The following is a 72,089-nucleotide window of genomic DNA, read 5'->3' on the forward strand; positions in this document are numbered from 1 at the left end:
ATAACAACTCAGATGAGGTTGTTTTTATGGTTGATGTATGTCATCTTCATATCAATTTAGCATGTGCCTAAAATCTTTGTCGCAGAGATTTGCTGCACAGAGAGACACATTAACCCTCTGTCTAGCAGTAGCTTGAGCAATCTGTGAGCCAACCACTAGTGAGACATTTTCTTATATTTTCAAGAAAGAATTGTTACAAAGTGGTTCCTCTACTGAACTGTGAGCATAAATGAGTGTGAGCAAGGCGAGTGAGTGCGTTTGTGTGTGTGTGAGTGAGAAAGAGAGAGAGCATAAGAGAGCTAGAGAGACAGAGGATGTGTGCAAGAGGGTTTGTGTAGGGAGCACACACAATGAGCTGGCAAAGCCCGGGCATATCAATGAAGTTCATGGACATACAATGGCAGTATTTAGGTATTGGATGACAGTGGTAGGACATATATAGACTTCACATGCATGCGCTGGAAGTGATTGGTCATAAACTGATAGTGGCAGACTGCTGGGTGTTTCAGTGAGTGAGGCGAGTGAACACCCTCACTTATTGGTCTGCCGCAATTGCATATTGTTGCACATTGGATGTTTTAGGCTATTTAAGCCCAAAGTATGGCCGCCAGAATGGGATGACTAACGAGCAAAACGGGGGACATCATCAAATGCGTATAGCATCAAAAACAATTCAAAAGAGTTGCAACGCGGAACACTGAGGGAATTTCCTGTTAATTTGGAAACCGAGCAGGTAAGCGCTAAATTAAACGGTGACCTATATGAGGAAAATCAAGTAACAAAGAGAGCCATGTGTTATAGAACTATTGAATGAATCAATAGGGCCTCATTATTTACCCTCAAAGTGACAACACTTTGTATATAGGGTATCGAGTTGCATTCTAAATGAAGACAAATGGGAACGTAATAACCAGTAAAGGGTAGATCTATATGGCTTATCTCTTTCAGGACCTAGGGCACTAACCCTTGATATATGATTAAGAGAACATCTCAGAAGGAAAAGAACGGTTAACCTAGAATATGACTTCTGGGTGAGTAACCAGATAATGACACAAACTAACTAAACTCACCATTTAATGCATGTAAATCACCAAGGAGGAGTGAAGCATCATCAGCACAGATAGTACGTCTCTGAAATATTTGCAGGCACGTATGCTAAATTAAACCCACAGGAGCACCTAGTGACAAATATCCACTCAGGGAGACCACTTTGCCAATTTGATAACGACACCTCTAAGCGCACGTTTAGGATATTGCAACAGTGGAAGGATCACACACTTTCTCAAACAAGATAATAGACTATAAAGCATAAGGGAATTTTACAACGTTAAGATATAACTAATGTGTTATGGAGCTGTTTTCTCACTCCCTACCAATACGACCCAATACCAACCCTAATTTTCTGTGTGGTTACACAATGGGATTGTACATGTTCAATGTATGTATTGTTGCTACAAAATGTGAAATAATTTGAAAGGAGATTGATTAGTTTGTGATGTAATTTACTAAGCCTGGTTTTGAGAAAGGCTGTGATGGCCAAAACACATGTCATCATAGACGGGCACAAAGATGTAACTGAATGTGGTCTGATGAGACCCTCACATTTTTGAATTTTTTTAATTTCAATTAGTCTGTGAGGGTCTCATCAGACTAATTGAAATTCAAAAAATTCAAAAATTATAAAATTCCAAATAAGAATCACTGAATCAATTGGGGACTTTGTATCCTTTCTTTTTTGATGCTTGGCACAGTCTAAGTGTACACTACTTTACCAATTGTTCTAAACATAAGGTGTGGGTGTACATTACATACTCTACAGGCACAACACACACTTTATTGATGCCTTCTTTTTTTGGAGCTTGTGATTGATTTTGTCGCAGGGAGGCAGTCTTTATTCCCAGCTATTAGCTTTTTGGTGAACTCACTATGATTTCCACACACCTATTATTATTATTATTATTAGATTAAACATAGGACGTAGCCTTTGTCTGTAGGCTCTTTTAAGTGTCTGTGTATGGCATTTGTGACCATATTTATTATTATATATAATTACAATTCTCAAATAAAAGAAATGTGTTATTGGTAGGAAAATAGCAAAACAAAAGAGGTGATGGCTGGAAGGTTTAGAATTAATCTTAAACTCTGGTGCAGCTCTGAGCAACTCTCCAGACCATCGTTTGTTGCCTGCCAAGCCATTACAAAGGGTGAAAGACCATATGAAAATCAGGCTTGGTCCCACCACAAATTGAGTAGTCCAGCCCCAACTGCTTGGTCACATCCCTTCTGCACGAGACCACAAGCCTCCCCAATCATGTTTTGGCCTTGTTGGGCCTCATCCGCAAGGAGTAGCTTGGTCTCTAGGCCCAGCAGGGACGGGACCCACATCTGGGCATACCCGTCCCACTCGTGGTGACTATAGCAACACAAAAGCAGTGATGGCTTTAGGAGGCCCGGAAAGGCCGAAACATGTCTGAGGTTGTGTGTGTTTCCATACAGAAGGGACCTGACCTTATTATTTCCGCAACCATGGGATTTTTTGTTGACAAACAGCAATACTACAGCATGCCAAATTGGTTCTTTGTTTTCCTGTTGCCTATCCATCGCCCCAAAAAAACCTCTTATCATTACTTCCATTCCCACTGCAGATCTGGACTTAGATTTTGTTCAGGTTCTCTCATTCACTCCTCCTCCAGGGTTCCTGCACTGTGTGCTTGGGAGTTACAGTTACTGCATTGTTGTAACTCTGTGAGTATTGTTTTGGTCAGGGGGAATTTGGGGTGTGACTGGAGACCAAACTAATTCTCTTCTCTCTGTACATGAATCTGGCCTGGTTCCCTTCCACTTCACAGTCTTCATCTTTGACACCTATCTAGGGTCTTCTACGGTTTTTGTGAAATTCAGACACCACAGTTGGATGTGCCCCCCAAAGCTTCCCACTTTGAAGCTTTTGGCCTATGAATCAAAAGACCTTGATTGTGTTATGTAAAATGTTCACCTGATTCTGCCCTGCAAAGTGACCTTATTCCCAAGAGTCAGCATGCTAGTTCTCCTGATACATCATCGTGATCTCTCGTCTCCTTTTCCTAAATTAACTTCTTATGACAGAGGAAAGACTCCTTATGACAGTGGAAAGACTCCTTATGTCAGAGAAAAGACCTTCACCCTTTTCTTTCTTTTTGCACCCTCACTATGCACTTGCAGAAATGTCTTTTATCTGGTCTGGGATCCCGGGTTCTCATATGGCATTGGCCCTTAAATTATCTATCCTCCAACATTTTCAGAAGTCCCAATATACTCCTCAAACACCATTCAACACACTTGGGGTCTTTAGAACTTCCAATGACCATGGTGCCATGTTCATTGATGCAATATTGCATTACATGACATAATACTGTTGGTTTCTACCACACAGTCTATTAGAATATTGCCAGAAGGGTCAGTGAGGGATTTCAATGTTATTTTCCTACCAATAATACATTTTTATATTTTATTTAAGGATTGTAATTATCTATAATAATAAATATGTTCACACATGCCATACACATACACTTAAAAGAGCCCACAGACAAAGGCTACGTCCTATGCTTAGTCTAATAATAATAATAATAATAATAATAATAATAATAATAATAAGTGTGTGAAAATCATAGTGAGTTTACCAAAAAGCTAAAAGCTGGCTATAAAGACTGCCTCCTTGAGACAAAATCAATCACAAGCTCCAAAAAAGAAGGCATCAATAAAGTGCTTGTCATACCTGTAGAGTATGTAAGGTACACCCACACCTTATGCTTAGAAACATTGGTAAAGTAGTGTACTCTTAAATTGCGCCAAGCATCAAAAAAGAAAGAAAAAAAGTCCCCAATTGATTCAGTGATTCTTATTTGGAATTTTATAATTTTTTTTATTTCAATTAGTCGGTGAAGGTGTCATCAGACCACATTCAGTTACATCTATGTGCCTTCCTATGTGGACACGTGTTTCGTCCATCGCAGCCTTTCTTAAAACCAGGTTTAGTAATTTACATCACAAACTAATCAATCTCCTTTCGAACTATTTCACATTCTGTAGCAAGTATACATACATTGAACATGTATAATCCCATTGTGTAACCAGACAGAAAACTACCAACTTGCTAAAGAATAAATATTTCCCACGCTAATAGCTCAGGAAAGTCTCCATTCTATTAAAGACAAGGAGGCGAGCATTATGCTTTACTCTCTTTAATACTGCCATATCAGCACTTTTAAAACTTCAACTTTAACTTTATGTTTTAGTTTTTTCTTTGCATGCATGTCATGAGGAAAAACAAATCAATAAGTTACAAGTTACAAATCCCAACATTTTTAAACTAAATTTCCAGGGACTACGATTCCCATGATCCTGAGGCCCTCTGTAGTCTGGCCTCCATGTATCCACCAATCAGTGCCCAGGTCGGGGTATAGGCACTCTCCCCTCTAGGTCCCTTCCTCTTTCTTTGCCATTAGAGTTCTAGATCCATAGTGAGTCCAGTATATGTTCAACACAATCCATAAGGTCTAACTTGATCCGCAGCTGGCTTAACTTGTACGGTCCAACGGGGACAACTTGCCACTACATCACCTTTCCATAGTCCAATTTTCTTCATGACGCCTTCTGTTCATCTCCTGCGAGAAAAGAAAAGATTACGTGAGGGTGGGAATGAACCAAAAGATGGCACACAATACATCACAATATGTATTCCTTTTGTCATTTCGGGTGGGATATAATGCTCACCTCCTTGTCTTTAATAGAATGAAGGCTTCCCTGAGCTATTAGCGTGGGCAATCTTTATTCTATGACAAGACAGGAGGCTTGCATTATGCTTGTTCAAAGCTTGCTATCACTCTATTCGGTATATCAGATACTGGCTTGAAATAAAAGTTTTAAAGGTAGACTCAGAAGACCAATCTGCTGATTTTATAATGTCTTGCAGAGAAACTCCTGTCGCAAACACTCTAGAAGCCATTGCCCCTCTAGCAGAATGTGCACCAAATAAGGATAAGTCTATCCCAGCCCATTGCACTACCTCTCTTACCCGTCTTGCAATGGTCGCTGCTGCCACCGCATGGTGGGGCTTTCTATGTGTTATAAGCAACTGGGTTACGCCGCACGGTCTAATCTGGGCTGTTGCTGCTTCTTTAATGCACTGTGCCACACATAACTTCTTATTCTCCGTAAAAGTACGTGTAGGAAATTACTCTGGAGTCGGTCTTTGTTCTCTTGGCGATAGTAAACGCTACACCTTCAGGATAAAATATTTTTCTATCAATCTCTAATGCCTTCACGTCCGATACTCTCCGGCACGCTACAAGACATAGGAGCATAGCTAATTTGCCTGACAATTGTGAACGGGACAAGGTGTCGTTCTCCGACCATCTAAGGAATAGGTGAAAAACATCTCTGACATCCCATAGAACTGCATACTTTGGTTCTGGCAGTCTTCTCAATTTAATGCCTTTGAGGAGACGCAGAACTGCAGGATGTTCCCCTACAGCACTACCTTCCACCTTGTCGTGACCTGCTGAAATTGCCGATCTGTAAACTCCTACCGTTCTGTAGGCACAACCTTCCTGAAATCTTTAAGCTAAGAAATTGAGGATATGCACTAAAGGTGCTGAAACGGGATCCAAACCGTGTTCTGTAGACCACTGCGTCCAATTATTCCATGCGGTGTTATAGCTCCTAATAGTGGGAGGCACCCAGGAATCTCTGATAGAGCCTGCAGCGAGGTCTGAAATTCCTGGCAGCTGCCATCTTCTCCTGAAACCCTGCAGGCAATCAACTGTAAGGAGCCAGCTTCTATCAGTGGATGGACTCGACTGATCGGGTGGAGTAGAAGGCCCGGGAGATTCGGAACTATCCTTGGAAAATCCGTAGAAAGTTCCATTGCTACTGGAAACCAGGCCTGCGCTTTCCACCAAGGTAACACCATCACCACTTCGGCTTTGTCTCTGCAGACTTTCGCTAGAGCTCTCGTGATCATTACAAATGGCGGGAAGGCGTAGTGGACTGCTCCGCTCCATGGATGCAGAAAGGCGTCCGTACCGGCTGCTCCCGTATCTATCCTCCAGCTGTAGTACTTCTGTGTTTGGGCATTCAGCCTGGATGCAAATGGATCTATATCTAGGGGTCCCAATTTCTCCTGTAAGCGTTTGAAAAGGAGAGGGTGTAGCTTCCAATCGCTGGAGTCTACAAGATATCGAGAGTTCCAGTCTGCTATACTGTTCTGACTCCCGGGAAGGTATTCTGCAGTCACTGCTATATTGTTCTGTAGGCATTAATGCCAGAAATCCTTTGCTAGTTCTGCCAGCATTTTGGATTTTGTGTCCCCTAGCTTGTTGATGTAGCGGACTGCTGAGATGTTGTCCATCTTGAGCAATACACAGCATCTTTTCTTGTCTCTCGTAAACGCTCGAACTGCAAAGGAGCCTGCTAGAAGCTTGAGACAATTTATGTGAAGATTCAATTCTTCGTGTGACCATTTTCCTCCTGTCTGAATCTGTTCGCACCTGGCTCGACAACCTGACCTGCTTGCATCTGATTCTATGATCAGCTTTGGGACGTCTCCGAAAATCGCTCGTCCGTTCCAGGCTTCCATATCCTCCAGCCATCAATGGAGTTCTGTAATGGCTTCCTGATCTAGGTTCACTAGCTGATGTTATCCTAAGCCTCTGCAGAGATGCTTGATTTTGAGCCTCGGTAATGCTTGGTAATGCAATGGTCCCAGGAAAATGGTTTGTATGGAGGCTGCTAGCAGACCCATTACTCTGGCAAGATTCCGAAGTGAAATAGTTCGCTTTGCTATCACTGTCCTGAGCTCCCTCTTTATCGCTCTTACTTTGTGACCTGGGAGCTCTAGTATTGATTTCAAAATATCTATGGTGAAGCCTAAAAACTCCACTTTCTGAACTGGCGCTAACTGAGATTTTTCTAAATTCACCAAAAAACTCCAGAGAGGACAGGAACTTGAAAATACACTGTGAATCTCTCGTGAGTGTCTCTTTGCTGGACCCCATCACTAAGATATCATCCATGTAGATGATCATACGAATACCTCTCTCCCTGATAGCTGCGGCTACTGGCTTCATCACTTTAGTGAAAGCCCAAGGGGCTGACGTCAGACCGAACGGAGGGCACGTAAAGCGCCAAAACTCTCCTTTCCATCAGAACTGAAGATACTTCTGAAATGCTGTCGCTATCGGAATCGTGAGATAAGCGTCTTTGAGATCTAGGCAAGCTAGCCAATCTCTTGAATGCAATAGGTCTCGGAGGAGTTGTATGCCCTCCATCTTGAAATGGTTGTACTCTAGCGAGCTGTTTAAGCTTTTTAGATTTATGACAGGTCGAATCTTTTCTCCTCTGCGCACTAGAAAGCCTTGACCCCTTAGGTTTTCACGCTCTATTGCTTGCTTTCTTACCAAATTGTCTAACTTGCTGTACAAAAACGCTTTCTCCTCTTGCGGCATGCAGATGGGGGAGGCTCTCTCTCCTGCCTTGGAATGCCTATGAAATCCAGCTGAAGGCTCGCCACCGCTTGAAAAACCCAAGCATCGCTTGATAAAGCTTGCCATTCTTTCAGAAAATGTAGAGTTCTCCCTCCGATAGGAACATTTGGTGTAACATTTGGTGTATTCACCGCCTGATACACTGGGCTGATGGAAGGAGCCTCTCCCTCTGTGACCTCTTGGATGTCTCCCTCTGGCTGGGAAAAAGGTGTCCTGCTGGCGTCCTTCCCAATATTGTGCGCGTGGACCTTGAGGCCTTCTTTGGTAATTGAAGCGAACGGACGAGCGTCCTCTGAAGCGTCCGGTCCCAGCAAAAACACGTCTCGGAAATATCTTTCTTATGGAACTCTGGGCTTTTTCGAGCGCTGAGTATGTTCCAACAAATTGGGACATCTCCTTCGCAAAGGCTTCCCCGAAAAGAAGACCTTTGGCAACCTCACCTGCCTCATAAGTGGCTAGGTCGCTGAGCTTGCTGTCAATCTTCAGCAGAATGCCTCTTCTCCTTTCTGAGGAGAGGGCACAGTTGGCGTTTCCCAAGAGACGTACTGCCCTTTCCACCCAATTACCTAAAGCTTGAGTATCTACTGGGGTACCAGTGTCTTCCCTACTAAATCCATAATTTTAGCAAGCGGTCCTGCCAAGTCAAGGAGCTTGTCCTGACATCCTATCCCCGCATGATCAACACCTTTTCTAATGTCTCGTGCCGATTTGGTGACAAAGGTGACCATCTTTGGGTGCAGATATGGCGTGTCCGCTAGCTTCGCAGGCAACGCAGGCCTTGGGCATTCTGACAGTATGTGGGATCAAACCTCCATGTCCAGAGGCTTTCTAATATGTTGTGACATATATAGTGGCACTCTGGGTGAGGGCACCCATTCAGATGACTTTGGCTGCCAAATGGCCTCTGGGTCAAACATATCTATTATGTTGTCTTCCTCCTCGGGATCATTCTGAGGAATGGGCAAAGGAATATCTTCTTCTTCGCCACCTTCGTCGTTGGGGGCATAACCTTCATAATCCCCTGAATTGTCCACCCTATGGCAGGGGGTCTGTTATGGTGGTCCAACATTTTTGCTAGAAAAGCTTCTTTCAATCTGGCGACTGGGTCGCTCTGGCTTTGGGGAACAGAGTTAACCCTTTCATTTGTGCCCGGAGGGGTCAAAGAGTCTGCGCTCTTTCGGGCCTTCTTACACCCCTTTTTTCATCCCCTTTCTGTGGATGTCAAGCTGATGTTCCTGCCCATCTTTTCCTGGCTGCTAGCTGTTCTTGCTGCTCAGCCATGCATGCAGCCAGCATCCAGGTATATAGAACTTGCATAATACCTGGTGCTTTGTATGCGCTAGAAACGGTAGCATCCAGATTTACAAAAGATTTGAGGAAAATTGAAGGTGAATTATAGAAACCGGTTTTACGACAAGCAGGTTCTACTCCAATTGAGGCTGTTAGGTGTGAATTGGGTCTTACTTCTTTGATGACACAGTGGAAAATTAGATGTTGTAAATTATATATAAAATGGATAATGAGTGAGAATAAGGAAGACAGTTTGATGAAGGTGATAGGCTTACGTATGAAAACGAGTGCACCTACGAATGAGTTTATAAAGGATTTAACGGACACCGCCACGGTTTTCCTAAAAGATGTTAACATGAAATTGCCAAAATATACAGAGGATGTGAACGGTCTATATATAATTCTGAAAAAGAAGGCTATACAATGGGACCTAATAAATAACCTAGACTCTTTAGCTAAAAAGAACAGATATGCAGTTTATTGTTTGCAAGGAATAAGGCCTGGGAAACCTTGTAATTATTTGTGGAAGGTTAATAACAGAGAACTCTCCAGATTTATAATGTTACTGAGGTTTAATATATTGCCCTGTTACGAATATGTGGGAGCTTGGAGGGGTATTGCCAGGGAAAAAAGAATGTGCAGATTTTGTGAGAAAGAGATTGAGACCTCTAGGCATTTGTTAACAGCCTGTGAAAAATTAGAGGATTGGTATAGAAAGGTTATAACAAATTGGTCCACAATAGGAGGATGATCTTGTCTGATCAATTTTGGTTAACAATCTATATGGCAGAACCATTCATGTACATAGGAGCCGCTTTTTATATTTGGAAAAGAATACTTTTGGTATGGGGAAAATTGAATTTGGAGATATAATAAGGGGAATGGTGAGTAAGATCTTATCTTCTGGTTTGTTCTATATGGAGCGGCTGCAAGCAGAGCTTTCTGCAATGAGTTATAAACTGGTATGAATTATGAAATATTTGATACATTTCTATGTTTTTAGAACAGACATTTTAGCATATTTTAGATTTTAGACAAGGAAGGTAATTTTAGACAACATATTGTAAAAATGTAAATGTAGATGCAATATATTTTGCTAATTGTTTAAAGTCCGCAATGTAATTTACTGCAACTTGAAATATGTTTTTTTTTGTCTACATGCTTAGTTTAGAATTTAGTTATTACTTGAATGTAATAATGATACATTTGTTTTGTTTGTTTTGCTTGTAAGTGTTTAAGGTTATAATTAACCAAACACACTATAATAAATAATAAAAAAATAATATTATATTCAATATATTGGTAAAACAGCAACAGAAAGAAACACAACTTTGTGGTAATCAAAATTCTGACTCACTCAGTGTAGACATGTGTTAAAAACGAGGATGCTAGGCACTCACTTGGCCCTGCTTTTCTATGATGTATATAGAATACACCATTATTGCAGTATAAAGAATGACTTATATTTGTGGATGAGGAAAAATGGGTTTAAGTCGTTTTTTAAACCTTATTTGTGTGTTCCTGAAAAGATGTAATTGCAGCTATATCTAAGCCGCTAATGTATCACTGGATTAGGAACTGTGGGCAAGGGCCTAGAACATGATCAAAAGAATACATTGTGCACTCAAAATACTGGAGCCAAGGCATGTTGTTAAAAAGTCACGAGTACCTTCTGGCTGCTCATCATTCTACGACAAGGCAGGAGGCTCGCATTATGCTTTACTCTCTTTAATACTGCCATATCAGCACTTTTAAAACTTCAACTTTAACTTTATGTTTTTGTTTTTTTCTTTGCATGTCATTAGGAAAAAAAAATCAATAAGTTACAAGTTACAAATCCCAACAATTTTAAACTAAAGTTCCAGGGACCACGATTCCCATGATCCTGAGGTCCTCTGTAGTCCTAGCCTCCATCTATCCACCAATCAATGCCCAGGTCCGGGTATAAGCACTCTCCCCTCTAGGTCCCTTCCTCTGTCTTTTTGCTGCCATATTAGAGATGGTGTCCAGTCAACTGGTCGACAACAAACTGGTCGACTGCAATTTGGTCAACACCATTTGGTCGAATGCCAAATGGTCGATTTTTTTTTTTTTTATATATATATATATGTGTTTTGTGGGTTTTCGTGTGGGGAAAAAAATAAAAAAGAAAAAAAGGGGGTTGGGGGGGGGGGGGCCCCGAAAAAAAACCAAAAAATGGGTAAAAAAAAAAAAAAAAAAAAATTCGACCATTTGGCATTCGACCAAATGGTGTCGACCAAATTGTCTGTCGACCAAATGTTTTCGACCATTTGACTGGTAACCATTAGAGATACATCATATTTACTTCAGTCATGAATATGTTAATATTATAACAAGTTTCCTTCATAGTGAAGGATTAGATAGATTGTTTGACAGTTTCGGCATGCTTATAATGATTGTTTGAATATATCAGCACACTATAATAATGCGCATTTCTTATCTTGAGTTAGCAGCATTTAAAAAATCTGACGTGTATTATATAAAGTGCATGCGCGCGATACTAGTATTACCTGCAGTCCGGGTGTTCTTTTCATTTGAGCAGTTAGTGGGGAGGGGCGGTGCGGAGCCACGAGCAAAGCCGCTCACTGTAGGCAGCCACCCCCTCTGTGTGTGTGTGTGTGTGTCAAGTCGGCTCGCGTCTCCGCTGCCAAACACGGAGCGCTTTAGGACCCTGAGGTGTGGAAGCCTCTGATTTGTCCCATCATCCTCCAAGTCTCTCTAATGCTTGTTTGCGCAGATAAATATAGCGAAACGGAGTGGAGAGACGTGTTCTACATTTTGTGAGGAGTTTTGAAGAAAAAAAAAAGTATTTATACTTACCAGTGAACGTTGACATTGGTTCACACAGATCATTGCTGGAAAGATGCAGGACACTAACTCTAATTTTGGACTCCTAAGAAGTAGAAGTTAGCCCTCCTAACACTACACAATGGCTCAATCATCGCACCCCAGAGAATCACAATCCACCACACCAGAGTAGGGTAAACAAGAGTGGTAGGAAGAGCCCTCCTGGCAAGACACTGATCTGTCCCACAGTGTCAAGAGGGTACTGGGAGATTCGTTGACACAAGCTGTCTCTCAGGGGGTGCAACCTTTGACATCTTTGTGTCAAAGGTTGCACAAAAATTTACAACATCTAATTTTCCACTGCGTCATTAAAGAAGTAAGACCCAATTGGAGTAGAACTTTCTAGTCTTAAAACTGGTTTCTATAATTTACCTTCAATTGTCCTCAAATCTTTTATAAACCTGGATGCTACCGTTTCTAGCGCATACAAAGCACCAGGTATTATGCAAGTTTTATATATCTGCAACAGTCCCTCAATAGAGTAACCACCCCTAGAGGACATATATGCTCTGATGACATTCCACTTTTTTCTCAATCATCTCTTCAAAATAATGTCGGGGGGGTTATTTCTCATCAATATGCCCAAATATGGGTATGTTTCCACCACTTCAATAATTTGAGTATCAATTTTCCATCTGAATTTACAACTTTCTTTCTTACCTCCCTTCCCTCCAAAAATAAGCATCTTCGTTTTCCTGACATTAATGCTCAAGTTATTCTCTTTAGCATAATGTCAGAGTGCATTGAGCGTCCTCTGGAGTCCAATAGGGGTTTTATCCATTAGGACTGTGTCATCGGCATATCACATCCAACCTATGGGTAATTCTCCTATCTTGGGAGGGTGGTTATTGATGTAATCGAAATATATTCCCATGTCTGATACATAATAATTGTATAAGACTGAGGATGTCACGCAACCCTGTTTGAGGCCCATATTTGTTTTTATAGGTGGAGACCTATCAACTCCTTTATTTACATAAATAGTCACGGTCGTTTCCCTATACATTTCCTTTAGAAAGTGTAGAATTATCAGACATATATTCCATTTTGTTAACTTTTCCCAGTGCCTTTCCCTATTTACACAATCAAATGCTCAGGAAAAATAAACAAAAGAGTTATACAATTTTATCTTTTTCTTTATAGCATCTGCGATATGTTGGGTGTCTTCACCAATGTTCAAGTTATTATGCTGCAACATTGGGGGCTGTGGGCTCAGAAAATCCAAGAAGGCCGAAAAAGCCCACATTGCGCCAGAATCCAGGAAAACCGTGCAGTTTTTGCGCACACCAAAATGGCCGCCTAACCTGCCACCCACCAGTGCGAGCGTGATGGGCCAGAAGTGCCATGAGTGAAACGTGGTGCCAAAGGAAAAACAGCAGTGCCGGTTAGCTCAAAAAAAGCGCCTTGAAATCACCTTTGTTTCTCAGAAATGCAAGCTAAAAATGCCTATTTTAAACATTGCAAGATATTCAAAAATCTCACTGAAAACCAGCATACATTTGGCAGAATGTAGTCTTGTGTGCATACAAAATCTGGATGGATGAAGAGCCCAAAACAATGTTTATAACAAAACTGGCTGAGCTGTGGATGTCAGCAGCTGAAGTGAAATTGGACTTAAAGCCACTAAAATCGAAATGTTTAAAATAAATGAGTGACCTACTTTGAGTGTCACATAGGTTGCAACTGTTTAAATGTCATAGTTTTGAACTTAGAATCAGCGTTCTAGCTGCATGTGTAGGAACTGTAAGTTTGATTTGAATGAAGAAAAACTGGGAACAAAAGTGACATTTGGCTGAAGCCTGGCTTGAAGAGATTGAATTCAGCCCGGCTGTTCCCACCAAAAGGAGATTACAATTCTCTGATTGAATCAGGGGAGGAGCACCAGGGAGCAGGAAAACAGAACAATGAGCCTTCTTTGGCTCAGGCAAATGTTAAATTAGGGGGGGTCCTAAATGGCTTCCTCTTGGGAGAAACTGGGAGGAGCAGTGCCTCTGTGAGCAACTTGAGTTGGAGCAAGTGGACAAACCAGAAATTCCACCATGCGCTTTGGGAAACCACACCCCTCTGGGCCAGAGCATCATTTTAAAAAGATGGATAATTCATAGTACGGACTTGTCAAAATTATATAATTAATATCATTATTCTTGTGATTTTTCTGTGCACATTTTAAGAGGTGTTAGGACTCTGTGGTATGTTCTGGGGGGTAGTAGCGGAAAAAAAGGTATTACTCCGAATGTCTGTATGTTAAAAATCTGACACTTTATCATCTGATGCCCATATTCCTTGTGCATGTTTGTGTAAATTCTGGAAAAGTTTAGAGATTGTGTCCTTGATGAAAAGGGCAGAATTCTGTCATAAGTGGACACGACATCTTACAAAGACAGGGATCGGATGGTTTGGTGCTACAGAAAATATGTTAACTGGACATATAATATTAGAAAAATGGTACATAGATAAATATGTATTTGGATCAAAAATAGATTTGGGTACAAATTGACAAGGGAAGTGTTATTTCTGTATGGCATAAAATTAATGCCTGATGACACTCCATTCCTTCTCCCAATCAAGGGAGAGAGGAGAGCTTGGCCAATGATAAGTTGTGAGGGGCAGGCTTAGTTATGCCCACGCACACACCCATTTTCAAAACACATAAAAAGAGACTGCTTTGGACAGGCAAGACATTCACTTTCCACGTTCTTGCAATGCATTTTGCCGGACCAGACAATATCCAGAAGGACCATCTCCAGAACTTAGAATCCAGACTTCAGAACTTTTTTCAGCAGTGCCAAGAACTTTTGCCAGAACCAGAGACCAGACCGCTGTGAAGTGCAGAGCAGAGCTGACCCACAGAGCTGTGACTTCAGAACCACCCGCCAGGAGTCCAGTCCAAACCTGATCAGACCTTGACGGCCTATTTCAAATTTATAGTGCGAGTACTCAGCTAGAACTGTGCCAGAACCAATCTCTTAGTCTAAAATAATCTGATTCAAACCATTTGAACCTGCCCAGAACTGCATCATAGGAATCGTTTGTTCATTTCAAAGCTGTAAAAGTGTCATTTTGTCATTCTGAAACTTTAATTTCATTTCTGAAAATCTATCTCCACAGAATTATCTGTATCTTTGGAACCGTCTGGGCTAGGATGAGATTTAACTTTCATTTTAAAGCTAATAATCTAAGCTTTCCAACCAGCCCTAAACCTACCTTATAGTTTTTCGTAATCGCGCTCGACGCTTTCGGAAAAGTTGCCGTGAATTGTCATTTCGCTCAATTTCGTTTTCTGTCAAAATAGCCGCTTTGGATTGCATTGCTGAAATTCGTTTCAACCTGATAATCCCTCATTAATCATTGTTAGGTTGACCTGAACTAATTCAAAGTAGCTGTCTCCTGCCAACCTCCTACAGGGAATTAAAATCATTTTTAGCATATTTTTCCCTTCTTTGCAAATCACATTTAAAGTATTTTGCCTGTGTTTTAAAATCATCCCTGTGATCTAAGCTTGCTAGGAGAGAACTGAACTACATTTGATTTCATTCCTGAGAACTGTGTGTTCTTCTTTCCATCTTTTTATATTGCATAAGGGGGGGGGAGTGAATTGCCACCAGGGGAAAAGGGATCATATTATCTCTTGTGAAACCCCATCAGTTTACATCTGTACTGCATTCTTTCCATCATTGTTTTTCCTTGAAACCATAAAAGCATTCTCAGTTACCTTTTCCTTCCTATACCAACTCCTAAGTAATTAAATAAGCGTACAATTGTAATATTATCCATTGTTGATCATTGTCATATTCTTAAGTGTGATATCAAATATTAATTTATTATAAAAGTGTGATATATATATATATATATATTGTTTAATTTTTCCAATAAATCTTTTAAATTGCAAAACACAGCTACTTCTTGGCTCAGTGAGGTCAGGGGGATTCAAAGAGCGGGGCGTTATATAAGGGTTTATCATCCCGAGTATAACTTGTCATAAAAATATATAAATAAGGGCTTCCCTTGGACATCCCAGACGAGGCACTGACTTAGTGGGATTGCTGAATTGAAGTCACTTAAGAGATTGGGGGCTCGTCCGGGATTCTGGATTAGGTCTATCACTTGTGCAGATTAATACGGTGTGCTAACCGACAGGATACATAATCCTGTTGGATCACCACGCCGTGTTACACTGTAAAAAGACCTCTCAAAGGAACGCTCTAAGGAAACAGTCTGTTTTGCAAAATAAAATACAAACTTCTGTAAATCAGGAAGGAAATCAATTTCCAGAATGACGACCTTGGTAGATATCAAAATAGCCAGAGAACACTTCTTACATAAGCTATTTGTGAGAGGTGAGTGGGCTCATCAGGACCAGGCGGTCTGGTTGCAGGCAATCGCACTCCAGATCACCGAAAAAGGTTCAGACATATGGAGAGATCAGGGTCCTTTACATGTGGCCCTGAGTGAACTATACATGGCCCCTAATGCCAAAGATGAGCACGACAAGATTTTCAGGATAGTGGCATATTTATATTTATATATGGGAGCCATACAGGACAAATGTACTGAAGGCCAAGATCTGGCAAATAGGCAACTGATGGCATTAGAGAAGGCCCAATCTGACCTGGTCTCTTCCGAGCTTAGGCTGCAGAGGAGCCAGGAGTCAGAAAATGATAGTAGGCAGTATATCATTAAAATAAGAGGACATGGGGATCCTGCAACAGGAAAAGTCTGACCAGGATAGCAGATTTCTGGCCAGTGCCAGAAAAAGCTGGAGCAACAACTGGACTTCAATAGGGTATGTGCTGAGCAGGTAGTCACCCGGCAAAGCCACCTAGATAGGGAGAAGGGAGAGAGCAACAAATTATTTCTGAAAGACCTGGACACCCAGGCAGAGTTTGAGGAAGAGCGCGAGAAAGCTGGGGCCCTTAAAAGGTGGAGGGACGACCTGGCGGCACAGATGCAGGCTCTTAGTCAGAAAAGGGACACCTTAGGCCAGGAAGTCTGCCAATTAAAAGAAAAAATTGAAGAAAATCACCTGGCCCTCCAGGGACTGGGTGACCACCAAAAAGAGCATCAGAACTTGTTAGAGCACACCAGGAGGGTGGAAGATGCTCTGGCAAGAAAGGAACAGGCCAGTAGGGATGGGACTCAGGAGGTAACCCTCCTGCAGCAAAGACTGGCCCAGTATTCCAGGACCAACCAGGAGGTACAGAGAGAGAATGAGGCTCTCTGTCAGCACAATGATAGGCTCCAGCAACAGGTAGCCATGCAGGAGAGACTGATAGAGTCTAGTAAGGCCTTAACTGAGGAACTGAAAGTGCAGGCTCTTGCATTGCAACAGGGAGCAGGGGCTGACAGAGATGAAATTCGCTGGGAAAGGGAAACACCTGAGCATAACCTCAGGAGCCCTAGTACCAGAGGCCTTCATCTCTCCCAGTCCTTGGACTCTGCCACCCCCATGTCGCCTGGCGCACATGAGCACAGAGCCACAGGGATGGCAGATTACTACCAGCCAAAAGTAAGGGGCTCATAGGCCAGTACCACCCAGGAATGGATGGGCGGGCATATGGGTATGGGCACCTAAGTACAGTGCAATTTAGTGGGGAACCCCAGGAGAGTAGGCCCACTAAGGGCATCCTAAAAAGCCTCTGCCCAGTTAGGTCAGTGGGGGGGTACCCATAAAATCCTGGCAGCAAGGAGGGATCTGAAGACTCCTCTGAGCGGCCCAGGACACAGGAGACTAGGTCCCCACATTCTGCCAGCCATTCCCAGGCTTGCAGAATCCGAGAAAACCTGGAAGATCAGACGGGCACCTCTGGTATCAGTGCTTCTGAGTCAGAGGATGAGTGGACCAGGGTTACCCGAACCACAAAGGACAATAAGGCAAAAAGGGCCTTGCTTAAGGACCCCTTAAAGCAGATCAAGGCAATAAGGAGTGTCATCACGCCTTACCACAAGAACGCCAAGTATTCTGTTTGGGAACACTTGGAGCTTTATGAGAAAATGATGGAGACTTTCCATTTGAAGGACAGCAGTAGCTGCATTCAGTATGTCAAATGGACATTCTCCCCAGAATACTCCAGTTTCTTTGCGGGGCCGGAGCACCAAAATCATTCAAGATGGTCCACCTACAGGGTGGCCATCTTGAAACATTTTTCTGTTCACAGAAATCCCCAAGAGGATCGCAAGGCAGCCTACAATTTGCAATGTGGGGAGGATCAGGCCCCAAAAGAATTTGTGCATGAGTTAAAGTGTGCTTTTGCGCAGACTACAAAAAGGGTACGCACGGACAGTAAAGAATTTGTTAATACGTTTTTCTATGCCTTACCCAAATATATAATGACCCAGCTCGTGAGAGAATTTCACGAGAAAAGATCTTTAGACTGGGTCATTGAGCAAGGCACCCGCATCTATGAGGTGCAGAAACCGGTGTAAAATAAGAATCTGCCCAAAAACCCCAAAACCAACAGCACCCCTGCTGCTGCCAAGGTGGCAGAGGTAAAGGTTGCCCCCGTTTTAGATTTGAAGATGGCAGGGCCTAAAAACCTGCCTGCACCGAATAATTCACAGCCTGGAAGGCCCTCAGGCCAGTCACAGACAGGGAGTCAAGGAGGTAATCCCACAAATGGGGTCCCTCGCTCCCCTGACTATGTAAGTCCCCGCTACAAGGGAAACAGACCCATCCTGGGTTACGTGTGGACTCCTCCAGCCCAAGGGGGGGATCCAGCCAAGCACCTGACCCAGGGAACTTCCCTCCTAACTTCCCACAGGAGGGCAGAAATTCCCCAAATCCTAGGGAGAACTTGTTCCTCAGGTATCCACCCAACTTCCAGCCCCAAAATCATCCATCCTTCTTTCCCCACTTCCCTGAGCCCAGACCACCTAATCCGGGAGAGGGGAGGCCAAGGGTGGAGGGGTACCCAAATCTTCCCAACCCAGGGTACTACCAGAGAAGGGATAGCTACCCTTCCCACGATCAGCCCAGGGGAGAAAATAGAACCCTGTATCAGCCTGAGCGGGTTTCCCAACTTGAGTGCCAGGTCCAGAATATGGCACGGGATCTGGGTCACATACGGCTCAGCAGAACCCTCAGATGGGCATGCCGGCACAGAATGCACCAAACTCTGGGCCTGGTGCTCCAGAACAATGATGGGGGCAGCACCCCGATAACCCACCGGTTCCCAGGGAGGAGGCACAAGGGGAAGGGGGGTGTAAAGCCTTGGAGGAAGCTTCCTTCCCCACTTGTAAACAGCCCCTGGAAACCCAGGAACCGGAAACAAAATCTCTTACCCCTGAAAGTCCGCCACCGAAGGAGCAGAGAGGAGGTAGGAGAAACAAAGGACCCAAACAGACCCATTTTGTGGAGGAGGTACAGGTCTTCCAATTTGAGGGAGAGGGATCCTCAGAGGATCCTGGGAAAAGGATCTCCTCCTTCAGAGATGGGGGAACTCCTCCCAAGGAAAAATGGGTCCCAAGGTATTCCAACCCAGACTGGGTGGATCTGGGGATTGAGCTGTCGCCGCCCATCATTCTATCCCAGAACCAACAAGACCGAAAACCCCTGCTTCAAACCCATCCTGGTGACTGCCTCCAAAAAGGGGGGGCAGCCCAGAACTGGAACCAGGGGAACCCCGAACCGCATCCTAATCCAGTTGCCAACTTTTTCTTTCAGATTCCCGAGACTCTCCACAGAATTTTGCCCAAATCTCTCCTCTCTCAATGTCCAAAACCAGACAATTAGCCCACCAGTTGTCCAAAAATGTGCATTATCTGTGCCCCCTTGAGGAGAAGGAAGGAGGATACTATGCCCCGGTACAAGTACAGGGGCAGGGTACAATTTTGGCACTGGTGGACACTGGATCCCAAGCTACTCTTCTGTCCAAAAGGGCCTTTGATGAACTAAATGCAGGAAAGGGGGAGAATTACCGTATTCCTCTCACCTCTCTTCCTGGACAACTTCAGAACATTGACGGTAAGGAAATTTCCATCGAGGGGACTGCAGATTTGGACATCAAAATTGGGCAACACAAGGTGAAGCACCCGGTCATAGTAGTGACTCCAGAGGGCACCCCTTGTTTACGAGGGAATGACCTCCTGAGAAGGTTGTCACCCCTAATAGAGTGTCAACCATGTTAGTTTAAACGGCACGTGCCACATGGCTGAACAAAAATCTGACCAAGTAGAATTTCACTTCCAGAACAACCAAATTCCAGACGTGACAGTAATAGCAGTAGGACAACAGACTGGTGATGGGGGTCCTCTCGATTTCTGAAAATCAACCTTCCTTCCAGTTTAAGGTGGTATTCCACAATGGAAGGAAACACTCTGAAATTCTTTAAAAATCCACAATCAGACATTCCCACTCAGATAGTCCAGAAAGATGTGAAATCAGCTCAGAGCCTGGCTGATATTCAGCAAATTGGAGAGCAGTTGTTCATCCCTGTTCAGTTAAATGATGGGAAGGACTCTGTTCTCGCCCGAGTGTGTGTGAACAACGGTAGGAACTTCATCAGCGAAGCCATGTTCCGCCAACTCCCAAAAGATCCAGCCATTCCCACATTCAAACTGATAGACAAATGGGAAATGGATCTGGAAACACCCAATTCGAAACATCTCCTGCCAAGCAGGTGTATGCTCAAAATCTCCATTGGCAACAAGAGCATAGTCCATAATTGTTGGGTCGTGCGAGATGTCACTGCCGCCTTTTACTTAGGCAGTGACATTCTCAATCGATTTGCCATTAGTTGGACCTAATAAACTTCAAAGCTTGGTCCCGATTAGCGGATAATCCCATGAGCTTTGATGATCCAGAAAAAGCATTTAGGTCAGCTCAATTGCTACCTTATGCAGTTGAAATTCAGATTAAAGAGGAAGTCACCATCCCAGAAAGGACCCGACAATTCTCCCTGGAAGTGAAAGTTAAAAGAGGACAAAAATTTAAAAACCCTGATGCTTCCATTCATCTAAATGCTTCTCTCCAACAGCAAGGGTTGGGGGTAAACAACACCATTAGTCAACATAGAACATGACAGCATTCCAATAGAGGTGGATAACAGCGACTTAAAGAGTATTACTCTAGCCGCGGGCACCATTATTGGAATGGCGGTTGATGACCGACATTTCTCCATTGATTTAGGAAATGAACTGTTAGGACCAATCCCCAAGGACTGTTTTGACAGTGACATTGATGACAATGCAACACCAGACATGATCTTTACCCGGCATGGGGGAACTTCCTGGTGTACACTTCCTGGCCTTATGGTAAGGAAGATGTGACTTGTGACTTCAGAAGGGATGAGGTGATTTTCCAGGTCCATGAGGGCTGCCTTTCCCACCTGAAGCCTCCCGTCCAAATCAGCACTCTGACCAGGGACTTCTCCAACCAGCTGGAGGAGGCCGCTGAGATAGCAAAACCAGAAGTCTTTCCAGGCTTCAGGCAGATGGTGGAAGAGAGAGTCAACCTAGCTGATGCCTGTGTGACTCTGGAACAGAAGCAAAAGTTGAAACAAGTCTTCTTGGATTTCCAAGATCTCTTTGCAGTAGACTCATATGACTGTGGTCGCACCGACATCCACACAACAACAATTGCCACGGACCCTGGCATGACTCCAGTGTTTGTGAAGCAATATTGCTTGCCTCTCGCATCAATGGAGTCCCTTACTGAAATAATTAAGAACCTTGAGTCCCGGGGGATAATCTGTCCAGTTCACAGCACCTTCAATAATCCGGTGCTGGGAATATTGAAGCCAAACGTCCAGTGGAGACTCTGTGCCGAGCTTAGGGAGCTCAACAAACGGGTCCATACTTCCCGATGGCCTCTGCCCTACATTGACCAAGGGCTGGCCCAGATTCAGGGGTCACAGGTATTCACTGCAATAGACCTGACCAATGGATACTGGACCGTGCCTGTCAGTAGGGAGGACCAATACAAGCTGGCTTTTACCTTTGGGGGCCAGCATTACACATGGACCCGGACTCCCTTCAGATACCTCAACTCCGGCAATTAGTTCAACATTTTCCTACACAAGGCCATGCCCGACCTGGGTGCGAGGGATAACCTGGCGTATGTAGATGATGTCCTCATCAAAAGTTCAACTGTGGAGGAACATATAGCGGAGATCCGTTATGCTCTGACAAAGTTGAGGGCCACCGGAGCAAAACTTTCCTTTCAGAAAGCACAGTGGTGTAGAACCCGTGTTAATTTCTTGGGGCATGAGATTACTCCTCAGGGTCTTTGTCCCCAGGAAAAGAAAGTGGAAGCACTTCAGAAACTGAAAGACCCCACAACTCTGCGGGAACTAAGGAGCCTCCTTGGACTGACTAATTATAGCAGAAAGTTCATTGAGGGCTACCCAGAGATCACCAGACCCCTAATTCATCTCTTGAAGGGGGGGGGTCAAGTGGGAATGGGGTCCAGAACAATCCGAGGCAGTAAGACAGCTCAAAGGAAGCCTCTCACAACCGCCCTGCCTAGCTTGCCCTGTCAGAAACAAGGAGTTTTTCTTGGAGACAGGGTTCTCTAATACGTGCTTGACGGCAGTATTGTACCAAAAGCATGACAAGGTCAATAAAGTATTATCCTATGCGAGCAAAACTTTATCCTCTGTGGAGGAAAAATTCAACGATTGTGAGAAGGCACTCCTGGCAACGGTGTGGGCATTGAAGAACTACCGCCCGTTCATCCAGGGGGAACACATCATAGTGGAGACTCCACACCAGCCTCTGCAATATCTCCAAAGTGACAGAATCCGGCCCGGAAATGTGAGTAATTCCCGAATTACTTCCTGGATTCTGTCAATGCAAGGCTTTCCTGTGGAGGTCAGATATTGCCAAAACAAGAAGAGTCCCCTCGGGCAAGGTGTGGCTGACTTGCATGATTGTGCCAGAGAAAACTGTCTCGAGGAAGAAAGTCTAAAAATCAAGGACAACATGGAGGCATACCTTAATTCCCCACACACAGTCTTTGAAGAAGACAGGTGTGAGGGATTTCCCACTGTTTATGTGGATGGATGCTCTTACCATGTTGACAACAATGGGGAAAAAGAACTTGTGGCCGGCGTAGGGAATGCATGGGTGAATGAGTCCCCAGAACCCTCCGCTGGATACAGAATTGGTCCCTGAAGTAGTCAGGTGGCAGAATTGATGGCTGTATATCAAGCCATCCGAACTGCTGTTCAACATCAACTCCACGAACTGGTCATAATCACAGATTCAGATTATGTACGGAACGGGTTCGTGGAGCACCTGGTTAATTGGAAAACCAGAGGCATGTTATGTGCTTATAACAAACCCTTGAAACATGGGAAGTTAATTCAAAACATTGATGATCTGGTCACCTCGAACGGGATGACCATCTACTGGATGAAGATCAAGGGTCATTCCAAAGTAGAGGGACCAGACAAAACTGGAAATGACTTAGCTGACCAGCTGGCCAAAACCAGGGCCATCCAAGGGAATCTAATAGAGATTAAGTCCCTGTTGGGGGAAACCCAGGTCACTGCTATCACTAGGTCCCAGACAAATGCTCACAATGATCTTTCAACTGCACAATGGAGTAAGGAGACCCCAGATGCTGATTTGATCACGGCTCAGAAGGGGGATCCAATAATTGGTAAATTTTACCAACACATTGAGGACCCTGAGAACATTCCCCTGACGGATACCGATTACATTGGGAAAGAGGACCTTAGAGTGTTGATGAAATGTCCAAAAATGTTCTGAATCCAAGATGGTTTGTTGGTAAGGAAATCCCAAGTTGGCCATGACCTCATTCCGAAGCCTGATGTTAAGTCACGTCCATGATGCGGCCACCGCCGGTCATAGGGGGTTTCACACAACACTTGAGATCTTAAGAGAGGTTGCATACTGGCCATACATGGGGCAAGACCTCGACCAATACTTGAAGGGGTGTCTTCTGTGTGCACAATTTCAGCCAACATCCCTCACACACCGGGCGCCTCTCCAAAAGAGGGGGATGACACTGCCATGGTCAGATTTGCAAATCGACTTCATAGGCCCCGTGATTCGCTCCTCTAGGGGAAACAAGCACATGTTGATGGTCACATGCTTGTTTACCAAGTGGGTGGAATGTCTCCCGGCCCCAAAATGCAAGGCAGAAACAGCAGCTGCCCTGATGATCAACCACATCTTTTCGCGTTTTGGTCTACCCCAAAGGATTGAGTCAGACAGAGGTAGCCACTTCACCAGCGAAGTAATGACTAAGAAGTGGGAGATACTGGGGGTCAAAAGGAAGCTACACATTGCTTACCGGCCAGCCTCTTCTGGTGCAGTGGAGAGATACAAGAGAACCATTGTGAGCATCTTAAAAAAGTTTGTGGCAGATTTTGGGCCAAGTTGGGATATCCGATTACCTCTGGTCCTAATGGCCATCAGATCTACCCCTTCATCTGCAACTAAAATGTCACCATTTGAGCTGATGACTGGACGCAAGATGGTGCTTCCCCAGCATTTGCTCTACAGGACCCAAGAGCAGACATTGATCAATGCCTCCACAACTCATGAGTATGTGGAGAATTTGAGGAAACACCTCCAACATGCTTTTGCCTATGCTCAGCGGAATCTAGAAAGATCAGCATGAAGACCCATTACGATTGAAAACCGCCATGAAAGAATACAATTTGGGAGACCGGGTCTATCTATACAATTTCCAGAGGAACCAGGCCAAACAGCGAAAATATTTGCCTACATGGAAGGGACCTTTTGAAATTATAGACAAGATCTCCCCAGTTGCCTACAAGATCTGCATCCCCAAAGGTAGTTTGGCAGAAGGGGAAGACAAGTGGGTCCATATAAATCAGTTAAAGTGTTGCCATCCCAGGCACACTCTGCAGAAACTGGAGGAGTCCTCTGCAATACCAGGGGGCCGCTCCAGAGTAATTCAGCTCCAACCCTAAAATATCCCACATATAGTCTCTAAAATATTATGATTCTTGAATAATTTTTTATTATATCTGGGTTTTTTAAAAATAAGAATGTAAATGTCTACTGATTTATAAAATGTATATGCCGCCCCACTATATCAATAGTGGGGGAGAAATGTCTACGAATAGGTTGTGCCGCTTTGCTTTGTCATCCTAGGAGAAAGAAAACCTGGAGACCGACCACGGAAGACGACCCCGGGACCGGGAGCAAAGATCCGAGGGCCCCGGGGTACCGCCCAATACTCCCATCAGGACCGGCGAGGAGAACCGATCGATCCACCCTGATGGAGGAAAAGATGCTGAACTTTGTCATCTGCGGAATCGGAAGAAGATGATGCGGACATCCCAGCGTGTGGATCAAAACATCCTTTGCACCCGACTCCCTCTCGACTCGAAATCAAAGCGCAGTCGGGGGGGGGGCTTGTTGGGTGTCTTGACCCACGTTCAAGTTATTATGCTGCAACATTGGGGGCTGTGGGCCATAAAATCCAAGATGGCCGAAAAAGCCCACATTGCGCCAGAATTCAGGAAAACTGTGTAGTTTTTGCACACACCAAAATGGCCGCCTAACCTGCCACCCACCAGTGCGAGCATGATGGGGCAGAAGCGCCATGAGTGAAACATGGTGCCAAAGGAAAAACAGCAGTGCCAGTTAGCTCAAAAAGCACCTTGAAATCACCTTTGTTTCTCTGAAATGCAAGCTAAAAATGCCTATTTTAAACATTGCAAGATATTCGGAAAACTCACTGAACACCAGCAGACATTTGGCAGAATGTAGTCTTGTGTGCATACAAAATCTGGAAAGATGAAGAGCCCAAAACAATGTTTATAACAAAACTGGTTGAGCTGTGTATGTCAGCAGCTGAAGTGAAATTGGACTTAAAGCCACTAAAATCGAAATGTTTGAAATAAATGAGTGACCTACTTTGAGTGTCACATAGGTTGCAACTGTTTAAATGTCATAGTTTTGAACATAGAATCAGTGTTCTAGCTGCATGTGTAGAAATTGTAAGTTTGATTTGAATGAAGAAAAACTGGGAACAAAAGTGACATTTGGCAGAAGCCTGGCTTGAAGAGATTGAATTCTGCCCGGCAACTACCCCCGACAGGAGTTGAAACTTGCTCAGCCACTGCATTCTCAGGCCTGGCTGCCTTCTGCTGTTCCCACCAAAAGGAGATTACACCTCTCTGATTGAATCAGGGGAGGAGCACCTGGGAGCAGGGAAACAGAACAATGAGCCTTCCTTGGCTCAGGCAAATGTTAAAGTATGGGGGGTCGTAAATGGCTTCCTCTTGGGAGAAACTGGGAGGAGCAGTGCCTCTGTGAGCAACTTGAGTTAGAGCAAGTGGACAAGCCAGAAATTCCACCATGTGCTTTGGGAAACCACACCCCTCTGGGCCAGAGCATCATTTTAAAAAGATGGATAATTCATAGTACGGACTTGTCAAAATTATATAATTAATATCATTATTCTTGTGAATTTTCTGTGCACATTTTAAGAGGTGTTAGGACTCTGTGGTATGTTCTGGGGGGTAGTAGCGGAAAATAAGGTATTACTCCGAATGTCTGTATGTTAAAAAACTGACACTTTATCATCTGATGCCCATAATCCTTGTGCATGTTTGTGTAAATTCTGGAAAAGTTTAGAGGTTGTGTTCTTGATGAAAAGGGCAGAATTCTGTCATAAGTGGACACAACATCTTACAAAGACAGGGATCGGATGGTTTGGTGCTACAGAAAATATGTTAACTGGACATATAATATTAGAAAAATGGTACATAGATAAATATGTATTTGGATCAAAAATAGATTTGGGTACAAATTGACAAGGGGAGTGTTCTTTCTGTATGGCATAAAATTAATGCCTGATGACACTCCATTCTTTCCCCCAATCAAGGGAGAGAGGAGAGCTTGGCCAATGATAAGTTGTGAGGGGCAAGCTTAGTTATGCCCACGCACACACCCATTTTCAAAACACATAAAAAGAGACTGCTTTGGACAGGCAAGACATTCACTTTCCACTTTCTTGCGAAGCATTTTGCCGGACCAGACAATATCCAGAAGGACCATCTCCAGAACTTAGAATCCAGACTTCAGAACTTTTTTCAGCAGTGCCAAGAACTTTTGCCAGAACCAGAGACCAGACCGCTGTGAATTGCAGAGCAGAGCTGACCCACAGAGCTGTGACTTCAGAACCACCTGCCAGGAGTCCAGTACAAACCTGATCAGACCTTGACGGCCTATTTCAAATTTATAGTGCGAGTACTCAGCTAGAACTGTGCCAGAACCAATCTCTTAGTCTAAAATAATCTGATTCAAACCATTTGAACCTGTCCAGAACTGCATCATAGGAATCGTGTGTTCATGCTGCCATTTCAAAGCTGTAAAAGTGTCATTTTGTCATTCTGAAACTTTAATTTCATTTCTGAAAATCTATCTCCACAAAATCCTCTGTATCTTTGGAACCGTGTGGGCTAGGAACGAGATTTAACTTTCATATTAAAGCTAAGAATATAGTTCTTCCGTATCCGCGCTCGTCGCATTTGGAAAAATTGCCGCAAATTGTCAGTTCATGCAATTTCATTTTCTGTCAAAATAGCCGCTTTGGCTTGCATTTCTGAAATTCATTTCAACCTGATAATCCCTCATTAATCATTGTTAGGTTGACCTGAACTAATTCAAAGTAGCTGTCACCTGCCCTGAACCTCCTGCAGGGAATTAAAATCATTTTTAGCATATTTTTCCCTTCTTTGCAAATCACATTTAAAGTATTTTGCCTGTGTTTTAAAATCATCCCTGTGATCTAAGCTTGCTAGGGGAGAACTGAACTACATTTGATTGCATTCCTGAGACCTGTGTGCTCTCCTTTCCATCTTTTTATATTGCATAAGGGGGGGGGGGAGTGAATTGCCAGCAGGGGAAAAGGGAACATATTATCTCTTGTGAAACCCTATCAGTTTACTTCTGTACTGCATTCTTTCCATCAATGTTTTTCCTTGAAACCATAAAAGCATTCTCAGTTACCTTTTCCTTCCTATACCAACTCCTAAGTAATTAAATAAGCGTACAATTGTAATATTATCCATTGTTGATCAATGTCATATTCTTAAGTGTGATATCAAATATTAATTTATTATAAAAGTGTGATATATATATATTGTTTAATTTTTCCAATAAATCTTTTAAATTGCAAAACACAGCTACTTCTTGGCTCAGTGAGGTCAGGGGGATTCAAAGAGAGGGGCGTTATATAAGGGTTTATCATCCAGAGTATAACTTGTCATAAAAATATATAAATTAGGGCTTCCCTTGGGCGTCCCAGACGAGACACTGACTTAGTGGGATTGCTGAATTGAAGTCACTTAACAGATAACATAGTTAAGTGTAACCATGATATCCATAGTGCTAAACCCTGCTCTAAACCCTGTCTGTAGAGGAGATATTAGTTTATTTAGTTTCCCCCATTGATTGATCATTTGCAATAATAATGAACCGAAAATTTTACAGCTGGAGTCCGCCATAGCTGACAGCCGATAGTTCTTGGGGCACGTTCTTTCAACTTTTTTATGAATTGGGATAAATATAGCTTTTCTTCAGCTATCAGGAATCTTACCACTTTTCCATATCACTGAATAAAGATCTAGCAAAATAGTGGCCCATTTCTCTGGGTTACGTTTTATCACTATATTTGCAAGTCTATCCAGCCTCAGAGCCCTACAGGATTTCATTTTAGTTATAATCTTTAAAATGTCCTCTCTTCCAAAGGGGAATATCATTTCATCCTTATTCCAACTTCCAACTAATCTCCATTCATATTGTCAATTTGGATTTCCAAAATAAAGTGAGGATATATATTTTGTCCATTTTTCTATTGATATTACATTGACATCTTTATTATCCTCTTCAGTGATATATTGCCTATACAAGTACCAGAACTTTTTTGCATCATGGACTCTACACAACCTGAAAATAATTTTCCAATTGGCATTTTGCACATTGCTCTTATGGGCCCTAAACCAGTTCTTAAATTTCATTTGTATATTGCAGATTTTTTACCATTTTTCCTCATCATTCATACTCACATTAGCTTTTGTCCATTTTACTTCCTCCTTTACCTCTCTTTTCTTAGTATATATTTGGCAATCATATATATTTCGATGTTTCTTTCCTGTACTTTTATGTATTGAAATTCTACTCTTTGTCATTTGTATCATCCCTAACAAGTCCCCAGTTACCTTGAGTCTGTTGGTAGCTATCTCTTGCCCACTAATAGGTAGGATATTGAACATTTCATTACATTTTTCCAGATCCCTTTCTGTCTACCAAATCCTGTTTCCCCCGCACTAATTTGGATATTAAGGCTCTCTCCACTTCTCACTATTTTCCGTTGAGTTATCTTGAGTATGCATTTTAAAATATGATGGTCGCTATGATAGGTAAATATGTGTTCAAAACCTTTTACCCACTTTCTTATGCCCTTATTTATGAACATGTAATCCAATATGTACTTTACTTTCCCATTCGACCATGTTGGATATTTACCACCCTCAATACAAGGATCTAAGTAACAAAGTCCCCATACTTTGTAACTAGTTCAACCAGGTTATACCATGATGGATCTGAGGAGAGGCGATTTGGGACCCTCCCAAGCTTCCCAAATCATCTGGTATCGGTATCTCACATGTCCCACAAAGCTCTTTCCAGTCCTCTATGATTTTTCTCGCTTCATCACAGTAGGCATTGAAGTACCCCATCAACATCACATTCGCATAAGGCGATTCAAGGAGCCATCCCTCGATGGTGTCCTTAATAATCTTCCCTATTTCCATCAGGTATGCTCCCCGTGGGCGTGAGTATATGTTAATCAATAACATTTCCTCATTTGTGCCCTAGTTACCTACAATAACACACATAATATTCTCAGAGGTTCCATATTTGCCATAATCTCTGAACGTTAATGGGTTTTTTACTCCTACACATAAGCCCCCCTTAGGTCTGCCTCGTATCCCTATTTTAGCTGGTTTGGTAAGGACAATATACCAATCTCTTAGTATTGACCCCTGAACCTACATCCCTTGTAGTGCAAAAATATTGCTGCACCTCAAGAGGGCAATTGTATTCTTGTGTATGATAGAGTGGAATCCCCTACTATTCCAAGAAACAATTGAATATAATAATCAATAACTGAGAATATTGCAATTGTACTTTCTATAGAGAAAATAAAAATAATATATCTTGAACAGAGAACGGATAGTTTTTTACAGTCATATGTTGACAGTATTTTTTTAAAACATATTTTATTGTCATTTCCAATGTATACAAAATGAGATGAAAGAACACCAAAGAATCACTTGCAACAGACACTTCCCTAGCTCCCCCTCGTCTGATCGCTTGGATATAGTATAGAGAGCCTCCTCGAGGAACGTCCGGTCTTCTACAATATGTCCAGTCTTCTCAGGTTCTGCATATAGTCTCCCCAAAGGTAGTCAAGTATCGATCCCCAATCCTGTCAGAACTTATCTCTTTCCCCCTGAACCCCGTAGGTTACCCATTCCATGGTGACTGGCCCCCATACCTTAGACAACATTCTATGGTTGTGGGGGTGCCTTCTGCTTCCATTATTTCTTGGCTTTTACCAACCAGGACACTATTACCAATATCATGAAAACTTTGCGCTGTGGTTTCGTAGGGATTTGAAGCTGTGGGTCTGCGAGGCCCAACATCCATTCCTTGGGAGAGTACTATGGAGGCCCGCTTATCATCTCTTGTATCTCTCCACATACCTACCCCCAGCATTACTTAAGTACAAGACAGTCCCACCACACATGTCTCCAGTCTCCTTTCTCTGAGCAGCCCCATTAACACTACTGTGCTATGCCGGGGTACATACAATGTAGTCTTTCAGGTGTATAATGTCACTGCACTATGACCTTATGTCAGGCCTCCGGCATTTGAATAGAGCTAGTTAGTTTTGGTATTTCCCCAGAAATTCTCCCAGTGTGATCTCAGTATTTCTTCACCTAGTGACTTCTCCCACTGCTCCATATACAGCCAGGTGCGATCCATTCCCTCCGCCAGCAGAATGGAATAAAGCTGCAATACTAATTGATTGTCCCTCATCATATCCCCCTTCTTCTTGCATTTTGACGCAAGCCATTGTACCATCCCTGGAGAGAATTGTGGGTTCTCGAAAAGTGGAGTGAATGGGGACAGGCGTGTGGTCAAGTGCCCTGTTTGAGTAGACAATCTATATATCTATATCAATCTATATATCACATGCCAGCGTTAACAATTGACTACATCCGATATTCTGGGGTCTATCTTGCTTCTCTAGCCACAGATGACCCTCTAGGGGAGTATTTGCTATCGCCGGTCCATTCTAGCCTATGGCCTATGGCTTAGCCATGTCGTCCAAGCCATTCCTGCAGTACTCGCAGCTGGGCAGCTTCAAAGTACCTTGAAAGAATCGGGAGGCATAAACCCACCTATTGTCTAGGGGTCATAAAGGTCTCCAGAGCCAGCCTAAAGCGCTTGTTTTGCCATATGAATCTCATCATAATTTTATTAACAGCTTTGAACAATGACTGCAGGACTTCGATGGGTAGACCCTGAAAATAGTACAATAATCTTGAAAGCGTGATCATTTTTATCATGGCTATCCTCCCAAGCCATGAGATACGCATGGGGGTCCATCTTTTAAGGTCCACTTTCATTTTTGAGAGCAGTGCCGGATGATTTGCCGCAGGAAAGCCTGATATCGTGGTTGACAGGTTTAATCCCACATAGGTAATGGTTCCCTTAGCCATTTTAAACAGCGATATCGATTGTGTATCAATTATCTGGGCGTTGGGGGACCCCAGCCATAGTAGCTTCGATTTGGACTGATTGACTCGTAGTCCGGTTACTTTTTCCACAATAGAAAGTTTGGGTACCAGAGCGGGATTTGAGGTGCTCAGTTCTGTCAGGGTCATTAGCATATTATTGGCAAAGGCTGCTGCTTTATGCTCCTCATTTGCAAACTGAATACCATGCAAAGTTGAGTTAAGACTAATTGATACTAAGAGCAGTTCTAAGTAAATTGCATACAGAAGTGGCGATAAGGGTGTCATGTCCACGCGTACGATCGGTCCACGACCATACGCGTATAGCCCTTTAAGAACGCTGCAGCCAGGTGCCTGGAAGTTGGCATGGCAACGCTGGCGTCCCGTCCTTTCCTGTTCCTGGTACCGTCAACGTCGAGTAGCATGTAACGTCGTCATATGATCTGTATTTAAGCACCTCCCACTTGTTGCCCAGTGCTTCTGATTTGTATTAGTGGCGTTACAAAAGTTGCTTGTGTATTTCCTTGTTTCCTTGCCCTTGTTTTCCCCTCCTTGCTTCTGGAACTCTTGTGCCTTGACCCGGACCGTTTATTGGATTTTCGTCCTGGATTGCCCCTTGCTACGCGCCTGCTGGATCTGTGTTATGACCATGGAAAGCTAACGGAACTGCCTTGTCTCTGCCCCTCTTGTTGTGCCGCTCTTCAATCACGACCATTTCTGAACAGTGCTTTTCTTCACCTGCTGAACTTGGAATGTTATGAACTTCGGATACCTGGGATTTTGGGATAATTTGGAACAATGACTTCTGTACACAGACTAGAGACTGCCTCAGTGTACTTAGGCGTCCTTGTGCCGTTGGGTTAGAGTGTGCTTTTTCTTTCCTCTGGAAACCGGACCTATCCATCGTGCCTCTCTGCTTGGAACTTCCAAAGACTGCACAGACTTTACTAGGGTAAGCCCGTAAGGGGTTTCTTGTTCTTGATTTAGCCTTAGATAAGGGGAGGTGGCTAAATATTATTGAGTAGGACAGCATCAGTACTACCATTTATGCATCTCGTCTAACTGTATACCAACTGTATACCATTGCAAGCTACGTTCTGGGTTCCGAAAGAGTGGTTGTCCTGCATACGCACATTGTGATTAAACCTCGCACTTCGCTTGTAGGTTCACTGTGTTTCCTGTCCTACGCATCTCGTCTTGCCTTCTCGACACCGGCTTCTACGACAGTGATCCTGTGGAAGCAGTGTCCTAGTGCAACACCTGGGTCTCATCTGGTAGCCTTTCGTTCCTCTGATTTGCTGCTCTGGTTGTCTGATTACAACACCAGAAGGGTACATCAGGTGGAAGAATTCGTCCACTACACTACGTGGGCAACTCGGACCTTGACAAAGGGGCATCCCCGGCTTGTCCCTTGTGTAATTTGCACACTATCAGATAGATGGGAGTTAATGGAAAGTCACATCGATGGATCATTATAGTTGGTTGTTACCATCCACTGAAACCCCGTGCCCATCCCCATGCGTCCCACCGCCTCGAATAAGAATGGTCACTCCACCCATTCTAAGGCCTTCTCTGCATCAAGTGATATCAGCACTACTGGTACACCACCACCCCCACTTTTTCTATCAAATGAGACAATCTCCTAGTATTGTCCCATGTTTGTCGACACTTATGAAGCCAATTGGGTCTGGAAGGAGGGGCAGCAGTCTAGCCGCCAGCACCCCATATCGATTTTGGCATCCAAGTTCAAAAGAGTAATGGGATGGTAGGATCTGCAGGGTGTCCAATCCTTGTTGGGTTTGCCGAATACTATCACTTTCGCTTTCGTCATGGAGTGGGTCACCCTTCCTTTATGCCTTTTAGGCTTAAACAGGTGCGCCAGCCTTGAGCTGAGCTTTTGGCGATATGTTTCATAGAAGCACGCCGGGAACCCATCGGGTACCAGGGTTTTGTTCACCGGCACGCCCTTTATTACTGCCTCCACCTTTTCCTTAGTGATAACTTCTTCTAAGTGGTCCCTAGCGGACGGTGTAAATTTCAGCAATGTGAGGTGATCAAAGAATTCTGTCACTGTAGTGTGGTCTGGATTATCAGATGAATATCATGTCCCGTAGAATACCACAAATGAACCTATCATTGCCTCTGAGTCTATAGCTATCGACCCATCTGACTGCTTTATGCCTGCTATTGTGTGCTTAGCTTCGGTCTTCCTCACTTGTCTCGCTAGTAGTCTACTGGCCTTATTGGCACTAATATAGTAGCGCTGTCTTATGTGTAGGAGAGATCTTTCCGCATGGCGTATCTGCAACAATTCTAGCTGACCCCTAATCTCTTTCAGTCTCTTAAAGGTGGCCTTATTCTTTTTCTTAACCATGTCATGCATCACCTCACTTAGCTGGGACCCTAGCCCCATTTCCACCGCTGATCTTTGTTTTCATTTTTTGGCCTGAAGTGCTATGATCGCTCCCATCAGTAACAGCTTGAATGCCTCCCAAATCCCCTCCTGTGAGGCTCTCTGGTTGTCGTTGTGTGGAAAGTAATCCTCTATTCTGTCCCCTAACAGGTCTACCATCGCTGCATCTAAAATTAGCTCCCAGGGAAATGTCCAAGCCCACAGCCCTCTGCGTTGCCCCCATCTCTTCAAAGTCATAGTCAATGGAGCATGATCTGAGAGAGCTATCGCTCACACACGAACATCTTCCACCTCCCCCAGAATGGTTGACGTCATCCACACATAGTCGATTCACGACACGTTTTGATATACATGGGAGAAGCATGTGAACCTTCCCTCCATCCCTTTCTTAAATTGACATACATCTTTGAGGACGAGATTATCAAAGACCTTCAGCGCTTTAGAGGGGGAGTGTCCACTATGACTACCACCTGTGCGTCTATCTTTATCGGGTTCCCATGCCAGGTTAAAGTTGCCTGAGAGAATAATCTCCCCTACAGCAAACTTTTCCAGCTTCAGCAAGGTCTCTCATAAGAAACGTTCCTGATCCACTTTTGGTCACTGTCTTATGGTCCACCTGCACCTATACAATTACAAACCTCTTCTGGCGGTCTGCCAATATTTGCAATATCTTCCCTTGTAGTGAATCCCTGAGGCCTATCAGCACCCCTGCCGTTTACCCCTGTGCATTCACCTGATATAGTTGTGTAAAGTGTTAGAAGCCAGAAACTAACTTATCAGATTTCCTTCTGTGGGTTTCCTGAAGCATTATTATATCCGCCATACTGTGTCTTACTTGCCCCTCCACTGTCTTGCATTTGACTGGGGAGTTCAGGCTCCTTACATTATGGGACAATATTGTGAGTGGCATTCCCCCTCCAATTGGTTTACCCATGATCAATATCTTTGACTGAGCTACAGTGAAACTAAGTCTTCTCCTGTAGTCGTGACCCCCCCTTCTTCCCACAGCTCCACCATCTCCCATCTCTTTTGTCCAGCTCCTCCCCCCAGCACTGTCCCCTGTTTGCCTCACCACAACCTCTTTGCCCCCCCCACTTCCCCAACCCCGGTGAGGGCCAGTGCTCCAGAGAATCGCCCCAGATGCTAGCCTGTGGGGATGAACTGCACACCCTGATAAATTCTATGGTATCCCCCGACTTCCCTACTTCTGGTATATTCTGGCCACCATCCTTCAGACCCTATGTTCACAGTTGCTGTGTTTCTGTTTCTTCCTCGCCTGTGTCATGTTATAAATTACAATTACACGCTTCAAATCCGGAATCTGGTGGCCGTATCTGGCATGGATATGTTAATTGCATTTATTTCAATCGCACTGCAACCTGGAGGTATCTAAGCGCCTAAGAAAGCCCATATATACAATGCAAATAAGGAAAGAAAATAACAAACAGTAGGTACATTACAATACAGCAGATATTAAACAGATAGCCAGCAAATGTGTAATCACCGGACATTCATCTAAAGAAATTGGCTCAAATGGGCACATAGATAGCAAGGGAGCCAGTGCAGTCATCTGGGATCAAACTGCTTGGGCTATCTTATTTTTTCATAGAAAATCCAGTTAATTGCTCCGCCCATAGTCAATTACAATACGACCCAACAAAGGATCCCTTCCGGAATGCATGGCCTTTCTATTGCATGCAGGTCTTGTTTCATGATAACAGATGAACCAATAGTGCTTCTTAGCCGTGCAGACGTCTTGCTCCAGAGGGCCTCCCAAGGTTCACAGCCAGAAGGATGAGGGGCACTGGTGATAATAAAGGTGTTCCGATTCTTCAGACTGTTAGTCAACTCAGTCTTAGCTAATTTGGGCATTTCGCAAACATGTCTAAGGAGTTTATTACTGAGGCTCGGAGTATAGTATGGCATGGAGGATGAAACCCCATGTTTCAATGCACCTGCAACCTCAGTGTTAAGATCAAGACGATCCACAAACCTGTCGAAACTATCAAAGTTCGTGAAGCAATGCTCACGGCAACACAAGGAGTGTATCAAAGCGTACAGCAGGAGGGCAAAGCAGCGCCATAGAAGTTTGAGAAATCTGTTACGAGTCCAAAAAAGCAGTCTCACATTTAGCTCTCAGGTCAGGACGTGACCCAAGGCCACTGGAATTGGCTCGAGGGATGGATTGCTTTGGCCAAAGGTGCAATGCTCCAGATTCACACGATCCTCCCATCCTCAATCTCTTTATGTTTCTTTTCCAACAGAGCTTGAATCCTTTTCTTGCTTCTTGTGGAGAGAGAAGGCAGGCAATCGTATCTGCGTAGGTGGTCCTTTTAAAAATGTTTGCAGTTATTCGGATGTCACTGGTCCTGCAATGTTCTCTAGCTCTAATTCTGAATTGGAGCTTTCCTAAATTATATTTTGAGCAATCGATACTTCTGTAATAGAGGATTTGGAAGGTCCTCATTACGAGCATGGCAGTGTGGGGAAAAAGTGGAGGTAACAGAATTACCACCACTTTTTCCACTCTGCCATATTACGAGTATGACCCTGGGGTGGGGGATTTACCTCCAGCATTATGCTGGAGGTAAATTCTCCCACTTTCCGCTGAAACATCGACAAAATGGGCGGAATTACTGCTGCAGTAATTCTGCCGAAATCCCCAATGGTGTCATAGAGACTCAAAATTAATGGGGACTAACACTGCCACCACCACTTGTAATCCGGTGGTAAATCCGCCAGACCAAGTGATGGTAACTGTAATTCCATTTGGCGATTTACTGCCAGAATACCACCCAACTTGTAATGTGGCTCTTGCCTTTTTCTTCGTAATTGAAATACAACCAGATCCTTCAGTAGTATGAATTTGCTCAGTTACTCTCATCTTCATCCTCTGCCCCTGGGTGAACTAAATGAGCCCGGAGGTAACAGTTTTTTAAATAGAGAGGAGGCAGTAGGAGAAACAAAGGAGACATCAGAAGCGATTCTCTTGCACAAAGTATTTTTTATGACGGGCATTATGCACCCAAAGCTCATATCAGAATATAACAATCTTTACAAGGGAGGAAGACATAGATAAAATAATTCTATAGGAAAGAGATGACCAAAGAAGAAGTCCTTGTAAACAAGAAAAGAGCTCCCATCAAGTCCAGGGAGCCCAAAAGTGGTGTTCATTTAAAACATAAAACTTACCAGCAATGAACACAAGTTGCAGGCAGCCACACTTTTAAAGGGCAAAAAAATGGGAAACAAATGATTTAAAAATATATATTGTCAGACAAATGCAGAAATTATTAGTACGCAATGTCAGGATGAGTGTGATGTGGTGGGAGTGTGAAGAAAGTCTGTGCATTTCATTGCATCTGATGTCAATATTTGAGCATTTGATCCAATTGATGAAATATAATGGGGACAAGTCATTTGATGGCAAAACCTGGCTCCTTATGTGAGTAGCTTAACTTTTATGGAATTATCTGACTCATGTTGTGAGTACTCACATTAGATGACAATGCCTGGGATGTGATGTGAGTACCTGGTCATTTGATTCAAATGCCCGGCATATGATGTTTGTACTTGACATTTGATGACAATGCCAGGTGTGATTAGCTAGTCCCTTGACTGAAACAACAGCCATTTGATTTGAGTACTTGGCATTTGGTTGTATTACCCTATATGTGATGTGGGTGACTAGTGTGTGATGGAAATACTTGGCATATGATGCGAGAAAGTCACAATTAATGAATAGCAGACCGGCTATCAGGAATGAGGGAGGAAGAGGAGGAGGCGGAGGAGGGAAGATTGAAGGAGAGCTGAGTGTTATCTGCATAACACTGGAATTTATGAGAGAAGGCAAAGATCAAGTGGGCTAGAGGAGTCAGGTAGGTGTTGAACAGCCAAGGTGAGAGGATAGAGCCCTGAGGGACTCCGAAGGTAGAGAGTGAGATGAGGGAGAGAAAAGCTCCCAGTTTAACCTGGCAAGGTCGGTCCAAGAGGAAGTGGGCCAACCAGTCCAGAGCCAGCCCCGTGATGCCAAGGGTATCATGGAGCCGATTTATCAGGGTGGCATGATTGACCGTATCAATGGCAGAGGAAAGGTCACAAAGTATGAGAACGGACTTAGGTAAGATTTTGGGGTCAATTTTCACTTACTTTGCACTCACCCTAGATAAGCGTCACACCACAGGTTGCTAGGGTTAGTCATAGCAAAAGTGATAGTTATATAATGTTGGAGGGTGAGAATAGCGAGATTGATTCATTACAACTATATAAGTAAAATGTGGTAACCCACCTGAACGGGAGCTCGCAGGGGCAAAGGAGTTTGTTCTGCCCGGCCGAATGCACAGGAGCAACCAAGCATAGAGAGGCAGCCTGAACCAATCAAGGCGGTTTGGGTGTAGGGGTTCTCCCACTTGAAATTTCTTTTTAAATAGTGGGTTAATATTTTGCATTTATATAGTACACCAATTAGGTAAAAAACACTAAGTTTATTTACAATTGGTTTTGTACAATAAGGCATAAAAACATTGATTAGATGCCAAGTCACCAACAATGCACAGGAGCATTTTCCTATGCCTTTGCCCACTATGTGCTAGTACTCTGCAAGTGTGGAAAACCCTTTTCATATTGATTGTGCCCATACATGTCCATGCTGATGAGCCAATATATGCCAGTGTTCACACATAAGAACACACTCTGTTGGCTTTGCCTTAATAGCAGTAAATAAAGAAAACATTACACAGTAAGAGAACATGTCCTTGCTGGCTACACAAACCCCCACACTACAAATAAGAACACTATTCATGTTGTATTTGCCACCTAACGCCACTCCATAATGTCATGCCACAGTGCTGTAACATTGACTGGCGGGCTGCACAAATGGTTCCCCACAACAGGGGCACTCATCATGTTACCTTTGACCTTGACAACAGTAAATGCCATTCAATAGTAAAGAAACATGCCCTCCCCTCCCCATTAAGAACACTCATCATGTAGGATTGTCCTTAATTTGAGTACAAAACGACATGCCCCAGTAGTACCCAGCCAGCCCCATTGTAGTACCCTCCAAACACTACAGCTTCTCAGTCACGGAATAATAAGCTGGCTTTGATTTGCACAAAAAACGCTAGTAAAACATGCCAACCCCCTGTAAAAAAAATGGCATGCTGCAATGCCCTCCCATCCCCAACCTTGCATACAAAGACACACATGTGCATATACACATTCACCCACCAGTCACACACCCATACAGCTTCCCTGTCATTCACACGAGCACCCAGAACATACACACTACATTTTCATTCATTCTCAGTCACACGCTCCCTCACACCCATGTACACCATTCTGTAAGAGGATTCAATTCAGCACTACAGCCAAGTCAACGCCTAGTCTAGAATACTGAATGAAAACCCTTATTGATATATCTTTATGTCCAGTTCATGCGTTCTGGATGACTACCCCTATATAACACCCCTCCCTTGGAATCCCCCTGACCCCACTGAGCCAAGAAGTAGTTCTGTTTTGCAAGTTGAAAGGTTTATTTGATAATTTAAACAATATATATTAGATCACGCTTTATAATAAATTAATAATTGGATATCACACTTAATCTGGTATGATAAAGATTAACAACGGAAAATCTGGCACTAGCACACTTCTTGATAATCACTAAGGAGTTGACATGAAATGGATAAGATAGCAACAATACTTTTATGGTTTCAAATGGATGCAATGTGGAATGAAATGCAGTAAAGAAAATAACTTGATAGGATTTCAGCAAAAGACAATGTAATCACTTTCTTGTACAATTCACCCCCCCCCTTTTATGCAATGCAAGGAAATGGAAGGAAGGCACACAGTTCTCAGAAATGCAATTAAATGTGATTCAGTTAACCCCAGCAAGCTTAGACTACAGAAGTTGGAAACACAGGCCCAAATGCTTTTAAATGTGCTGGAAATGAAGAAAAAAAATATGCTAAAATACTTTTAATTCCCTCTCGAGGTTCAGGTGAGTGAAATCAAGTTAATATTAGTCCAGGCTCACTTTAGCAAGGATCTAGGAGTAATTGGTAGGTTAAATGAATTTTTGGCGAATGAAAGCAAGAAAACTGCTGTTTCACACGTTGAGAAATTTGCAAATCGCGGCAAAATTCGCGGGTGCGCCGGGCGCGATTACAGAGGAACTACAAGGACTATCACTATCGTTTTGGGGTCCTAAGACAGCCTAGGATCTCAGCTTCCAGATGAAAGTTACTGCAAGTCTCTAGCACAAACGGTCACGGAGATATGAGCGATTAAATAAAGGTCGTTTTTCAGATTTGAAATTTTAAAGTTCAAAAAGACAAGTGCAGCTTGCCACTAGAAAATGACGAGTGACAGCTTTACAAATGACAGGTGACAGTTAGGAGACAGTTCTACTTAGATTAAAATAGCTTGGATTATATTATTTTAACTAAGAGATTGGTTCTGCACAGTTTTCTAGGTACTCACACTATATTCTTGAGTTAAATGGACCTCGCCACGGATCTGGTCAGGTTTTAAACTGGACTCTGGTCTCTGCACTTCACAGTGATCTGGGTCTGCTCTCTCTCTCTCTGGTTCTGGAAATTTGATAGATTTGAAGTCTCTATGTCTGCTCTCTGAAGGTTGAGGGAGGTAAAGTATGGATTTTCCAGCAGAGCGTCCCGCAGCAAATGGATTTGAAGGTCCCTATCTGTCCTGTCTCTCTGCTTTTATGTGTTTTGAAAATGGGTGTGTGTGAGCAGCATCACTAGCCCCTACCCCTCTCCACTTATCATTGGCCAAGCTTTCATTTCTCCCCTGATTGGGGGAGCTAAGTTGTGTCAGAGTGATGTCATTTTACAGCCTGCAGAAAGTCCACTCCTCCTGTCAACTTGCACACAAATCTAGATTTGAACCAAATACATATTTGCAGAGGTACATATTGTTTTAAAATCATATGCACCCATCATGCATTACAGGAGGTATACCCTGTTCAAACTCTGCTCTTCCTGGGAGCTTGCATTCAGAAATGGCAATATTTTGCACTTTTTAACTGGTTTGCAATACCGGACATTACCCCAAATGTACACACATGTGCGCAAGGAGTATGGACATTAATTGATGAAGTGTCAGATTTTTCACATGCACACATTTTGAGTAATATCCTCTTTTCCGCTAAAACCCCCCTGAACATGCCACCGGTTCTAAAAACCTCTTAAAATGTGGGCAGAAAAATCACAAGAATTATGGTATCATTTATAAAATTTTCACATGTCCGCTCTATGAGTTATTCATCTTTTTAGAGTTATGTTCTGGCCCCAAAGGGGTGTGGTTTTCCTCCAGCACAAGGTTGAATTTCTGGTTTTTCCAGTTCTGCCAAGCCAGCTTGCTCTCACCGGCAGTGCCCCTCACCTTTGCTTCAGGAGGAAGCTACTTTTACGACATCTGCAATAAACCATCTGCCTGGGTCAGGTCAGGGCTTTGTTCAGAGCTCCTGTATTCTGTGGGGGCTCCCCTTAATTCAATTATCAGAGAGATGGCATATCCTTAGTGTGGCCAGCAAAAGGCAGATAGGCCTGGGAACACAGCTGTGACTCAAGTTTCATCTCCTGTCGGGGGTAGCTGGTGGGCAGAATTCAGTTCCTTAAGCCAGGTTTCAGATAAAATGTCACTTTTTGTTACCCAGTTTAAGTCAAGACATTTTTTTACATATACAGCTAGGATGCTGATTCTAAGTTTAAAACTATGACATTTAAACAATTGCAACCTATGTGACACTCAGAAGTAGGTCACTCAGTCAATTTAAACATTTAGATTTGTAATGTCTTTCAGTCCAAATTTACTTAAATTGCTGAAATCCACAGCTCAGCCAGTCTTGTTATAAACCTTCAAGTCACTTCAGAATATAACTTTAAATTGGATCCACCTCTCAGTAAGTCTTTCTTTGGCTTGCTTTGGGTTCATTTATTCAGTTTTAAACAAAATCTGGTGGTTTTAAAACGCTGGCTTTCTGATAGTGGTGAGTACTGGTACTGCACCCCTTTTTGGGATTTAAGAAAATGAATTCTCCACAGTTATGGGTTTGCTTTTGGCAATCAGCATTGCCATTCCTAATGGTTTCAGACTACTGTGTGGGTAGTCCAATGGTGGTTTTAGGCAGTGTCCTTCTGTGCCCATAACATCGGCAAAAATGGGTGGCCGCCTATTCTTCATGCACTTCCCTGGGCATTTTCTGGGAAGCTCTGGCCATCATGATGTTTTCATGTCAGTACTGCACAGGGTAAATGGGTAAATACATCCCACAATTCACACTGCATTCATTCATACGCACACAATTATAGACTCCCCTCACATACAACATACATAAACGCACTTGCACACCCCCTTGCATGCATACATGCATTTTACATACAATCCGCACACACGCACACAAACGAATACAATTGTTTACCCATACCGCTTACTTTCCAGACTGGCTATGACGCTGCCTCCTCAGCTGTTCCATAGGCCTCCAGCTCTCATGCTCCACGCTGGCAGGAACCAAGAATCGGACAAGTTTCCTGGTTCCTGACATGCAGAGATGATCCCGGGAAAGGACTCCTGCTCTTTAGCCTGTACAGTGACATCTCTAAATGGCCGCACAGGCCCGATCTTGTCTACCCCTCTTTAATGGCATCCTAAATTGAAATCAGCCCTGTGTTTGTTTCATAAAACTGTCCAGCTGTGTTTAACAGGTACATAGATGGAATTGTGAATGTTAGCATGTCCACACTTAAATAGAACTGTGAATACTAGCACGTCCACACTTAGATAGAACTGTGAATACTAGCATGTCCACGCTTAGATAGAATTGTGAACATTAGCCTGCGTCGCACTTAGATGGAATTATGAATGTTAGCACGTCATTGGCAGATGCACTGGCCACTAGAGTCTAAATGGAGGATAAGAGGAGCTATCAGAGAGCATGTTAGAAGCGTGGACTAGAGGAGTATGGAACCTGTATGCCAGTCAGACCCAGATCAGGACAGAGCCGCAACAGGGGAGACTACGCAAGCCGAGCGCTTCAATCCAGGATAGAGACGCAAACTAACCAACCCTACTAACAATTTCCCTTTCTGCATACACCTCTCAAACTCCAAACCAAACACAACCAAAACCTACAGCAAAACAAAACAAACAAAAACACACATAGCCTTGCACAACAGCACACGACGACTACCGGCCGCAAACAACCCAGGCCCAGCCAACGGACCCACCGGGCTGAGGCCGCCAACAGCACATCACTGCTCTCTTGCACTTTTCCTGCTTCCTCCCACTAACTCAACCTCCCCTCCTCTTTCAGAGCCGCCAGAGCGCCAAGGGACCACTACGGTGGTGATAGTGCGCGGTACAAATGTCCTTTAACATTAACATTAAAATAATCTCAGGGCTTTAAGTGGGGTAAGAAATTGAGGGGGGGCCCTCATTTGGGGGCGTGGCTTGTGGGAGGGGCGTGGCCTAAAAATTACACAAATCGTAGGGTATACACACAAATATATATAAATGTTATATATTTGTGTGCGTAGCTTACTATGGTTTGTGTACTACGCAAGCCATCTTTTCTAAACATAGAAATATGTAACTTATTTCTACGTTTATAACATTTATATATATTTGTGTGCATACCCTACGGTTTGACTAGTTTTCAGGCCATCTTTTTTAAACATTTCGGGTTTATAAAAGATGGCTTTGAAAGTACACAATTCAAGCCATCTTTTATAAAGCTTTGACTACGGACAAAATTGTCCGTCGGTAAAGTTTTATAAAAGATGGCTTGAAATGTGTACTTTCAAAGCCATCTTTTATAAACCTCGAAATATGTTGAGGAATCCCCAGGTTCGCCGAGGGTCGGCGACCTGGGGAAACAAAGGGACAGTAAGTCAGTAACTGCCTCTGGTGACCTCTCGCGCGAGGGGTCACCAGACGCAGTTACTATGACTGACGGAAGTGGCAGCCAGTCACAGCGTCGCTGTGGCTGGATGCCACTTCTGTCAGCTTGCCTGACTTCATTGCAGGCGCATCCCCATCGCGCGGCCGCAACGGGATAATGCATCCCGCGATTCCCGCCAATGTTGCTGTAGGACGGGGGCCCCGGTAGGGACCCGGCACAGTCCCACTTTTTGGAGACTGCCGGGGCCCGGCCCCAGCAGGCCCCGGTCCACTTTAAGCACTGCATAATCTCATGATACTGAGAAGACAGAGTGCCAAGAAGGGCAGGCTCTGGCACTGGAGTTAGCTGGCGTGACTTGCTTCGCCTTTCCTAAACTTGAGAGCTAATTTGTGTCATTTGCACTTGATCCCCATTCACTTTCAAGTGCATTATCCTGCTCATTTGACAAGGCCATCGAATAACCACTGCAGGGCAATAGTGTCAGCCGAATAGGAAACAGGATGGAGTGACTCGAAGGACCTGCTGAATCCTACCCTGTCACATTTACATGTGTGATGACACTACTTGGACACCTTGATGGAGCCAAGCAATTATGGATTGGAGCAATTACCCAGAGGTGGCTTTGAAAAGAAATACAAAAGCCCCACACCACTTTGACTCTTCCGTCAAAGCGGCGGCCATTATCTTGGCAGAGATGAGCCACTTTGGTGCAAACACACATTACCCAAGCGTTGTCTGAAGAACATTAGCGCGGGGAGGGCAATGCGTCAATAGCAAACATTCAGGGGCTGTAACCAAGGCCCACTGTTCTCCCAGGATCACGTCTAGTTTATAAAGCCAAAGTGGCGAAAAGGCACCTCATGAAAGGGAAGTCACGAAGGCACCAGAAAGGACACAAACAAGAACAGCTAATTAATGTTGATTTTCTAATCGCTCGAAATTAAAGGCGAGCACAGGGGCAGGCGTGGCCGTTGGTGTACTAAGGTGACAGATTTACTATCTGCGTAAGCAAAACCGGTTGCAAGCGCTACAGAAACTGCAGGGCGTTTTGGCTTTGTCATCTTTGTGGCTCATAAACAGGTTACTGCCGTGTCATTTTCCACATTTGCATGGCGGAGTGCAAAAGGGAAGGCAAAAGGCGCCGTGAACGCCTGTAAGGCGCCTTTCACTGTCTGCTGTGTAAATTGAGTAAACGCTGGCTGCCATGCGCGCATGGCAGGTGACATTTACAATGGATTCCTATGGGGTCCGCCTGCCTTTTCACCATAAAGAAGCTGGTGTACTCCATAGAAATCCTTAGCATTTGCACCAGCATGAACATACATGCGTGTGCAAAGGCTGGTGTATTTGTGTGAGCAGTGGAATAGTAGGCTACGATAAGGCCCTCCTCTCTGCCATGCAAATACTTGAAAATGAGCGTAAAATGAACTCAATGCGCATGCCTTATGCAAGGCGTTTACGCATTTGGTTTACGTTACGGCTCATGGAATATCAGCTCAATGGGGCTCAAATTGGCCAAATTATTAATTTGGAGCGGAGAGCCGTTACATGTGCACTGGAACGTAACTGGCTCCCTGAAGCACCACATTTCTGTAATTTGCACTGCGGGGGTACGAATGTAAAGGCAACGTACACGCATGAACGCCACCCTTTGTCCTTCTCACTTGCAGTCCGCATTGTAAAGTGAGTAAATGCTACTTGGCCTGCTGGCATGACAGACAGCGTTTACCTTTGTTTGTGAGGGCTGCTTTCCATGCTTGCATGGCAAGCAGTACTCACAACTGAAACCCTCCCGGACATGCAAGCAAGTCAGGTAGGGTGTCATTTCAACTGGGAACACATCCTACCATGCGTGCATGGTACGCAGTATTTCCAGTTGAAATGAAACCCTCCCTGACAAGGGTTTTATTGGAATTGTACACTCTCCCTGTCATGCTCGCATGGCAGGAAGTGTATATAATGGATCTCTATGAGGTGCACGTGGTTTATGCTGGTGCAATAGGGATCGTCAGCATCGGTGCCCGCAGGAAAATGATGGCAGCGCTGATGCTGGGGCATTTGATATGATATGGCATTCATAACGCGCCTATACACAAGTGTTTCAAGGCGCGATAGAATTTGTGTGGCAGAGAGGAAAGAGGTGGCTGAAACACAAGTTGCGTTCCACCGAGTGCTTTAATTGGAATTAGTATATGGTCTGCATATAAAGCGAGATGTTCTTCTCACCGATTGGCTATTTTCCGAGCCTTACTGCATTGTAAGGTTAGCCACGTAACTGCATGCACCTCAAGCCGGTGCAGCTTTTTTCTTACCTCGCATTCCGCCACAGCCATTTTCTGCATTCAGCCCAAGCATCGCTCCGTTACCTCATCAACAGGCAGTCTTTCAGTTTTAATCAAAAAGAATTTCCACAAAAACATAAACAAAAAAGGTAACATCCATGGCGTTGGCAAAGAGGACTGCCTCTGTGCCCACATCACTTCCGACGCGCCTGCTCAAATCACATTCAACATCACCGGCTTGCTTTCAATGGAGGAGTGGCTGCATGACGCTACCTCGGAAACGGATGAAGGACCACACAAAACTACAGCCTTAGAAAGCAGCATGAATAACCTACCAATAACTAAAAAATCTAACTGACATATTTCTCTGGGCAACACTGACCTAGATGAATTGGAATAAAATAGATCAGAACAAAACACTCTGTGCAACCAAATGGGCAGTAGAAACATTCAATAGATGGCTTCTACAGAAAGGACAATTCAGTTATTGTCAAATGCTTCCATTTCAAATTCTCTCTTCTTTGCTACACTAATTGTATGCTGAGGTGTGTACATGGAGTTGAATATCAGCCACAAAGTCTGATTTCCCTGTGTTCTGGTCTGAATCGCCACTTAAACAATCCTCCTTACATTCGAAATATCAACATAATGCAAAGTGACCAGTTAATTCCTGCCAACAATGTATTTGTTGGAACAATAAAAAGACTGTGCCTAAATGGGAGACACCAGGCTCAACACAAAGAACCAATCACACGTACGGATCTTACCAAACTACGGTCTTGCAGAATCCTTAATGACACATTTCCTTATAATTTACAATATCAATTCTGGTTCAATATCCAAATGCACTTTGCTAGAAGAGGACGTGAAGGCCTGCGTCTGCTCCCATTTATTTTATTTTTTTATTTATTAGCTCCCACCAAATACCTTTGTAGTAGTGGCCGATGAAAATTTCAAGCAATACGCCACACTTTCATTTAATGAACTAACCAAAAATCATCACAATCGATTTGACCAACATCGCAGTAACCTGAGAGGAAGGATGTTTGCCATTCTAACAGATCCCGATTGCCCAGTGAAATCACCTCTGTTGTACACATCCAAATTGCCTACCAAGGCACCATGTTTTTTCATAATGCCTCGTCGCCTCCACGACAATCAGTGCACTGAAGAACCAACCTGGTACACTAATCGTCCTCTTGCAAAGAACTCTCTAGGCGCTTTCATGCAACGAATCAGACGACGTGTCCATCTAATTAAAGTTTCATTGTATTCCAGCAACTGCAATCCAACTGCTTTCCAGTGCTGGACGGGATACCAAGGAAATGAAGTCTGTTACTGGACGCAGAAAACCAACCTCAGTAATAAGTTATTGGCAGCCCCAAGCCATGCAACGCAAGGATTAGTCTTCAATTCTCCATCAGGGTCATGCACCTCAAACTGTACCACCAACATCCTCAGCAAAACCCACTATCAATGCTGAAGCGCAGCATATTACATCACCCAATCCATCACCTTCCAATTCAATTAACACCATTTTGTCAAACATCTCTGAAAATAACCCTAATCCACAGTTTGCTAATTGTTCCTTTACTTTCCATAGAAATGTTCAGTTCAATTCAAAGTGAAGTGAATATTGATTTATGATTTCTTTGCACTTATTTCCCACTCTAATTCCAAATTCCAAACTATGACTTTGTATTTACTGCTTCTAAATACACATGTTATAATTACTATATACTTCTATTTCACTACAAATATTGCATACCTCTAAGTGTTTGCTTTTTCTATGATTATAATTCTTAATCACATCATGCACCCTTTTCTGTAATCCCTAACAATTAACTTGATGGATTCTCTCCAAATCGCTACATCTTATTTCAATAATACAAGCCTCACTGTAGATTGAAATGTTTTTTCTTTCTTTCTAACATTCAGTTTCTGTTGTCACTATGTATCCCCAGAATTCATTATGCAATCAAGCACTTTTCAACAAGTGACCTTTTTAAAACTTTCATCACTATTGAAGAACTGGAGCCCAAAATGGAGTCCTGCTGTTCCTTCATAATGAATCAGTATGCACAAACGAGTTGTTTCCTATTCATTGCTATGAAACAACAAGAGTACAACATTGAGCACTGCTGTTCCATAGCAAAGAAGCAGTACGCGCAGTGTAGTTTTATTTCCACTACCGCGTATTGCAACTGCCGCTGTAATATACAAATGACAGAGCAAAAAGAAAAAAATGTGTATCCTGGGGCTCCCAACCCCGAAATACTAATGGCAATGAGTCCCTCTCTGGCGGGCCATCACTGCATTGGAAATGCCACCGGGGCCTTCGTTAAGGCCCTTGCTACGCTCCGGCCTCTAACTATGGGCCCCGGAGCATTACCATATGTTTTAATGGCTCGCCAGCTCAGGGCCTAGTGCCTAAACACAGAAGTGCAGGTACTCACATTCCCGGAGTACATGCTTACTGTTGAGAAGTGCCGGTATTCCTCCATTAAAGGTATTGCCATTCTGCTGAGAAGTGACAGTACTATGTCTTCCAGATAAAAGAAGTGCAGGTACTGAGGACCGGCAAGTACCAGGACCATTTAAAGCACTGGTTCCACAAGCACTGGTTCCACCCCACCTCTGTGCCATGCAAATGTTTGAATATGAGCCGTAATGAAAATGAATGTCATGTCCATGCCATTCATTTACATTACAGGGTCATGGAACATGGTATGTCTATGAAGTAATATTGTACGTCCAGGACAAGCCATCTAATCCCGATGAAGTGATTTAATATCAGACTGCCTGTCCTGTCACTACCACTTTTGCCAAAGTACTGCCAACACTTGCATGTGATGCAATGCCATATATCCTAGGACTGCCAGCTGCTGGCATGGCCTTATAGAGCCATATCTAGTGCCTGTTCTGTGTCAGATTGACGATTTGCTAATTTGCCCCCTTGAAAATGATGTTGTGTTAAATCCACCTTTCCACACCCACACCCCTTTCACTCCCAATCCTCCTCTTTCTTTCTTTCTTTCTTTCTTTCTTTCTTTCTTTCTTTCTTTCTTTCTTTCTTTCTTTCTTTCTTTCTTTCTTTCTTTCTTTCTTTCTTTCTTTCTTTCTTTCTTTCTTTCTTTCTTTCTTTCTTATTCAGACATCCTGACACAGACAGTCCTTAGTTTTGTTGAGGCAGGGAAACCCCTCCTAGAGTTGGGGAGAGATAGAATTCCCCAACCCCTTTTTTTGTAATATTAAAAGTCTGTACCCAACACCACAAATGCGTCTGTGTCCGAGTCTTACTCTTGATCCCCTACACAGCACACAGTTACTTCCTTGACAGAGAGGGTAATAAGAGTGCCTTCAGGTCATGCCATTTGAGGTCTATCTCTTTGTTCAATCTCTGGGATATGAGTTTCTTGATCTGGCCGTTAACAAGGTAATGGGAGCGGTCTTCCTTGGCATATGATATTTTGCTTCATGTGGGTGCATGCACTGTTCGTCTGTCCCCATACATGTTAATGTGCTAGCTCTCTGTGGTGATTGTTACTATCAATCGTGCCTTAGACAGACTCTCCTAGGTATGTACAGAGAAAGGAGTTTAATTTGGTTTGCAAATGTGAGCCAGGTAGCAATATCAAGTTCCAATGTTGTGATACCTATGCCCAACATATGAACATATGCACTCATCCCCTTCAAGGTAGGGGAGGTTGTAGGTGTATAGGTGAATTATGACACCTCCCTTTGTAATGTGTCCTGGTTACACATGTTGTTTCTCTTCTCAACACATGGAATTGTGCCTTTGTTCCCGGTTGTCAGTATCATTTTGTTTTTAACCATCACATTTACAACAACCTTACAGCCCCACTATCAGTATATGATGGATCTACCCGCATTGACTACACTTATGGAATATTGAACCTCCTTTTATGGTGGGGTCGACTGCATTTGTTTCAGGCTGGAGTTGCACTTTAGACACACAACTGCTCCAGGATACTCTACCACACTTCCTCTCCAAAGATTGCTATCACCCTTGATTTTACACCCACCTTTCCACTACTCCACCAGTTCTCACCACAGGACTGCCTGATAGCAACACCCCACATGTATTACCTATACCAAAGTGCGTAAGCACCCACTGCATGGCTTGCTACATCCGTGGCCCTTCTCTGCCCCACTGTGGATGTCCGAGTGTGGCAGCATTGTCTAATGATTGATGTTAGTTGGTTGACTGCCAGACTGGACATGATCCAAAGTATGAGAGCCACTGAGCACATTGAACCATTTCAACACTTGCGATTGTAACAGTTCCCACTTGTGCTCATGAACTATTTGGCCAACAAGGTGTATGTGGGAGTTATTTAGGGTGCTGGGCTCCACAGCCCACAATGTGATGTGGGGCCAAGGATCAGATTGGGAAGGATATGTTGGTCTCCACCACAATAGCAGGGGCCCTGGGCAGGGGGATGCCACATGACATATAAAGCAATTACTAGCCATTTAAGCAATCAGATTTAGGCATTTTCACAGCATTCCGTGGGCACAGTATAGTGGGGCCCGCAATGCTTGGTCTTTGTGAATATACAGCTGCAGCTTACGAAACTGCACTCTGAGTATGACTGGCTGACTGCTTCAATGCTGGATGACCTGCCAACCATGCTGCCCATAAAATAGACAGGGGTCCAAGATGCTCTTCTCAAGGCTCTACTCAAGGAGGTCATTTCAGACTAAACTGTGCATGCGTGAACCCATAAGCCCCAAGATGGAGGACCACCCATTCAAAGGCTTGGTTCTCATGGGAGAAGAGACAGGGAAAGAAAGCACAGATACACCTGGGGACAGGATGCTCCGGCAAGTTAACCAATCCCTTCAACGGAACGATTACTACACTCCCCCACACATCCTTACTGTAAGCGCAGCCCAAGGCGAGGGAAGACAGATCTATAAAAGCCTGCACAGGGAAGGTCAGGTATAGGGGTTGACATAGCAGAGCAGCAAGAGGTGGAGTGGTGGAGGTGGTGAATCAGGTGGACCACCTCCAGGCACATGAGGAGTACATGGTTTAGGAGGAGTTGGTGGTGCAGGAGCAGTGTAGTTTCAGGACGAGTTGGCTCTACACGAGGAGCTAGTGGTATAGGTAGATGTAAAGAAGCAAAAAAGTAAAACACTGCCAGGAGAAAGGAAGGCGGAGAAAGTGCAAGGAGAAATGAGACACAGATGGAGAAGAGAGAAATGGGAGCAGTGAAAAGTCCCTTGGAGATGTAGGCAAGATTCATTTGATGATCTTCACCGGCCTCAACACCAAGTTGAGACATCACCTAGTCACCAAGACTGCAATGAGTGGGCTGCTGGTCATGTGACAAGGCCCTGCCACTCAGTTGCTCTGCCCACCACCTATTTTTTTATTTTTTATTTTAATTTTATATGGTTTATTACAAACCTTTAAAATATGTTTTCATTCATACAGTTTTAATCATCATGCCATTACTTTTCCATCCAGAAAGTTTAAAATATGTTTTCATTCATACAGTTTTAATCATCATGCCATTACATTTCCATCCAGAAAGTTTATAACATTACTACTCGTTAACTGCAATCTCCTTTGTCTTTAAGATTTCATTTTCGCAGTTATTAAGTCATAGGTTTAAAATGTCTAGAAAAAAAGTTAAAGCAAAAGTACATTTTCTTTCTGTTTCGTCAACAATACTTGCCACTAGTCATCAGCGTTTAGAAATGGTCTTTTCAAAATAAGTTCTCCAAGACAGTTCCTTCTGTCTGTATGTAAGGCTGTGCAGAACAAGGTAAGATGTTTCAAGGTCTCATCATATAGGCCACAGCATCTAAAGTTCCTTACCATTATTTTGCTTTTCTGCCACAGGCTTTCTCTCTCTTGTGTCTTAAATAAGTTCAATCAAAATTTAAAGTACAGATCTCGATGACGTGGGTCTGGGAAAAGCTTCAGGAAGTTTGGAATTTCGTTAAATGTCTGTTTTTCGCTAGGCATGTCTTTCATTAGTTTGTGGTTTCTTCTTTGATCTTCTGATGCGATCCAATCACATCTCCACAAGCGTTTTTTTACCAGATTGGGGTTGGTGTGGAGAGTTTCGATATCAGTGTGAAGATCTTTCAAGGTCATCTTGCAACAATCGACCCATGTTTTCAACACATTTTGTTCATTGCAATGTTCCATGTTTTGTAAAATCTCGAATTGCAAGGGGGCGTTTATGCTAATCACTTTGCAATACAGATTTAGCATATTCCAACAGATTGTAGCTTAAATAGATGTTAAACCAAGTCTGTATCGAATGCAAGCTGGCGGTGTCCTTTGTGGTAGATGTAAGACTTTGGACCAAAAGGTGTTCTCAAGAGTATTCCATACTTGGTGGGAGGCACCTAGAGCGCATTCCGCTCCATATATGAGTGCTGGAACTGCTTTCTGTTTGTAAAACTCCAAAACCGGAAGCAGTGAGTGTTGACCATATTTTTTGTGTATAATGGCTGCTTGGTCTGCCAATTGTTGGCATTTGGTTTTCACACTGGCAACCCAAGGCACATCATTGATGTTTGAGCTAATGATCATTCCTAGTTATCTGATAGATGGAGTAATTTGAAGGGATGTCTTCTCTAGAGACCAACGAAATTTGCCCAATCGTCCTCTCTTTTTCCGTCTGAGATCTTCCAGCACTAGAATTTCAGTTTTGGTCGTGTTGATGGTAAGACGGTTGGTTTGGACGTATTCTTCTAGTGCATTTAATTTCCTGTGTAGGCCTACAGGGGGAACCACCTAGTTAATCAGTCCTCCTTAGGTATCCTCATTGCCAGTGTCCTCAGCAAAGGATGTGCAAAGACAAGGATCTAACCTGTATGGGCCTGATAGGGCCAAGGGCCTGAACCGCAATCCTGTATTTCCTCTACAAACTAATTGCTACTACTGCTACTCACCAAAAGACATCACCATGTGTCTCCTCGATCCAGAGCCCATCCCCACTCTCACTAGGGTTTGATGGGCCAAGTGCCCTAGGCAGCCCCAACAAGCTACCCTAGCGAACCTCATCAATATTGGCCTTGCCCCACTCAACACCCACAGACCACATGCACTCATCCTCTCATGTTGATCAATGCTTGCTCAGCAGTCGCTCACGCTTCAGAGATCGCTGACCTCATTTCGTACAACAGCCTTGATGCCTTGTTCATCAGTGAAACATGGTTTACCCCACCCTCCCCACACGTTTTCAACATCCAACAGCCGACTGGCCAGGAAGGGCAGGAGGCATAGTGGCAATCATCCACAGGAGTGATTGGCCATGCTCCATCATCCCCTCTCCCAGAACAAGCTCACTTGACTCGCTCGCCTGCCGGTCCCCTCTATCACACCAGGAATCCATCACCTTCCGCCACATTTACAGACACCTCACAGGAATGACTCTTTCATTATAGACATCTCCAACTTACTCTCCTATGCCGAATTATCACATTCAAATAATGACTTTCTCAGTGATTTTAACATCTCTGAGTCACAGGCTGACAACCATACTCGAAGCGTGCTTTTTGCACTGACCGCTTCCATGGACCTTAAGCAAATTGTGCTCTCCCCCACACACAACAAAGGCTACACCCTAAACTTTGTCTTCACATCATACCACTGCATTACTATTGTAGACCCTATCCCACTTGACTGGTCTGACCATGCCGCCATCCCATTATCAGTCACCCACTCGATTACGGCTGAAAAAGGTCAGGCCAAATGCCTCCTTACGCAGCGCTGCTCATTTAAAACCTTCCAGGCCAATGAGCAAAACGCAAACTTTGCAAACTTCCCCACCATAAGGAATGCCTCGTGCCTCCTGGAATTATTTAGAAACTCTGCTAAGAAATTGGTCGACACACATGCCCCCATAAAATCCAGCTGACCTAAAACCAAAACATCTGCCCCATGGTACAACCCCGAGCTAGCCTCCAACAAATGCTCAATAGGAGCACTAGAGAAACGGGGGTGCAAAACACATAACTCGGGAGAACTCATCAATTTTAAATCTCTGTACGCAATTTGTAGGATTCTGAATACAGAGGCCACAGATGCTTACTACTCCCCCACCATTGTAGCAGCCTCTAACAGGAGCAAAGTCCTCTTTGAAGTAGTAAAGGTACCAGCTGTTACAGGATCTCCCTGCTCCCCGCAATACCAGTGTTCATCCAGCTTCCTCACACCATCCCAGGCATTCCATGCACTCGGAACTCGGACACAAATTATACACAAAACACAAGATGTGGGGTGAAAAGCACTGTAATGCTAACACACACCAGTGCTTGGGAGGGCTGCATTCGGCTCTGCCCCTCCCAGGCCCGGCTCATCCTTATGTACAATGGAACAGCTAAATTCTCCACTCATTAATACCACGTATTATAAAAAAACAAATCATTTCGCCAAACAGGGGGAAAGAAGCACATTTCGTTAACAGCAGACTGTTTCTGCATGGCAGCCTCTAGCAGCCTTGCGACTTGAGCCAACAGCATTCCACAGATCAGCTGTGCTGTGCTCGGACAACATCACTTGGCACGGATATTATATGATATGGCATTTATAACGCGCCTATACACAAGTGTTTCAAGGCGTGACGAGGAAAGGGAGGGGGGACAAAGGGAAGACAAAGACAACAATCTTACTAGGCCCGGTGACATTGAGATCGTGCAATTTCAGGGGAGGGGAAGAGGGTAAGTGTGGGGGGGAGGGAGAGGGGCAGTGACATACATAGGATCATCAGTAAAGAATAAATAAAATAAATACAACAGAGGAAAAAGTGCGGCCAGCTAGTGGCAAGTGCAGGAGTGAGTGCAGACATCAAGTGTCAGGAGCTGGTGGGGACTATAGTGGTGAAACAGCAGATGCCTGATTTATACGAGTGCAAGCCAGGCGCTATACTGGTTCCTTTCTGGAGCTGCTGCCCACCCATATTAACAGATGAAAGTGCTACCACTTTGAACACAGCACCACCGTGAACTAAGCTGAGTGGAGATTCTTTGCTTTCACCAGTTCGTCACAAGTTATAAACATTAAAGATACAGTGCATGAAAATAAATTGAATGTGCGTCATCCGTTTAGGAGTCGGATGAAACTGCCGATAAAGTTACCTTATACGTCCCAAAGAAATTGAGAAACACTCAGATGTTCTATTATTGGGAAAGTGTCAATTACTGACAACAACAACATTTTCTCTGTCCTGAAGACGGCCATTATTACCATCAGAACCAACGGCACCAAGAGAGAGTTCCGTATGCGTCAGAAAGGCCGAAACATATGTCGACTTGCTAATAGGAACTTTTTCACTTCTCTGATTCCTATCTCTCATTTCAGTAATTTGTTAAAGGGTAGCTGGCGTGTATTAAGTAACTCTCAGTTACCCTATATTAACATAGGTAAATTAGCACAGAGTGGTTAATAAATTTAACCAGAACTAGATCACCCGCTCTGGTCAAAAAACCTTTGAGGCATACATTACAGTTGGGAGGCTCTAATATATTTGATTCTTCCTTGAGATTATATGTATCCATGCTTGCAGTAATATACACTGTTTTTCCCGTTACCTTTCTCCATGTAATTTGGCATCTTGAAAGGTCTGGTGTGTCCACACCAGTTAGATTGTAAGTGATTAGCACAGTTTGTTTTTATAGATTTAGGCGTTAGAAAGCCTTTTTTATTTTAGGCATGTAAAAAGAAAAATATTTTTGATAATCACGTGTGGTATGAGTAATCTTAAAATTGCATGAGATTACCTTGGATTTAACCCTGTGTGACTCAGGGTCTTAAGGTAGGGGTAGTCGACCTATTATCCTTTGCTTTCAGCGTATCAGTCTCCCATTGATAGTGTCGCCCCCCCCGATAACAAAAAACTGGGAGTATCCAATTTTGAAATACTAGTTGGGGACTATAGGAATACAGAAAAAACAGCCCCCACATGCAGAGGTTGCCCGGAAGGCACTGCAGGTGTGCAGCTAGTGGGAGTGAACCTGGCCCAAGATCAGAGGGTATCCAGGTGACGAGTGCAGTTCCAGTCCGGAATTCAGCATTGGAGAGGAGGAGAAAAAGCAAAGAGGAAGGTCTTGAGGTACATCCGGAATCAGAGATGGTTCTCCTCAAGTTTCAGGGAGGTAGGGAGGCTGTTCAAGAGTGAGGCCCCAGCCGAAGAAAGAGATCTACCACCAACTCGTTGCTTGGAGAAGCGGATGACCCTGAGGGAGTTGGAGGCAGATGAGCAAAGAGCTCGAGAAGGAAGATATTTAGAAAGCGAGAGTTGGATGTATTGAGGCCCCAGGTCCCAGAAGGCCTTGTGGACAATGCAAAGGGTTTTGAACTTAATCCTCACAGTGACTGGGAGCCAGTGCAGAGATTTCAGTCCTGGTGAGATACGATTCCTGGGCTTGAGGCCAAGGACAAGTCTCGCAGTCCTGTTCTGGATGAGTTGCAGAGGGTGGAGAGTAGAAGCAGGTAGATTTAGAAATAGGCTGTTACAGTAGTCCAGCCTAGAGAGAACCAGAGCTCTGGAGACAGTAAGCCTCTGGCGGAAGGAGAGTAAAGGAAGAATACCTCTGAGGAGATGCAGCTGGTAGTGTGACTTCTTAGAGACATCAGAGATGTGAGCAGAAAAGGAGAGAGTGGAGTCGAAGGTGACCCCAAGGTTTTTAGCCTCATAAGTGGGAGAATCAAGAGGGCCAAGAGCGGCCGGCCAGAGAGCGACAGCAAAGAAGGGTGCAGGTGTCTCAGAATCTCAGTCTTACTGGTTTTGAGGCAGAGATTGTTGGTGGCACACCACTCCTTGATAGTGGACAGGCAGTCAGAGATGAGAGAAGAAGAGGTGGCAGAAGGGAACCTGAAAATGAGCTGAGTGTCGCCCGCATAGCACTGAAAGTTGGGGCAGAGAGCAGCAATGCGGTGGGCAAGAAGTGCCAGGTATTGGTTGAACAGCCATGGAGAGAGGCTAGACCCCTGGGGAACACCACAGGTAGAAATAGAGATAGAGGAAGGAACATTCAGATGTTAGGCCAGTTTTTAGGCAAGACTTTAGGCCAGTCCTTTTGTAGCCCATGAATCTCAAAGAAACCAAAAGAGGGTGCAGAATCAGAAATGTAACATGTATCACCAGCAACTCAGGAAAATTGGGATAGAATCAACAAATTTAATACAAAAATAGACAAAATCGGGGAGACTATCAAATCAACCTCTCACAGCATTATCATCCCCTGCACCCTGCACGCACACTGCCCCTCTGGACTGAATTATCTCTGCTCTTTCCCCCGGATCTCCTAAAAATGATTGCTTCCCTGAAACATACTTCTTACTCTGACAATATAATTACAGCCTCCATCATTAAACAATTGACAGGCCTGTTGCTCAATGCGCTCCCGGACACCCTCAAGACTTGGCTCATATGACCTCTTTTGAAAAAAATCAACCCTAGACCCAGAAGAACTGGCCAACTACAGGCTCATTACAAACGTCCTGTTTATTGGCAATGGGCTTATGGCCCTTAGGAAAGTGCATATGGAATGGATGGGATCACACCAGAATAATTACGAGTCTAAATAACAGAACCAACTCAGGAAGATGGCAAAGTACTGTTTTATTAGCAATTATCTAAAACAGGGAGGTTTTAACCAACATCAACTGACGTACGCTCAGTCTCTCAATGATCTTTACACAAAATATGGTTTTTATATGAAAAATACATCAGAGTGACATCATTCTACGTGGCAATAGTGAAGAAACCTATTAAGGGTGGGGATTTATTAAGGGAGACATATAAGTGTACTTTTCTATAGTAGCTAAAATTGTTATTGGTTGTTCATTATCAGGTGGACAACTTATGCCTACCTCTAAAAACATTTAATTTCAGAAACATTTAGCTACACAATTTTTCATTGGTCTTCAAACTATAAGGTTCATCTTTATATAGAACTAATACAATTGGCTGGCACGTGTGTGCCATGACTGGAACATTTGGTTCATTTAGCGACACGTAAGCCCAGAACCAGGTGCAAAGAGATAGTGCATGAAACTATCCCACCACCCAATTAGTCCAGCATCTATCATCACCCATGCCTTCTGTCATAAAATTGCCTTTGTACTTGGCTTTGCATAGTATCCGATTCTTCAGGAATGCACCGGAGTGAGGGCACTCGCTATCGTGTCTGGGACTCCAATTTCGAATTCTGTTTCCATCATTGGCTATCGTGACAGGAAACCACGATTTGGTCCATTTTGTAGGTTTTAAATGCTCTAAATGAATTAAAACTTGTCATCCTTGGTGTTCTGTCTTTGCACCTTAACAAAGGAAGATTCATATTTTGCACTCTCGCTTCTTTCCAGAATAGATAGCTGAAATGAATCAAAACTGGGTCAACCATAGTGTGATTCTGAGAAGCCGATTTACTGGTGTAAACTGAGGAACGGAAACGTGCGTTTATTTGATTCGTTCAAACTTGCTCCTTGACATTTGTTAGGTGATGCACCTACTCTAAGGTATCCACAGCAGGACATATCTGCTTACGACCAGTTAGAACCGACGTGTCATTCTTTCCGTTTGAAGCATTTCCTTTTGCTGATTCCCAGCTGATATCAACATCTCCTTTAATTTTCACAGAGTTCCAGCCGGACTGTTGCTCTGAACCAAGAATTCTACTCACACAGACTTTTCAGTTACAGCAACATATCCTTATTCGGGCAATTGCTCCAGTCCAGACACAATAGTATACAAACTCCGGTTTGGAGGACACGCATTTGCCTTACTTTTGAGGGAGTATCCAAATGTGTATTTGTTCCATTTGATCTGTCTATGGTCTAACACAAGCAGTGGCTGTCAGGATAAAATGATTGCAGTTTTCTTATATTGGAGCCTTGCCTTAATAAAGACCCAGGAAAGGTTGAAACACGTGTCGGCAAAGTTGGCCAAGTTGACCCAGTTTTGATTCATTTGATGCACAACTGTGATTAAAACACAGATTGTAGTCATTGTGACTTGCATTCTTTTACCTATTATTTGGCTTTAGGTGACAGTGCTTTACCTTAAAGCAATCCGCTTTGTTTTTGCTTAATTAGAGTAGGCTGGTGAAGTCTACACTTGTACAGGTTTGCAGTAGCCACCATTACATTCAACCTTTAGCCAATAGCTTAGTAGATACACACACCCGATAGCTCTACTACCTGGTACCCCACTCTGCTGTCTTGCATTCTAATCAACTCCAGGTCTCCACTGGAGTACCCCAAAGCTCCATCGTCTCACCAATCCTTTTAACCTTTACAAGGAGCCTCTGGACGCTCTCCTCAAAGATCCCAATATAGCCATCCACCAATATGCAGATGATACCCAGTTGAACATGAGAGTAAATAGTGGGCAGGCCATCATTCATCTGTGTGATTATCTAGCCATCATCCAGTTCTGGATGTTGAATGCCTACCTCAAACTAAACATATCCAAGACTGAATTTGTCCTCATCGGTCCGCCAGCTAAAAAACAACTTGTACAACAATGGCTCAATGATATGCATCTAGTAGGACTGGATCCACAAATTTCAGACTGCGCAAAATACTTAGACTTCACCATTGACTGCAATCTGTCCTTCAAGAAACACCTAGCCAAGGAGGCCCAAATACCCTGGCTCAGAATCTCTACTCTTTGAAAAATCAAACCTTTCATCCCACCGCAGGGGTTCCGGACCATAGTGCAGGCCCTTTTGGTCTAGCACATCGATGAGGGAAATGTCCTCCTGATAGGGCTCCCAGTTGATCACTTTGCTGCCCTAAAAGCAGTCCACCATGCTGCAGCACATCTTATTACGAGAGCATGGAAATTTGACTGAATTATCCCCATCCTATGTGAACTACATTGGTTTCCACTCCAAGCCAGGATACTGTTCAAGACTGCATGTATAATCAATAAAGCAGTCACAAGTAGCAAGTAGCTTGGCTGCCAGTGTACCTGACGGCCAAGCTCCACATGCCTGGTGGCACACGCTCCTCGTGCAGCAAATTGACCAACCAGCTTTAATCACAACTTGTCTAAAAGAGAGGACTCACAAACAATCCTTCTCTTGTCATGTACTCACTCTTTGGAACTCGATCCCAGTGATGGTTCAGAATTCCCCCACAATTCTCCAGTTTGGCAAATCGCTCAAAACATGGCTCTTTCAACAAAACCTGACCAAGGACTAATTCCATTGGGCACCTACAGATGCACAGGGCTCACAATACTGCGTTACTGTTAAAAAATGCCAGCCCAAATGCTGGCTACCCACACTCTGTACAGTGCTCCGCTGCCCTCGAGCTAGGTCTGTGCATTAAACAATAAAATAAATACAAACATTTAAAATAAAGTTAGGGTGCTAGAGAGCAATTGAGACAATGGGAGACTATTTGTTGACAGAATGGAGTGGGAAGAGGAGCTAGCATTCAGGAATATCAAGGAGTTTAGACGACAGACAGATAGAGGGCTAGATATGAGGTTGTGACTAAATACCCTGCCTGTGGGCAGGGGGCAGTCACAAGCAGACCCTCAGAGCTCCACCTGGTTACCATAAGAGCCACAAAGGAAAGCCCATCCAGAAACACCCACACGAGGAAGGGAGCCTGAAGGGCTCTCCAACTAGATCCAAACAGCCCACATAGGGAAGAACCTTTCCCCTTTAAGGCCCTGCAGTTGCAATATTGTGTGTTCCCCACTCAGGGGGTGGATACTTTCCTCCCTTCAAAACTGTAGTCAAAGGAAACTTACAAATATTCTGAGTTTACTGGCATATGTCTGGATACATTGCATTCCTCAACACTACTGCCATTGATATCAGATGAACACAAGACTCTGACAAACGCGTACTGTGGGAACACCATGGAATCAAAGTTCTGCTTATGAAGTGAAACCAATGGGGGGAACAGAACGCATGAATCCTCTGCAAAAGATCAAAGAAACAAATAATTCTAGCCAGCCTCTAATTACATCACAGAGAATACAAAATTACCATTTCCTCATGACCAAAACAATTAGGAAAGGGACAGTTAACCTCACTTTCCAGGCATTCTGCTGACTTTAAATTTATATGGAGTGGAAGAAAGCAATGCAGCATTTAAGGCCGGTCATGCTTATATCACTTCCGAGCAAAGAACAAAAGATCCTTCACCCCACCCACACTCAATGCACTTGAGAAATTAACCCAGGAGAGTGGCTCTCTCTGCACTTGACCCAGTCTCAACTGACAGGTTGCACTGATCATCCCCCGCCCTGTGACGCTCTGCACGCAGCTTACCTGAAGATCATCTATTCTGTTCTCCCTTGTCTTCACCCCTTAATTGTACTGTTAAAACTGCAGAATCGCTGTCAGGCCTATTCGCTGTATCGCAAGCTGTCAAATGCATTTCTATGCATTTACTCTGCCTGTGCAGACTATTATCGTCTCAGAATTTCAAAGGCTCTGAGCAACTGTTTCCTTTTTCCACATGTTCCCACCCTCCTTGAGTGCTTTGAAACACTTGCCTGTGTATAGGCACTATATAAATAAACAATACAATACAAACAAACAATACAAACATCCACACAGCTCTATGGCCAGTTTAAAGTGCAATATGGCGGCGGGCCTCTAAATAACCTCTGGCCAGTCAGTTTGCAAACCCCATGATCCCAGACATAGGTCCCAAACAGAGGATAGCCCAGACCCTACTACACAGATGCAGGTCACAACTTTGTGCCCATCCAATGGGAGGTAAGAACAGGTTTTAAAAGCTGGTCTGCACAGTCAGTCACGGTTAATCATTGAGGCAGAGGTCTTCAGGTCTTCAAACTGGGGCAGAGGTCTTCAGGTCTTCAAACTGGGGCGGGGGGGGGGGGGCGTGAGAGCCCAGCATGGAATGCAAAAAAATAAATAAAATAAAAATATGTTGTTTTTTTAGATTTGAGGAAATGGGCTGGGGCAGCTAACATGGTCGGATTGGACCATAGAACTGTCTCAGGCACCAATAAAAAAGTGGGCCGCAGTTGCAAATGGATATTCATTCCGTTAGTCACAGACTGTTTGAATAGTGCCCAAAGGGGTTAAAATGTAAGCAAATTGTGATATTTAAAGAATATTTATTCAGCAACAATTGTCAAAACTACTAGCTGCATAGTGAAGTAACTCATCAAACTGCCCACATTGGCCCAAAAAAATGGCCCATTTTGACTGGCCTACACTAGCATTTTGCATTTTTGGTATGGGCATCACCCTATTGCCCTATTGGCCAGTCTGAGCCTGGCGTTTCATCCATAATGGGTGAGGGGGCGTCCACCCATTGACCCCCTACCCATTAAGGAGGAGCCGAGAAGCCAGCCCAGTGAAACACTGAGCACTCCCTCAGCAGCTTTTCCCAGCTGAGGGAGTGCTCCTGGGCTGGCTGAACTGTCAAAGGGAAACACAGTTTTCCTTTCATAATTCAGTTCCCCAGTCGTACATGCTCACGGAGCCATGCAACGCTGGGGGCGTTCTGCTTCGCCAGCCTTGCATAGCTCATTGGAAATTGCAAACTGTTTGGCTCTCTACCCATTTTTTTCAAGTATGCTCTAAAATGCAACATTTGAAACCATTATTTTAAAAAAATTCACAGGCGGAAAACCCCCCCACAAATCCCCATTGATTTGTTCGGGCTCCCTCGATGCGCTTGGTCACTATCGCATTTTTGTGGGAAATATTTATACCCTTTCACTTAACAAATTCACCAACTCCAACTGGCCCTCGGACTGTGTTGGCAATGGGGTTAGGGTGAACCCAGGGATTGTGGTGGGAGCAGGATGGATGGGAGTACTGGGATAGTGGTGGGCGCAGGGTAGGGAGAGCACACAGTCTGTGATTGTGTGGGGAGAGTCGAGGGACTGGGTAGGATTGGGATGAGGGAGCCCAGCGACTGTGAGATAGCAGGTGGGGAGCCCAGGGACTATACTGGGAGTAGGGTGTGGTGACGGCATGCAATAGTTCATAGCCATTTGTACATACTCTCCATTTGGCATTTTTGGGGAGTCCCGGCCTGGCCAACATTGCTTTGGTGGGGGGGCCCAGGACAAAAAAGTTTGTAGACTGCTGCAATAAGGGGAGGTGTCAGGTGGAAAGAAGAACACCCTGGAAGACACCTGCCCTGTTGAAACAAAGTGAGGAGTGCATGGTGGTGAGGACCAGGAGGGAGGAGACACTGGTGTGTATTTGAGATAAGTGTGGCACAGGAAGAATGGAAAAATGTTTGTAAGTAAGCAGAAGAGAATAGTGGTTAAAGGAGAGAAGAAGTAGTAAGGTCATAGTGCAAGATGGAGAGATTTGGAATTTCGAAAAGGCAGAGATAAGACTTGGAAGAGGAAAGAGGGCAAAGTTGTTGAATATAGAGGTATTGTGCAATTGAGAGATAACAACTTGAAGATGAAGGAGGGAATTGTTATCCTAAGGGGGAGTGACCAAATGGATTAGCAATGGAAGAGATCCAAAATCTAGGAGGAGAGTGTTAGTGAGGTGTGGAAAGAGGAGACTACTTGGGGTTAAGAGAGTATTATAGTGAGAAGGAGGGACAACATCCAGTGAGAGAGCCTTGTTGGCAGGAAGTAGAGGGATACCATTAAGAGATAAAGGAAGAAACTCAGCTGCTAGAATGGAGAATAGAGATAGACCATCATAGGCAGGAAAGGGAAGGAGAGACAAGGGTGGGGAGTTTCTGGAGGACCATATTGGTCCAGGGAAGACTGGAGAGGGAGGAGGAGGAACGAGATGGTACCACTATACCGGAGAGCAGGGAGGACAGCTTAGGGTTAGGCAGGATGGATCAGGGGATGACAAATAGCAACCAGGTGGAGAATGGAAGGAAAGCACTAGTGCATGCAATTCCACCAAACCCCACCAGGGAGTAACAGAGTATCCCACAGACACTAACGCTGCACCAAGCTTGGTCGAAATCTCCCAACACTGTATTCTGAGGGGGCCTTCAAGAGAAAGGCCTAGGGGACAGCAGTTAGGAGGACCCGTCCCAACATCTATTGGCCCTGATATCCATGTGTCCACAGCTCCAAAGCACACAAAAAGAGGTTGGAGGACATTACACAGCTCTCCTACAGAACCTTGGAAGAGATGAGACACCCTCCATGAAGAGGGAAGACTTTTGCTCATATATCCTTTGGCGATGTTCTTTTGGTGGAGGCTGAGAAAGGCTTTGTGGACACTTCTTTTTTTGACCCATCAGAAGGATTGGACATGTTTGATTTGCACCTGACACCTGACTTTTGGATTGTTGAACTTTGAGACACTAAACACTTAATTTATGTGCCCTGATGGCAAAAACATAGGAAACTCCTATTTTGAAGACTCAGTGGCCCTTCCATCATGTTACACTGGGACATTTGCAGCAAGCATCCTGACACCTCCTTTGTTGTTGAATTTCGACATCATCCCCACACATTATCTCACAGTTTGCAGTTAAAGGTGAATTGAAATCTTTGAAATACGCTTCAGGTGGCTAATCTCAGCTTTGGGAACATGGTGACAGTCCTAGTAGCTTTATCATAAGGGTCAGCACCCGGCCATTAAGTTGCAGTATGCCACGACTCATGCAAAAGGTATCTGTGCGCATCCTGGTTTAGGACCCCAAGCCAGGGAAGTGCTAAATCATTGTCAAGCACCTTCACACACTCATGGTTCACCTAACCTCTAGGAGAGACTGTGACACATGCTCAAGAACAATCTAGAGCTACAACAAGAGTGCCTGAGCCAATTCTGCTCTGTTATCCATCATGTGCCTGCCTAGGGAATGCTTCTGACCAACCAGGACATCAGTTACTGGAATACTTTGCTTTTCTGGAGACTGTGCAGGGTGCCTGGTAGAGACTCGGGCCAAGATAATGGGAGCTAGGGAAATTCTAAAGAACTGACTTGTAAAACGCCTACCATGTGAATCAGGCCAAGGTAATGGGAGCTCGGGAAATTATAAAGAACTGACTTCTAAAACGAAGGGCTGAGGGCTGAGAAGAACAATGATACTATTGCATTCTTCACACCCTGCCAAAAAGAAAGCGCGGTGTGGGAAGCTGGGAAAACATTATGACAGCGGGGGACTTTGAAGTCACATGAAAAACAAAATCAAGGGGAATTGCTTACTCATCAGGAAAAGAGATTATTTGGATTGGCTGCTGGAACATTTTTGGAAGGGCGACTGCTTATGGCCGAGAAAGATAATGATGGTGAAAAAGAAGTTGGAACACATCTCAAGATCTGAACTGGGTATCAAGTTCATGCCCACCGTATCCTCCGGTTGGAGGCACAGATATGACACCCCTACTTGTTCATGGTCACCCCTTATTGAGCTTAGAACCCACGTTGGCAAGTCTGGTGGCACACATCCACAGCCTTGTCTTGAATAGTCCAGCACTAAAAATTGCTTCACCATCGCTTGGTCTATCTTCACTATTTCCCTTTTCATTGGTGGACACTAAAGTAGGGCATTGACTTTTCAAAGCTGTTTGACAAAATATCTAGTACTCGGCTGGATAGAAGAATTTGCCCACAGTTGCTGTACCTAATGTTCACAGAATACCTTTTAGCAACAACCGGAAAGCACTGTTGGCATTTGGCATACACGTCATTTATGTGACTAGGGGCACATTGACAAGTGGACAGGCAGCAGATTATATGATATGACAAAGTCCATTGCCATGTTCCGGGGACTTCCAGTTGGATGAACAAGGGCCCCATGTGATGTTCCAAGCTAGAGGATGATGGGGCTGGGGTGGAATGTTTAGGATCCCCTGGTAATCCTCACTTAGTCCCCATCTCAGGGCAGGGGATTGTCACATGTCATAAAGAAGGAATAGGGTCCTTTTTAGGGTCACAGCCACTACACATAGGAAACAGAAACCAAATGGGATCTGGAAAATCACGCACTCTCCAAACCAAAAGCGCAGGGCTTTCACTTCCACTAAAACTGGTAACTGTGCATCTTTAGTAGCAGCTTCAGCCCCTTTAAGGTCATGAAAGAGCTCTTATTGCTGGTGCAGAAAATGCTCCTAAATATACTCATAGAAAAAGAGGGGAACTGTGCTAAGCCAGGGACTTAAATAGGCGGTCAGCCAGTCCTCGCAACAGGCCTCCACACTCATACAGTTGAGAACATATAAGTAGGGTGATTTCACTTCGAGGGCAGGGCCAGATTATGACAACAAAACTGCCCAGAGGAAGGGAATGGCCAGCCCCCAATCCCAGCTCAGAACTGGAAGCCATCCTCAGGGGTGGGACCCACCAGTCAGTCCAAATACCAGCTGTGAGAAATCGCCATCTGGCAAGGGCGCAAAGCCCTAGCTTCTTTTATTTTTACTAGTACATAACATTATGCGGGTGATTCCTTCTCCAAAGGGGTAATCTGCTAACCGTTGTTGCAACTCCATGACAAAAACAGAGCCCACTTGTGCCCTGCTGCATCAATAGCATGGACTGAAGCACCAGCTCTGCTCATGGCGCAGAGCAGGTTCAAAGCCCACAAGATGTCCATGCAACCACCTCAGCTACAGCAAAGTCATTGAAGCACAGGGGTGACATTTGAGATATGTCTCATGTAACCAAACTACAATGATTATGACTACCCCATGCTGGTGGCAGGGTAATCTCTAAGAATAAGATATGCCAGAGTTTAGGCAGAGTGCATGGTGATACTTATGATCATGACTGCTACATCCCAATTGATATTGCACATGTGTCAACTCCTGTGAGTCTGCTTTAAGATAGAAGGACATGTATATATATATATATATATGTATATATATATGTGATAAAAAAGAGGAGAGGGGCGCACTCCAGTTCCCTGCACAGTAAACCTTCTCAGCTGCTGGTGTTCTCCTCCGACCGGTTTCTGTGCCAATACATGTCATCAGGGAGGCTGTCTTAACTTGCAGCTCACAGCAAGTGCAGGTGTTAACACTTAGTGATAATTCTGCTGCAAGGACTTCTGGTAGCTGTAGTCATCAGGTTTGCAAGGAACAAACTCACACCCAATCCCATAAATGGGGAAAGGGGGGGGGAGTAGCCTACAGTGAGGCACTCCAAAGTTGGGCATATGTTACCCCGGTGCAGCACCCTATAAGATTTCTGAAGATTCCACCCTTCAGAAAACTTGCAAATGTGATAAAAAAGAGGAGAGGGGCGCACTCCAGTTCCCTGCACAGTAAACCTTCTCAGCTGCTGGTGTTCTCCTCCGACCGGTTTCTGTGCCAATACACGTCATCAGGGAGGCTGTCTTAACTTGCAGCTCACAGCAAGTGCAGGTGTTAACACTTAGTGATAATTCTGCTGCAAGGACTTCTGGTAGCTGTAGTCATCAGGTTTGCAAGGAACAAACTCACACCCAATCCCATAAATGGGGAAAGGGGGGGGGGGAGTAGCCTACAGTGAGGCACTCCAAAGTTGGGCATATGTTACCCCGGTGCAGCACCCTATAAGATTTCTGAAGATTCCACCCTTCAGAAAACTTGCAAATGTGATAAAAAAGAGGAGAGGGGCGCACTCCAGTTCCCTGCACAGTAAACCTTCTCAGCTGCTGGTGTTCTCCTCCGACCGGTTTCTGTGCCAATACACGTCATCAGGGAGGCTGTCTTAACTTGCAGCTCACAGCAAGTGCAGGTGTTAACACTTAGTGATAATTCTGCTGCAAGGACTTCTGGTAGCTGTAGTCATCAGGTTTGCAAGGAACAAACTCACACCCAATCCCATAAAATGGGGAAAGGGGGGGGAGTAGCCTACAGTGAGGCACTCCAAAGTTGGGCATATGTTACCCCGGTGCAGCACCCTATAAGATTTCTGAAGATTCCACCCTTCAGAAAACTTGCAAATGTGATAAAAAAGAGGAGAGGGGCGCACTCCAGTTCCCTGCACAGTAAACCTTCTCAGCTGCTGGTGTTCTCCTCCGACCGGTTTCTGTGCCAATACACGTCATCAGGGAGGCTGTCTTAACTTGCAGCTCACAGCAAGTGCAGGTGTTAACACTTAGTGATAATTCTGCAAGGACTTCTGGTAGCTGTAGTCATCAGGTTTGCAAGGAACAAACTCACACCCAATCCCATAAATGGGGAAAGGGGGGGGGGAGTAGCCTACAGTGAGGCACTCCAAAGTTGGGCATATGTTACCCCGGTGCAGCACCCTATAAGATTTCTGAAGATTCCACCCTTCAGAAAACTTGCAAATGTGATAAAAAAGAGGAGAGGGGCGCACTCCAGTTCCCTGCACAGTAAACCTTCTCAGCTGCTGGTGTTCTCCTCCGACCGGTTTCTGTGCCAATACACGTCATCAGGGAGGCTGTCTTAACTTGCAGCTCACAGCAAGTGCAGGTGTTAACACTTAGTGATAATTCTGCTGCAAGGACTTCTGGTAGCTGTAGTCATCAGGTTTGCAAGGAACAAACTCACACCCAATCCCATAAATGGGGAAAGGGGGGGGGGGAGTAGCCTACAGTGAGGCACTCCAAAGTTGGGCATATGTTACCCCGGTGCAGCACCCTATAAGATTTCTGAAGATTCCACCCTTCAGAAAACTTGCAAATGTGATAAAAAAGAGGAGAGGGGCGCACTCCAGTTCCCTGCACAGTAAACCTTCTCAGCTGCTGGTGTTCTCCTCCGACCGGTTTCTGTGCCAATACACGTCATCAGGGAGGCTGTCTTAACTTGCAGCTCACAGCAAGTGCAGGTGTTAACACTTAGTGATAATTCTGCTGCAAGGACTTCTGGTAGCTGTAGTCATCAGGTTTGCAAGGAACAAACTCACACCCAATCCCATAAATGGGGAAAGGGGGGGGAGTAGCCTACAGTGAGGCACTCCAAAGTTGGGCATATGTTACCCCGGTGCAGCACCCTATAAGATTTCTGAAGATTCCACCCTTCAGAAAACTTGCAAATGTGATAAAAAAGAGGAGAGGGGCGCACTCCAGTTCCCTGCACAGTAAACCTTCTCAGCTGCTGGTGTTCTCCTCCGACCGGTTTCTGTGCCAATACACGTCATCAGGGAGGCTGTCTTAACTTGCAGCTCACAGCAAGTGCAGGTGTTAACACTTAGTGATAATTCTGCTGCAAGGACTTCTGGTAGCTGTAGTCATCAGGTTTGCAAGGAACAAACTCACACCCAATCCCATAAATGGGGAAAGGGGGGAGAGTAGCCTACAGTGAGGCACTCCAAAGTTGGGCATATGTTACCCCGGTGCAGCACCCTATAAGATTTCTGAAGATTCCACCCTTCAGAAAACTTGCAAATGTGATAAAAAAGAGGAGAGGGGCGCACTCCAGTTCCCTGCACAGTAAACCTTCTCAGCTGCTGGTGTTCTCCTCCGACCGGTTTCTGTGCCAATACACGTCATCAGGGAGGCTGTCTTAACTTGCAGCTCACAGCAAGTGCAGGTGTTAACACTTAGTGATAATTCTGCTGCAAGGACTTCTGGTAGCTGTAGTCATCAGGTTTGCAAGGAACAAACTCACACCCAATCCCATAAATGGGGAAAGGGGGGGGAGTAGCCTACAGTGAGGCACTCCAAAGTTGGGCATATGTTACCCCGGTGCAGCACCCTATAAGATTTCTGAAGATTCCACCCTTCAGAAAACTTGCAAATTATGGGATTGGGTGTGAGTTTGTTCCTTGCAAACCTGATGACTACAGCTACCAGAAGTCCTTGCAGCAGAATTATCACTAAGTGTTAACACCTGCACTTGCTGTGAGCTGCAAGTTAAGACAGCCTCCCTGATGACGTGTATTGGCACAGAAACCGGTCGGAGGAGAACACCTGTGGCTGAGAAGGTTTACTGTGCAGGGAACTGGAGTGCGCCCCTCTCCTCTTTTTTCAACATATTTGCAAGTTTTCTGAAGGGTGGAATCTTCAGAAATCGTATAGGGTGCTGCACCGGGGTAATATATGCCCAACTTTGGAGTGCCTCACTGTAGGCTACTCCCCCCCCCTTTCCCCATTTATGGGATTGGGTGTGAGTTTGTTCCTTGCAAACCTGATGACTACAGCTACCAGAAGTCCTTGCAGCAGAATTATCACTAAGTGTTAACACCTGCACTTGCTGTGAGCTGCAAGTTAAGACAGCCTCCCTGATGACGTGTATTGGCACAGAAACCGGTCGGAGGAGAACACCTGTGGCTGAGAAGGTTTACTGTGCAGGGAACTGGAGTGCGCCCCTCTCCTCTTTTTTCAACATATTTGCAAGTTTTCTGAAGGGTGGAATCTTCAGAAATCTTATAGGGTGCTGCACCGGGGTAATATATGCCCAACTTTGGAGTGCCTCACTGTAGGCTACTCCCCCCCCTTTCCCCATTTATGGGATTGGGTGTGAGTTTGTTCCTTGCAAACCTGATGACTACAGCTATTTATTTATTATTTATTTATTCAAATTTGTTGAGCGCACATCAGCCCAGAGGCATCGTGGCGCTTGTTACAGACATCTTAGTTGCAGAGGAAACCGTAGTTACAAGCAGTACATAAATTACAGGGGAAATATATACAATAGCAAGGCAGTATAATTACATGGCTTCCTGAGAGTTTGCTAGTTATTTAGCAGGAACGAGGTTTTCAGTTTCCTGCGAAAGATGGGAAGTGAGTTTTCCGTTCGGATGTCTGAGGGGAGAGCGTTCCATGTCTGTGCTGCAATGTAGGGAAAACCTAGACCTCCAGCTTTGGCTTTTTTGATGCGTGGGGTGCAGAGTAGGTTAGCGTATTGCGTCCTAGTGGGACGTGTGGAGGAAGGTTTGAGGATGGCATCTGAAAGATAGGGCGGGGCGGAGAAGGAGAGGCATTTGTGAGTGAGGGTGAGGATTTTGAGGGTGATCCGTTCTTTGACTGGGAGCCATTGGGCTGAGAGCCTGGCCTGGGTGATATGCTCTCTTCTTGGGATACTGAGAGCGGCCCGGAGAGCGTTGTTCTGTGTGATTTGTAGTCTATTTATGTTTTTGGCTGATGTGCCTGCTAGGAGAGCATTGCAGTAGTCCAATTTGGCTCCAATGGTTGCCCTTGCTATGGAGAGGCAGTTAGGTTTAGAGAGGTAGGGCTTGATGGCGTTTATAAGTTTGGTGGTGTGTGCGGATGCGGAAGTGATAGCGCTGACTTGTCTAGTCATAGATAGCGAAGAGTCAAGGTATACTCCAAGTGTCTTGACGGCTGTGGACACGGGGATGATGGAGTTGTCAATTGAGAAGTTGGTGTACAGTTTGTCCAGTTTGTCTAAGGTGTTCTGTTGACCTAGTATCAGGATTTCGGTCTTGTCACCATTAAGGCAGAGGCCATTAATTGCCATCCATGCCTTGATGATGGAGTAGATAGTGTGGAGTGCCTTTGCGTCTTCGTTGTATGAGCCTGAGAGGGGTAGAAGTACTTGTGTGTCGTCCGCGTAGTTCGTGTAGGTGATGCCGTATGAGTCAAGTTTGTCAAAGAGGGGCTTGGTGAACAAGTTATAGAGTGTGGGTGCAGTGCAGGAACCTTGAGGGACCCCGCAGTGGATTGTCGTCGGTGTGGCGTTAGCGATGTCCGAGAAGACTTTCATGGCCCTACCTTCGAGGAAGGAGGTGATCCAGGCGGCTGCTTCTTTGGAGAAGTTGGCTGAGTGCGTGAGGTGGGAGGTGAGAGTCTTGTGATCGACTAGATCAAACGCGGCTGAGAGATCTAGAAGAAGCAGAAGAGCCGGCTTGCCTTTGTCCATGATTTGGGTGATCTGGCTCTTCAGATCTACCAGGGCTGTTTCTGTGCCATGTCCTTTCCGGAAGCCCGATTGCCTCGTCCCAAGGATGGAGTGGGTTTCCAGAAAGTGTTGGATTTGGCAGTGTGCGGCTTTGTCCAGTAATTTCAGCAAGAATGGCACAGTGGTTATTGGTCTATAGTTGTTGGGTTGTGAGGGGTCAAGAGTTGTTTTTTTTAGGAGAGGCCGGACCCAAGCCTCTTTGAGGTTGGCTGGGATGATGCCTGTTTTAAAGGACGCATTGATAAATGCCGTGAGGAGCGGCGCAAGGCAGTCTGCGCAGTCTTTGACTAGT

Source organism: Ambystoma mexicanum, chromosome 11 (genome assembly GCF_040938575.1).
Source record: "Ambystoma mexicanum isolate Mex_15411 chromosome 11, UKY_AmexF1_1, whole genome shotgun sequence".
In the NCBI taxonomy this organism is placed as follows: Eukaryota; Metazoa; Chordata; class Amphibia; order Caudata; family Ambystomatidae; genus Ambystoma; species Ambystoma mexicanum.